Here is a 72,089-nt window from a genome sequence, read left to right as displayed (position 1 = left end):
CGAACGCGAAGGATGTCCCGTGTTCTCAAAGAGGAATTTGAGGCAGCTGGGTTTTGGCCTTCTCGAACGCAAGGCGGAGGTCGCGAACGTGGAGGGTTTTCTAAGGAAGCTTACGCGAACACGACACAGGGGTCGCGAATGCGAAGAAGAAAAGCTGAGTGGGGGCCTGGAGTAGTTTGGCGTTCTTGAACACGGAGCTCCAGCCGCGAATGCGAAGCAGTGGTGTTTGCAGCCTTTGCGAATGCGAAGCTTTGACCACGAACATGAAGTAGGGCCTGGCATGGGAAGATTGTTTTAAAGACGGGATTTGGCCATTTTCCCTCCATTTTTCATTTTGTTGTGTGATTTTTGGAGCTCTTGGGAGGGAGATTTTCGGCATCTATGTCAAGGTAAGTAATTCCCACCTATTGCAAGTTAAATACTTGGATTATATATGGATTTAGACATGCAAATTTATAGAAATTTGGGATTTTGAAGAAAAACCTAGAAATTGGTATTCTTGGATTTCGATCACGAATTTGGGCATGAAATTGAGAATAAATTATATATTTGAGTTCGTGAGGCTATGGGTAATGGTTATCTTTGAAAAGTTTTGGTATCCGGGCACGTGGGCTCAAGGGTGCTTTTATTGACTTTTCGAGCGGAGTTGGAAATTGTTGTAAATTGATTAATTATGAGTATTAGAGCATATTTGATTGGATTGCATCTTATTTGATTAGTTTTGGAGCGACGAGCATAAGTTTGAGTTGTTGGAGCGGCTTTGGAGCCGGTTATAAAATTGCGGAGCGAGGTAAGTCTCCTTTCTAACCTTGTAAGAGGGAATAAACCCCATAGGTGAATTGATTAAATATGTGCTTCTACTTGCGGGGCTACGTACGCATGAAGTGACGAGAGTCCGTACGTAGCTACTAGCTATGCCTATATCCGGGTAGTTTTAGGTTTACATCCTGCCTTGTTGATATTGTTATTTGATTTGTGGTTACTGTTTTGCTTGAAAAGAAGCAAGATTGAGGTTTGCGTATTAATTGTCTTGAGAAGAATTTAAATTGAGAAAATTAAGTTTTCAAAAAGTTTTCATTTGGACTTCGTATTTTAGAAAAGAAATTTAGGAATATTATAATAACTTAATAAATTTATATTTGATCGCGTCGCATGTATGATCCGCGAGCGGAGTAAAAGCTTCAAGTCGAATTGTCTTTATTTTGAAAAGAATCAAGAAAAAGATTTTGATTTACTGTTAATTTATATTTGACCAAGTCGCATGTATGATCCGCGAGCGGGGTAATAGATGCATGATTTATTAATAAATTTATATTTGACCGCGTCGCATGTATGATCCGCGAGCAGGGTAATAGATGCATCTATGGTTCGTGCCGTTCGACCCTCGGCAATGCACAGTTTATATTTATATGTTGGATCGGGCCGTACGAGCTCGGCATGACTTGCGCATGACTGTATTAATTGCTTTGAAAATTATAATAATTGATACAACTTCATTGGCCTACGTGATCCATGCTTAATTATATCATTGGTATATTAATTATAGCCCATAGTAAGTGTCCGAGTCGATCTCTCGTCACTACTTCTTCGAGGTTAGGCGTGATACTTACTGGGTATGCGTTGATTTACGTACTCATGCTACACTTGCTGCATATTGTTTTTGTGTAGGTATATATATGTTTAGAGGCCTTGTCGGCGCAGAGGCGCAGTTATTGCAGTGACTTAGGTGAGCTGCACTCTCTACTACGATCCGCAGCCAGCAGAGTCTCCTTCAGAGTATTTATATTTTCCTGTCCAAATTTGTATTCCGGACAGATATTGTATTTCATTTTACTTCCTAATTGATGCTCATGCACTTGTGACACCGGGTTTTGGGATGATTATGGGTTGTCCAGTATTGAAATTTGTTGAAAACATTATTAGTTATCTTGTAAATTCCATCTCTTATTATTTAATTGAAGGAAAAATGTTATTTCAAAATATTAAAAACGAGAACCAAATTGAGTATTTATTGTTGGCTTGCCTGACAGCGGTGTTCGGTGCCATCACGACCTTTAATGAATTTTGGGTCGTGACAGGTTGATTGTAATATAGTAGTCTATGGGTTAAGTTGGTTACACGACTCCTTAAAATAAGGAGGTTGATTCTTGATCATAGGTCTACAATAGACGATGTGGGTGGTTGATTCTAAAATAGTAGTCTACGATAGGAGGTCACATGACTTGTTTTTAAAATAAGGGGCTTGCTTCTAGATCATAGGTCTACAATAGACAATGTGGATGGTTGATTTTAAAACAGTAGTATATGAGATAAGTTAGTCACATAACCCCTTCTTAAAATAAGGGGGTTGACTCTAGATCATAGGTCTACAATAGACAATGCTGGTGGTTGACTATAAAATAATAGTCTATGATGTACAATGTAGTAGTTGATAGTAAAAACAACAAGTGATTACAAACAACAAGTCTAGAATATTAAAAGAGTTAATTATCTTTATTACAACACTAGTAGCTAAAAGATCAAGAATACTGTAACAATACTTTACAAGTCATTTTCTTGTGGCCATGTTCTTTGCAAATGGAACATTAGTTTTTGCATTTTTTCCTGCTGCCAGAAGAACTAGGTTCTAAAATGCTTGGCCATCTCTTAGTCTTTCTTCTACCATTTATAGGCTCGATATCGGGCAGAACTATTTTTGTGGACTGAATCTCGTCAGACACCACCCATTTCTCTTCGGTAGAGATTGTGTGAATGATTCCTTCATATGCAGCCAAATATATTGAAACCTTATAGAACAGAGAGGAGTGCTTGTAAATAGAGGAACCATATCCATCCACAAAGCTCAATCTTATGGCATCTATTGCATGTGGGCAGAGTATTTTTCCAATCAAACTGTGAAGAAGAACATGTGTTCAAATCCAGATCAACTACTGCATCCCTGCCATGACCGATGACACTAAACTAGTTTTTCTCTAGTTGATGCACCCAGAGCGCGTCGCCGACCACCATATTATTCCTAATCTTCTTTTCAGCGGAATGAACAAAGAGGGTCAAAAGATTTTTCATTTCAGTATGCATCTCTTTGAATTTTTCTACAAACTTTCGAACAATATGATTGAATTGGCCAATGATCGGGAAGTCTCTTTGATCCTTAAGCATTGCGTTATGTGATTTTGTAATGTTTGTTGTCAACACGCTGTATTGGTATCCTGGAAAGAAGGCCCTGTTCCACTTTTGGAATCCAATTTCATTCGCGAGGCAGTAAGCTACTTCCCTACTTTTATCACACAATTTCTGAAAATGGTAAAAGAATTCCTCATTATTTTATGACTATGTGACAGAAAAGATATTCTTAATAAAATTTCCACAATAAAACCTCTTGTGCATATTTTCAGCAATGTGACACGTGCAAAACCCATGATGAGCAACAGCAAAAACTTTTCTAAAGCCATTCCCAATAGATAGATGGCGATCAAGGATAATGCATAATTCATCACCGTCGTCAAGAATATGCCGCAACTATTAAAAAAAGTAGGTTAAAGAATCATTGCACTCTTTATCGACTTCACAGAACGCAATTGAAAAAATGTGATTCTCTATATCTCGGCCATAGTATGCAATAAGCAACCTCCATATCTGCCACTCAGAAATGTCCCATCAACAATAATAACCTTTCTCATATGCGCGAATTCCTTAATGAAAGCTCCAACAAATAAGAAAAAAATATGTAAAATGCAATTTATCATCAACATTCAAATCAACAATACTTCATTCATTTTACGACAACATAGCATTGCGATACGCTTCCAATAAAGCATACCGCTCTTCCTGAGTATCCTTGATCATAGCTTTAGCTATTTCACCTTCCTTCCAGCTCCTCCAGTAAATAAGATTTTTGTTAAAATTTGCAAAAATAGCATCCTTTTGGTTAAAATCTGCAAAAATAGCATCCTTCAGATATGACAGGGATGGGCCTTTGCCATTAACATACTGTTCCTGGTAATATGCACCCAAAGTCTTCGACGACTCATGTAACAACCCGATTGGTTATTTTGTGTAATTGCACCCTGTTACCCCTTTTTATGCTTCACACACGTGCTCTTATGATTTTATGACTTACAGGGTTGGTTAGTTTCATTCCGAAAAGCCTTCAGGTTGATTTGGATCCTTAATTCTTGACTTAGAAGTCTAAATTAGAAAATATTGACCAAACTTTGATTTTTGTGAAAACAGCCCCGGAACTATGATTTTATGGCTTTGATAGCTTTGTATCATAATTTCAGACTTGGGCATATGCCCGGAATTGATTTCGAAAGTTCGTAGGTTGATTTGTGTTGATTTGCCGAAACTTGGAAATTTGAAGTTCAAACGATTGACCGTAGGTTGACCTTTAGCTATCGATCTCAGAATTTGATTTTGGGACTTGGAATAGGCCCGTTATAGTATTTAGAACTTGTCTAGAAACTTTGGTGTCGTTTTGAGTTGATTTGATAGGATTCGGACGTTACTTGTAACTTTAAAAATTCTTGAACTTTACTTTGAAATTCATGCATTTTAGTGTTTGATTCGTAGTTTTAGATGTTATTTTTGTATTTTAATCACGTGAGTGAGTTCGTATGATATTTTTAAACTTGTGTGGAGGTATGGCGTAACGACCCGACCAGTCATTTTGAGCATTTGCACTTAGTTCGGTGGTTTGAGGGTATAAATCCATATGCTGTATTGTGACCTGTATGTATCGTCGGTTTCGGTGTTCGGGTGATTTAGAATTAGTTTGGAAGAATGAATTTCATGTTTGAAGCTTTAAGTTGAAAGAGTTGACCACGTTTGAATTTTGAGTATTTGACCTCGGATCGGAGTTTTGATGGTTCCGTTAGGTCCAGATGGTGATTTTGGACTTGGGCATATGCCCGAATTTGTATTTGAATATTTCTAGAAGGTTTCAGCGCTAATTGGCGAAAGTTGAAAAATTTGAAGGTTTGAAATGTTTATGAGTTTGACTGAGAGTTTCCTTTGATGATATAGGGTTCGAATTGTTGTTCCTGAAGTTGGAATATGTTCGTTATATCATTTGGAACTTGTATGCAAAATTTAGGTTCATTCCAGATTGGTTAGGCTTGAATCAGATGCTTGGTTCGAAGCTTGAAGTTTATGAACTTAAGAGATTTATCTTGATCGATGATTCATGATTTTGATGTTGTTATTTGTGATTTGAGGCCTCGAATAGGTCCATGTTATGTTTTGGGACTTGTTAGTATGTTGAGACGGGGTCTCGAGGGGCTCGGGTGAGTTTCAGACCATTTTTAGTTATTGGTTTTTGGCCACAGGGGTGTGCATCGCGATCGCAGACTTTGGGTCGCGTTCACGAATAGCAAATTCTCTGTTTGGGCAATATGAATCGCGATCACTAAAGGCTTGTCGTGATTGCGTAGAGGAAATTCTGCTATCACTGACCCAAGTTTGGAAGCTTATATCTTGTAATCTATAATGAATTTGGAGATGATCCAAAAATAAAAGTTGTAGCTCTTTGTGTTTAGCTTTCAGAAAAGCAAACCATTTGTGATTTGGAGTTATGTATGAAACGTTATGGCTGCGATCGCATAGGGTAAAAATTGTCCTAAAAAATTTTGTGATCGCGATCGCGAGGTTTGTGATCGCGATCGTGAAAGGTACCTCTGGAACAATGTATAAAGTACTCTATTTCGAAGGTTTCAGACATTTTATGTAGGAAATTGAGTGTTGATAGCTATAATACACCCCGACCAATAAAACAAGCTTTAAAGTTTATATTCCATACGGCAAACACCTAGGTGAAGGTCATAGCCCTATGCTTTTTACAACATTTGAAAAACAACAAAAAACAATCTCCTAGTTTTATTTCTCAATTTGCAATCGTAGTTTAAATTAGACTTTAAAATAACCTAATTTTGTGGAAGTGCAAATTTATATATACAAACTCACACGCTACAATATATACTACTAACTCCCATCTATAGCTCCCTGCGGAATTCGACCCCGACTCTTGTTGGGTACTATTATTGCATCGACCATTTTTCTAACCTCGAATTGAGGTGTAAAATTAGACGAGATCATCAACCTTTGTTTATGCTTGAAGATCTTGCGGCATTATTTGTACGGTGTCCCTTGTGAGGTCTTTACTGACCACCGGAGTCTATAACATTTGTTCAAACAGAAAGATATTAACTTGCAGCAATGGAGGTGGTTAGAGTTGCATAAGGACTATGATATCACCATTCTATACCATCCCGGGAAGGCCATTGTGGTGGCTGATGCCTTGAGTATCGAAAGGTGGAGAGATTTGGTAGTTTAACCTATCTACCAGTAACAGAGAGGCCATTAGCGTTGGATGTTCAGGCCTTAGCCTACCAGTTTGTCAGATTGGATGTTTCGGAGCCCAGTCGAGTTCTTGCCTGTGTGGTTTCTATATGACCATATCAGAGAGCGTCCATATGACGACCCCTATTTGTTTGTCCTCAAGGACACATTTTAGCATGGCTACGCCAAGGAGGTTACTATTAGGGATAACGATGCGTTGCAGATGCAGAGCCAGTTATGTGTGCCCAATGTGGATGGTTTGCGTGAGTTGATTCTTCAGGAGGCCCATAATTCGTGGTACTCCGTTCATTCGGGTACCGCTAAAATGTATTAGGACTTGAGGCAGCACTATTAGTGGAGGAGGATAAAGAAAGACATAGTGAAGTATGTAGCTCGGTACCTAAATTGCGAGCAGGTGAAGTATTAGCATCATCCGCTGGGAGGTTTGCTTCAGCGACTTGACATTCTCGAGTGGAAATGAGAACGTGTCACCATGGACTTTTCTGTTGGGCTCCCACGGGCTCAGAAAAAAGTTGATGCGATATGGGTGATTGTGGACGGGTTGACCAAGTTGGCTCATTTCATTATGGTAATGGCTATCTATTCTACAGAGCAACTGGCTCAGATCTATATCCGCGAGATTGTCCGACTTCATGGCGTATTAATATCCATCATCTATGATCGAGGTACGCAATTCACATTGCATTTCTGGAGAGCTGTACAGCGTGAGCTAGGCACACGGGTCGAGCTGAGTACATTATTTCACTCTCAAAAGGATGGACAGTCCGAGCGCACTATTCAGTTATTCGAGAATATGCTTCGTGCATGCGTTATAGAATACGGGGGTGCTTGGGGTAAGTTCTTTCCACTTGCAGAGTTTTCCTACAACAACAACTACCAATCGAGCATTCAGAGGGCTCCTTATGAGGCCCTATATAGGAGATGGTGTCATTCTCTAATTAAGTGGTTTAGAGGCTAAGTTATTAGGCATAGATTTGGTGCGCGATGCCTTGGAGAAGGTCAAGGTGATCCAGGATCAGCTTCGTACAACCCAATCTAGATAGAAGAGTTATGTAGATCGAAAGGTTCGCGATGTTGCATTCACGGTTGGAGAGCGAGTCTTGCTCCAGGTTTCACCCATGAAGGGTGTGATGAGGTTAAAAAAGAAGTGCAAGTTGAGCCCTAGGTATATCGAACTTTTTGAGATCCTTGAGAGGATTAGAGAGGTGGCCTACCAGCTTGTTTTGCCACCTAGTTTATCTACGGTTCATCCTGTGTTCCATGTATGTATGCTCCAAAAGTATTATGGTGATCCGTCTCATGTTCTAGACTTCAGCACAATCCAATTGGATGAGGATTTGACTTATATTGAAGAGCCAATGGCTATTTTGGAATGACATATCCGAAAGTTGAGATCAAAGAATATTGCTTCAGTGAAAGTTCAGTGGAGGGGTCATCTAGTCAAGGAGGCAACTGGGAGACCGAGTATGACATGAAGAGTCATTATCCTCATCTATTCACCACTTCAGGTATGTCCTTATGCACGTTTGAGGATGAACGATTTTTTAAGAGGGGTAGAATGTAACGATCCGATTGGTCATTTTGTGTAATTGCGCCCCGTTACCCCTTTTTATGCTTCACACACGTGTGTTTATGATTTTATGACTTGCAGGGTTGGTTAGTTTCGTTCCGGGAAGCTTTCGGGTTGATTTGGACCCTTGATTCTTGACTTAGAAGTTTAAATTAGAAAATATTGACCAAACTTTGACTTTTGTAAAAATGACCCCGGAACTGTATTTTTATGGCTCCGATATCTTCGTATCATGATTTCAGACTTAGGTGTACGCCCAAAATTAATTTCAGAAGTCCGTAGATTGATTTGTGGTTATTTGCCGAAACTTGGCAATTTGAAGATGAAAGGTTTGACCGCAGGTTGACTTTTAGCTATCGAGCTCGGAATTTGATTTTGGGACTTGGAATAGGCCCGTTATGGTATTTAGAATTTGTCTGCAAAATTTGGTGTCATTTGGAGTTGATTTGATAGGATTCAGACGTTTAGTTGTAACTTTAGAAATTCTTGAACTTTACTTCGAAATTCATGCGTTTTAATGTTTGATTCGTAGTTTTAGATGTTATTTTTATGTTTTGATCGTGCGAATGAGTTCGTATGATGTTTTTAGACTTGTGTGAAGGTTTGGTTTGGAGCCCCAGGGTCACGACCCAATTTTTCCTCCGTATGACGTCGTGATGGCACCTAGTCTCTACGACTAGGTAAGCCTAACATTTGCGGAATAATGAAATGAAACCATAAATTTAACAACTAACTATTCAAAATACACAGTAATCCCAAAACCCAGAACATCGTAAGTCACAAGCTACAGAAGGAAACTAGCATCTCTATACACCAGAGTCTAATAACAGAAGTAAGGAAGGTAAATGACATAGGAGGGAATAGAGGGGGACTCCGAGGTCTGCAGAAGCGGCAGATATACCTTGAAGTCACCGTGCAGCAGCAAGCATTCTCAACTAGTAGCAGGGCTGATAAGAAGTACCTGGATCTGCACACAAAACATGTGCAGAAGAGTAGCATGAGTACACCACAATCGGTACCCAGTAAGTGCCAAGCCTAACCTCGGTAGAGTAGTGACAAGGTCAGGTCTAGGCCCTACTAGAATATGATAATAAAGCAAGGCAAAAATGAAATATCGTAGTAAAAAAAAGACTGAAATTTAACAGGAAAGAATTCATAGAAGGTAACAGCTCAATACACAGAAATACAACAGGGGATCTCCCGAGATACCGTCTCGTAGTCCCAAACGTAAATGTGCAGGGGGATCTCCCGAAATACCGTTTCGTATTCCCAAAGTAAATATGCAAGACATGGGGGATCTCCCGGAAATCCGTTCCGTAGTCCCAAAGTAAATATGCAGTACATAAGGATCTCCCGGAATACCGTTTCATAGTCCCAAAGTAAATATGCAATACAAGGGGATTTCCCATAATACCGTTCCATAGTTCCAAAGTAAATATGTAGCGCAAATAATAGAAATACAACTACATCACGAAGTCTTACGATTTAGACTAATTACCAGTCAAGGAAGAAGCAGGAAATTCACTAAGCATGCTGCACAGAGTTCACATAAGCAATTAAGACACATAGACATGTTGTATTAGACTAAACAAGATAGCTACACATATTGGAATAACTCAATTAAGAACGAAAAAAATAGATATACTCATTTAAATGGTATAACTCAAAATAAAAGGAAAACTCTGGATTTCCATAGCTGCGGACGATCTGGGCCAACTCTGCATTGCTTCAATCTTCTTCGGATCCACCTGGATCCCATCACTCGATACTATATGACACAAGAATGCCACTGAGTCTAGCCAAAACTTACAATTTGAAAATTTTGCATATAATTTCTTTTCTCTCAAAGTCTGGAGCACACTCCTCAGGTGCTGCTCATGTTCTTCTCGAGTCCGGGAGTACACTAGAATGTCGTCAATATACACAATGACGAATGATTCAAGATAAGACTGGAACAGACTGTGCATCAAGTGTATAAAAGCTGCTGGGGCATTGGTCAGCCCAAAAGACATAACAAGAAACTCATAGTGACCATATCTGGTCCTGAAAGCAGTCTTCGGGATATCTGGCTCCCGAATCTTCAACTGATGATATCCTAAACGTAAGTCAATCTTGGAAAATACTCTCGCACCCTATAACTGATCAAATAAGTCATCAATACGAGGCAAGGGATACCTGTTCTTCACTGTGACTTTGTTCAACTGGCAATAATCAATACCCATCCGCATAGAACCAACCTTCATTTTTACAAATAAGACAGGAGCACCCCAAGGGGACACTCTAGGCCGAATAAAGCCCTTATCAAGCAACTCCTGTAACTGCTCTTTCAACTCCTTCAACTTAGGAGGAGCCATACGATATGGAGGAATAAAGATGGGCTGAGTGCCCGGCAACAAATCAATGCTGAAATCAATATCTCTGTCTGGCGGCATGCCCGGAAGATTAGCTGGGAACACATCTGGAAAGTCCCTCACTACGGGAACTGACTCAACTGTAGGGGTATCAATACTGACATCTCTCACATAAGCTAAATACGCGTCACACCCCTTCTCAACCATTCGTTGAGCTTTAAGAAAAGAAATAACTCTGTTGGGGGTGTACTCTAAGGTACCTCTCCACTCTAATCGCAGTAAACCTTGCATAGCCAGCATCACAGTTTTAGCGTGACAATCAAGAATAACATAATGGGGCGACAACCAATCCATGTACAAAATAATATCAAAGTACACCATGCTTAGCAATAAAAAATGGGCTCTGGTCTCAAAACCACTAAGAGCAATCAAACACGATCGATACACGCGGTCCACAACAAGAGAATCTCCCATAGGAGTAGACACATAAATAGGGGAACTCAAAGAATCCCGAGATACGCCCAAATACGGGGCAAAATAACTGGACACATAAGAATATGTAGAGCCTGGGTCAAATAATACTGATACATTTCTATGACAGATCGGAACAATACCTGTAATGATAGAATCAGAAGCGACTGCCTCTATACGAGCAGGAAACGCATAATATTTGGCCTGGCCTCCCCCTCTAGGGCAACCTCTACCTCCTCGACCTCCACCTCGAGCTGGCTGAGTAGGTGGAGTGGCAGCTGGTGCTGTAATCATGGCCTGAGGACCTGGTGGGGCACGTTGTGGCTGAGAAGTCTGTGGAGGTACACCCCTCCTAAATCTGGGGCAATCCCTCACCATAGGCGAGTGTCTCCACAATCAAAACAAGATTTGGGAGGGCGTGGCTGTTGTGACTGGCTCCGGCCAGATCTGCTGGACTGGCCGCTAGGAACACCCCGTGCAGGAGGCACACTAGATACTGGCGGTGCATAATAAGGCTCTTGGGGCCTAGAAGGGATCGGAATACCACTGGCAGCTGGTAGAGCTGAATGGACGAGACGACTTACATAACCCCTACCATGGCAAGCTGCTGGGGGACGAGCACCAGAATAAGAACCAGTCTCTCGAGACCTCTTGGTCTCTCTCATCTTTATCCCAGGAAAGCATGCCCTACAATCTCTTGGCAATACTTACAACCTGCTGATAAGTAATATCCATCTCCAAATCCCTATCCATACTAATCCGGATACTGGGGTGGAGTCCCTCAATAAACCGTCGAACCCTCTTTCGAACTGTGGCAACCAAGGCCGGTGCATGTCGGGCTAAATCACTGAAACTGACTGCATACTTTGACACAGTCATCGATCCCTGGCGTAGCTACTCAAACTCCTTGCACCATGAGTCCCTGAGGCTTTGAGGGACATACTCTCTCAAAAACATATTCGAGAACTGAGTCCATGTAAATGAAGCTGCGTCAGCCGGACTACTCAACTCATAAGCACGCCACCACTGATAGGCTGCTCCTCTAAGCTGAAAGGTTGTAAAAGAAACCCCACTCGGCTCCGCTACGCCCATAGTATAGAGAATATGATGACACTCCTTCAGAAAACCCTGAACATCATCTGTAGCCAAATCGCTGAAGGTAGGTGGGTGGTACTTCTTGTGCCTCTCAAGTTTGAGCTGCTCCGCCTCAGAAGCTGCTGCCCTAACCTCGGGCTGAGCTGGAGCTACCGGTTGCATTGGTCCCATCTCTAGAACCTGGTCGACCTAAACCCGCTGCTCTGGATTACCGGCGATGGGAGTATGTGCTCCTTCCCCGGCCTGAGATGTGAAAGGAGCAAGTGGAATCAATCCAGCCTGAGCTAAGGTGCTGAACATATTCAAAAACTGGGCTAGAGTCTCGTAGAAGGCTGATGCAGAAATAGGTACCTCAGGTGTCTGTCCTTCAGCTGGAGCTACTGGCGGCTCCTCTGTAGTAGCTTGTATGGGTGCTCTGGCTGCACCACGTGGATGTCCTCGGCTTTTACCTCGGCCCCGGCCTCTCGCGGCTCTAGCAGAGGGTGCGGGTGCCTGGTCATACATCTGCTTGTACGTGTCCTCACCATCTGCGAGAGAATATAATACAGAAGTTTAGAATTTTTGAAGTCAACAATTTTCGCACGACAAGGAATCAAAGTAGTGAAGTTTTCCTAACAGTTCCATAGCCTCCCGAAGATAAGTACAGACATTTCCGTACTGATCCACGAGACTCTAATAAACCGGCTTGTGACTCACGACACCTATGAACCTAGAGCTCTAATACCAACTTGTCACAACCCAATTTTCCCTTCGTATGACGTCGTGATGGCACCTAGTCTCTACGAATAGGTAAGCCTAACATTTGCGGAATAATGAAATAAAAACACAAATTTAACAACTAACTATTCAAAATACATAGTAATCTTAAAACCCGTAATATCGTAAGTCACAAGCTATAGAAGGAAACTAGTATCTCTATACACCAGAGTCCAATAACAGAAGTAAGGAAGGTAAATGACATAGGAGGAATTAGAGGTGGACTCCGAGGTCTGCAGACGCGGCAGATATACCTTGAAGTCTCCGTACAACAGCAAGCACTCTCATCTAGTAGCGGGGCTGATAAGAAGTACCTGGATCTGCACACAAAATATATGCAGAAAAGTAGTATAAGTACACTACAATCGGTACCCAGTAAGTGCCAAGCCTAACCTCGGTAGAGTAGTGACGAGGTCAGGTCCGGTCCCTACTGGAATATGATAATAAAGCAAGGCAAAAATGAAATATCACAGTAAAATAAAGACTGAAATTTAACAAGAAAGAATTCATAGAAGGTAACAGCTCAATACACAGAAATACAACATGGGATCTCCCGAGATACCGTATCGTAGTCCCAAATGTAAATGTGTAGGGGGATCTCCCAAATGTAAATATGCAAGACATGGGGGATCTCCCGGAATACCGTTCCGTAGTCCCAAAGTAAATATGTAGTACAAGGGGATCTCCCGGAATACCGTTCCGTAGTCCCAAAGTAAATATGCAGTACAGGGGGATCTCTCGGAATATAGTTCCATAGTCCCAAAGTAAATATGCAGCGCAAACAATAGAAATACAACTAAATCACGAAGTCTTACAATTTAGACTAATTACTAGTCAAGGAAGAAGAAGGAAATTCACTAAGCATGTGCACAGAGGTCACATAAGCAATTAAGACACATAGACATGCTGTATTAGACTAAACAGGATAGCTACACATATTGGAATAACTCAATTAAGAATGAAAAAAATAGATATACTCATTTAAGTGGTATAACTAAAAATAAAAGGAAAACAGGTTGCTGCTTAGCAAGAAAAATCAGGGTTTTCCACAACAAGCCCTTGTACGTACTCGTCACCTCACGTACACGATGCTCACATATCACAATATCCAAATCTTAAGGAGATTTCCCCCACACAAAGTTAGGCAAGCCACTTACCTCGAACCAAGCTGAATCAATCGGTCACAATGCCTTTCCCACGAATATCCAGCTCTGAATGGCCCAAATCTAGCCAAAAGCAATTACATATCATAAATACAACCATAATAGACTCATCTAATTAATGAAATCAACACTTTAACAAAAATTCCGAAATTAACTCAAAAATTGCCCGTGGGGCCCACATCTCGGAATCAGGTAAAAGTCACAAAATACGAACACCCATTCACTCACGAGTCTAACCATATAAAAATTACTCAAATCCAACAACAAATCCCCTTTAAATACTCGAAATATTTGTTGAAGAAGTTCTTCCATTTTTCTCCCAATTTCAACCCCTAAATATGAAATTAAAAAGGAAATTAATGATAGATTTTTGGAATATAACCAAAATGGAGTGTAGAATCATTACCCAATCGATGTCTCTTAAACTCCCTCAAAATCTCGTCCAAATCCGAGCTCCCAATTCAAGTTTTTGATAAAATGGCAAAACTCCTATTTTTGGAATGTTTAAGCATTGCCCAGTGATTCCTTCATCGCGATCGTAGAAAAAGCCTCGCGATCGCGAAGAACAACTTTGCTCCCTCAGAAATTTAATCCACACGAACGCGTAACATCTCACGCGAACGCAATGCACTAGCTGCTCAGACCTACGCGATCGCAATTGTCCTCACGCGACCGCGAAGAGTAGCACTCAAACTCCACTGCTGCCTCACTTCTTCTTCGCGAACGCGGCCTAGCCCACGCGTTCGCGGTGCACTGCCTAATAACCTTATGCGATCACGTCTTAATCTTTGCGAGCGCGAAGAGCAATTTTAGCTGACCTCTCAGATGACCTACGCGATCGTGAGAACACACTCGCGAACGCGATGAAGAAAAATGTCTGCAATAACACCAGAAAATCTGCCAACTCCCTAAGTCCAAAAATGACTCGTTGAGCATCCGAAACATGCCTGAGGCCCCCCGGGACCTTAACCAAACATACCAACCAATCCTAAAATACCATACAAACTTAGTCAAGCCTTCAAATCACGTCGAATAACATCAAAAACATGGATTATACATGGATTCAAGCCTAATGAACTTTGAAAATTTTAAATTCTACAAACGACGTCGAAACATATCAAATCTCATGCGAATGACCTCAAATTTTGCACACAAGACATATTCAATACTACGGACCTACTACAACTTTCGGAATTGGATTCTGACCCTGATATCAAAAATTCCACTACTGGTCCATAACTCCAAAAATTCGACTTTCGCTATTTCAAGCCTAAATGAGCTACGGACCCTAAAACACAATTCGGACAACCCCTAAGCCCAAAATCACCCAACAGAGCTAACGGAATCGACGAATTCCATTCCAAAACCGTGTTCACACAGTTCCGACTACGGTCCAAATTCTAATACTTAAGCTCTCATTTAGGGACTAAGTATCCCAAAACACTCCGAAACTCAAAACGAATCTTCCCGGCAAGTCACAATAGCAGAAATAGATATGGGGAAAGCAGTTAATAGGGGATCAGGGCTCTAACTCTCAAACGACCGGCCGGGTCATTAGATCCTCCCCCTCTTAAAACAATTGTTCATCCTTGAACGAGTATAAAGACATACCTGAAGCTGAGTAAAGATGAGGATAACAGCTACGCATATCCTGCTCGGTCTCCCAAGTCACCTCCTCGACCGGCTGGCCCCTCCACTGAACCTTTACTGAAGCAATGTTCTTTGACCTTAGCTTTCTGACCTGCCTGTCCAAGATAGCCACTAGCTCCTCAACATAAGATAGATCCTTGTCCAACTGGACTGAACTAAAATCCAGTACATGAGTCAGATCACCGTTATACTTTTGGAGCATAGAAACGTGGAATACCGAATGTACTCCTCCTAGGTTAGGATGTAGAGCAATCTCAAAAGCAACCTCCCCAACATGCCGCAATATCTCAAAAGGACTGATGTACCTGGGGCTCAGCTTGCCCTTCTTCCCGAACATCATGACGCCCTTCATAGGTGATACCCGAAGCAAGACCCGCTCTCTAACCATGAATGCCAAATCGCGAACCTTCCGGTCCTCATAACTCTTCTGTCTGGACTGGGCTGTGCGAAGTCTATCCTGAATCACCTTCACCTTATCCAAGGCATCCTGGACCAAGTCTGTACCCAAAAATCGAGCCTTGCCTGACTCAAACCAACCCACTAGGGACCGACACTGCCTAACATAAAGAGCCTCATACGGTGCCATCTGAATGCTGGACTGATAACTGTTGTTGTAGGCAAACTCCGCAAGTGGCAAGAACTGGTCCCAATCACCCCCAAAATTTATCACACAAGCACGAAGCATATCCTCCAGTATCTGAATAGTGCGCTCGGACTGTCCGTCCGTCTGAGGGTGAAATGCTATGCTCAACTCAACTCGAGTACCCAAATCTTGCTGTACAGCTCTCCAGAACCGTGATGTAAACTGCGTACCCCAGTCAGAGAGGATAGATACCGGTACGCCATGAAGCCTGCCGATCTCGCGGATATAGATTCGAGCCAACTGCTCGGAAGAATAGGTAGTCATAATAGGAATAAAATGAGTTGACTTGGTCAGCCGATCCACAATCACCGAAATAGCATCGAACGTTTTCGAAGTCCGTGGGAGTCCAACTACAAAGTTCATGGTGATCTGCTCCTATTTCCACTCTGGGATCTCTATCCTCTGAAGCAAGCCACCCGGTATCTGATGCTCATACTTGACATGCTGACAGTTGAGACACCTGGCCACAAACCCAACTATATCCTTCTTCATCCTCCTCCACTAATAGTACTGTCTCAAATCCTGGTACATCTTCGCGGCACCCGAATGAATGGAATACCGCGAGTTGTGGCCTCCTCAAGAATCAACTCCCGAAGTACATCCACATTGGGCACACATATACGCCCCTACATCCTCATCATGCCATCATCACCAATAGTGACCTCTCTACATTGGGAGACCAACAACGAAGTCCGTAGTGATCCGCTCCCATTTCAACTCCGGAATCTCTATCTTTTGAAGCAACCCACCCGGTTGCTGATGCTCATAATTCACTTGCTGGTAATTTAGACATCTAGCCACATACTCTACTATGTCTTTCTTCATCCTCCTCCACCAATAATGCTGCCTCAGGTCCTAGTACATCTTCGCAGCACCCGGATGAATGGAGTACCACGAGCTGTGAGCCTCCTAAAGAATCAACTCACACAAACCATCTACATTGGGCACACATAGCTTGCCCTGCATCCCCAATGCACCATCATCTCCAATAGTAACCTCCTTAGCATCACCGTGCTGGATGGTGTCCTTAAGGACAAGCAGATGGGGGTCATCATACTGACGCTCCTTGATATGATCATAGAGTGAAGACCGAGATACGACACAAGTCAATACTCGACTCGGCTCAGAAATATCCAATCTCACAAACTGGCTGACCAAGTCCTGAACATCCAATGCCAATGGCCTCTCTACTGCTAGTAGATATGCTAAACTCCCCAAACTCTCTGCCCGGTGACTCAAAGCATCGACCACCACATTGGCCTTCCCTGGATGGTACAAATTAGTGATATCATAGTCCTTAAGTAGCTCCAACCACCTCCGCTGATGCAAGTTAATATCTTTTTGCTTGCAAAGATGCTGCAAACTCTGATGATCGGTGTAAATCTCACAAGGAACACCGTACAAATAATGCCGCCAAATCATCAAGACATGAACAATAGCTGCTAATTCAATGTCGTGGACAGGATAACTTTTTTCTTCCACCTTCAGCTATCTGGATGCATAAGCAATCGCCCTACCATGCTGCATCAACACCGCGCCGAGACCAATTCGTGATGCATCACAATATACAGTATAAGACCCCGAACCTGTAGGCAATACCAATACTGGGGATGTAGTCAAAGCTGTCTTGAGCTTCTGAAAGCTCTCCTCACATTCCTCTGTTTACTTGAATGGAGCACCCTTTTGGGTCAGCCTTGTCATAGGTGCTGCAATAGATGAGAATCCCTCAATGAACTAACGGTAATACCCCGCCAAACCAAGAATACTCTGGATCTCCGTAGCTGAGGACGGTCTGGGCCAACTCTGCACTGCTTCAATCTTCTTCGGATCCACCTGGATCCCATCAATCGATATTATATAACCCAAGAATTCCACTAAGTCTAACCAAAACTCACATTTTGGAAATTTTGCATATAATTTCTTTTCTCTCAAAGTCTGGAGCACAGTCCTTAGGTGCTGCTCATGATTTTCCTGAGTCCGGGAGTACACCAGAATGTCGTCAATAAATAAAATGATGCATAAGTCTAGATAAGGTCGGAACACACTGTGCATCAAGTGCATAAAAGCTGCTGGGGCATTGGTCAGCCCAAAAGACATAACAAGAGACTCATAGTAACCATATCTGGTCCTCAAAATAGTCTTCGGGATATCTGGCTCCCGAATCTTCAACTGATGACATCTTGAACATAAGTCAATCTTACAAAACACTCTGGCACCCTGTAACTGATCAAATAAGTCATCAATACGAGGCAATTGATACATGTTCTTCACTGTGACTTTTTTCAACTGCGGTAATCAATACATATCCGCATAGAACCAGCCTTCTTCTTTAAAAATAAGACAGGAGCACCCCAAGGTGACACACTAGGCCGAATGAAGCCCTTATCTATCAACTCATGTAATTGCTCCTTCAACTCTTTCATCTCAGGAGGAGCCATACGATATGGAGGAATAGAGATGGGCTGAGTGACCGCCAATAAATCAATGCTGAAATCAATATCTCTGTCGGGCAGCATGCCCGGAAGATCAGCTGGGAATACATCTAGAAAGTTCCTCACTACGGGAACTGACTCAACTGTAGGGGTATCAATACTGACATCTCTCACATTAGCTAAATATGCGCCACACCCCTTCTCAACCATTCGTTGAGCTTTAAGAAAAGAAATAACTCTGCTAGGAGTGTACTCTAAGGTACCTCTCCACTATAATCGCGGTAAACCTTGCATAGCCAGCGTCACAGTTTTAGCGTGACAATCTAGAATAGCATAATGGGGCGACAACCAGTCCATGTACAAAATAATATCAAAGTCCACCATGCTGAGCAATAATAAATTGGCTCTAGTCTCAAAACCACTAAGAGCAATCAAACACGACCGATACATGCGGTCCACAACAAGAGAATCTCCCATAGGAGTAGACACATAAACAGGGGAACTCAAAGAATCCCGAGATACGCCCAAATACGGGGCAAAATAACAGGACACATAAGAATATGTAGAGCTTGGGTGAAATAATACCGACACATTTCTATGACAGATCGGAACAATACCTGTAATGATAGAATCAGAAACGACTGCCTTTGTACAAGCAGGAAAGGCATAATATCTGGCCTGGCCTCCCCCTCTAGGGCGACCTCTACCTCCCCGACTTCCACCTCGAGCTGGCTGAGTAGGTGGGGTGGTAGCTGGTGTTGTATTCATGGCCTGAGGATCCGGTGGGGCACGTTGTGGCTGAGAAGTCTGTGGAGGTACACCCCTCCTAAATCTGGGGCAATCCCTCACCATATGGAGAGTGTCGCCACACTCAAAACAAGCTCTGGGAGGGCGTGGCTGCTGTGACTGGTTCCGGCCAGATCTGCTGGACTGGCCGCTAGGAACACCCCATGCAGGAGGCACACTAGATACTGGCAGTGTATAATAAGGTTCCTGGGGCCTAAAAGGGACCAGAATACCACTGGCGGCTGGAAGAGCTGAATGGATTAGGGGATTCACAGAACCCCTACCATGGCGAGTTGCTGGGGCACGAGCTCCAGAATAAGAACCAGTCTCTCGAGACCGCTTGGTCTCTCTCTCATCTTTATCCTGGGCAAGCATACCCTCCAATCTCCTGGCAATACTCACAACCTGCTGATAAGCAATATCCATCTCCAACTCCCTAGACTTACTAACCCGGATACTGGGGTGGAGTCCCTCAATAAACTGCTGAACCCTCTCTCAAACTGTGGCAACCAAGGTCGGTGCATGTCTGGCCAAATCACTAAAATTGACTGCATATTCTGACACAGTCATCGATCCCTGGCACAGCTGCTCGAACTCCTTGCACCATGAGTCCTTGAGGCTTTGAGGGACATACTCTCTCAAAAACATATTCGAGAACTAAGTCCATGTAAGTGAAGCTGCCTCAGCCGGACTACTCAACTTATAAGCACACCACCACTGATAGGCTGCTCCTCTAAGCTGAAAGGTTGTAAAAGAAACCCCACTCATCTCCGCTACGCCCATAGTATAGAGAATACGATGACACTCCTCCAGAAAACCTTGAGCATCATCTGTAGCCAATCCGCTGAAGGTAGGTGGGTGGTACTTTTTGTACATCTCAAGTCTGAGCTGCTCCGCCTCAGAAGCTGCTGCCGTAACCTTGGGTTGAGCTGGAGCTACCGGTTGCATTGGTACAATCTCTGGAACCTTGTCGACCTGAACCCGCTGCTCTGGAGTACCGGCGATGGGAGTATGTGCTCCTCCCCCGGCCTGAGATGTGGCAGGAGCAAGTTGAATCAATCCAGCCTGAGCTAAGGTGTTGAACATGTTCAGAAACTGGGCTAGAGTCTCTTGGAGGGCTGGTGCAGAAACAGGTACCTCAGGTGTCTGCCCTTCAGCTGGAGCTACTAGGGGCTCCTCTGTAGTAGCTCGTGTGGGGTGCTCTGGCTGCACAACGTGGACATCCTCGGCCTCTACCTCGGCCCCTGCCTCTCGCAGCTTTAGCAGGGGGTGCGGGTTCCTGGTCATTAGATCCGATTGTACGTGTCCTCACCATCTGTGAGATAATATAATACAAAAGTTTAGAATTTTTGAAGTCAACAATTTTCGCACGACAAGGAATCAAAGTAGTGAAGTTTTCCTAACAGTTCTATAGCCTCCCGAAGATAAGTACAGACGTCTCCGTACCGATCCACGAGACTCTAATAAACCGGCTTGTGACTCACGACACCTATGAACCTAGAGCTCTGATACCAACTTGTCATGACCCAATTTTCCCTCTGTATGACGTCGTGACGCCACCTAGTCTCTACGACTAGGTAAGCCTAACATTTTGCGGAATAATGAAATGAAAACATAAATTTAACAACTAACTGTTCAAAATACACAATAATCCCAAAACCCAGAATATCGTAAGTCACAAGCTACAGAAGGAAACTAGTATCTCTATACACTAGAGTCTAATAACAGAAGTAAGGAAGGTAAATGACATAGGAGGGAACAGAGGGGGACTCTGAGGTCTGCGGACGCGGCATATATACCTTGAAGTCTCCGTACAACAACAAGCACTCTCAGCTAGTAGCGGGGCTGATAAGAAGTACCTGGATATGTACACAAAACATGTGCAGAAGAGTAGCATGAGTACACCGCAATCGGTACCTAGTAAGTGCCAAGCCTAACCTCGGTAGAGTAGTGACGAGGTCAGGTCCGGGTCCTACTGGAATATGATAATAAAGAAAGGAAAAAATGAAATATCGGAGTAAAATAAAGACTGAAATTTAACTTGAAAGAATTCATAGAAGGTAACAACTCAATACACAGAAATACAACAGGGGATCTCTCGAGATACCATCTCGTAGTCCCAAACGTAAATGTGCAGGGGGATCTCCCAGAATACCGTTCCGTAGTCCCAAAGTAAATATGCAGTACAGGAGGATCTCTCAAAATATCGTTTCGTAGTCCCAAAGTAAATATGAAGTACATGGGGATCTCCCAGAATACCGTTCCGTAGTCCCAAAGTAAATATGCAGTACAAGGGGATCTCCCGGAATACCGTTCCGTAGTCCCAAAGTAAATATGCATTGCAAACAATAGAAATACAACTACATCACGAAGTCTTACAATTTAGACTAATTACCAGTCAAGGAAGAAGCAGGAAATTCACTAAGCATGTTGTACAAAGTTCACATAAGCAATTAAGATACATAGACATGTTGTATTAGACTAAACAATATAGCTACACATATTGGAATAACTCAATTAAGAATGAAAAAAATAGATTAATACTCATTTAAATGGTATAACTCAAAATAAAAGGAAAATAGGTTGCTGCTCAGTAAGAAAAATCAGGGTTTCCCACAACTAGCCTGTGTACGTACTCGTCACCTCACGTACACGGTGCTCACATATCACAATAGTTAAAAATATTAAGGGAATTCCCCCCTTCCCCACACAAAGTTAGGCAAGCCACTTACCTCGAACCAAGCTCAATCAATCGGTCATAATGCCTTTCCCACGAATATCCGGCTCTGAATAGCCCAAATCTAGCCGAAAGCAATTACATATCATAAATACAACTATAATAGACTCATCTAATTAAAGAAATCAACACTTTAACAAAAATATGAACACCCATTCTCTCACGAATCTAACCATATAAATATTACTCAAATGCAACCACAAATCCGCTTTCAAAACTCGAAATCTTTGTTGAAGAAGTTGTTCCATTTTTCTCCCAATTTCTACCCCAAAATCCGATATTAAAAAGGAAATGAATGATAGATTAGTGGAACATAATCAAAATGGAGTTTAGAATCATTACGCAATCGATATCTCTTAAACTCCCTCAAAATATCGTCCAAATCAGAGCTCCCAACTCAAGTTTTCGATAAAATGGCGAAACCCCCATTTTTGGAATGTTTAAGCACTGCCCAGTGATTCCTTAATACCGATCGCGGAAAAAGCCTCGCGATCGCGAAGAACAACTTCACTCCCTCAGAAATTTACTCCACACGAACGCGTAACACCTCAGGCGAACGCGATGCACTAGCAACTCACACCTACGCGATCGCAATTGTCCTCACGCGACTGCGAAGAGTAACACTCAAACTCCACTACTGCCTCACTTCTTCTTCACGAATGCGGCCTAGCCCACGCGTTCACGGTGCACTGCTTGATAATCTTACGCGATCACGTCTTCATCTTCGCGAACGCAAAGAGCAATTTTAGCTGACCTCTCAGATGGCCTACGCGATCGCGAGATCACCCTCGCGAACGCGATGAAGAAAAATGTCTGCAATAACACTAGAAAATCTGCTAACTCCCTAAGTCCAAAAATGACCCATTGAATATTCAAAACACGCCAGTGGACCCTGGGACCTCAACCAAACATACCAACCAACAAAATCATACGAACTTAGTCGAGCCTTCAAATCACGTCGAACAACATCAAAAACACGGATTATGCACGGATTCAAGCCTAATGAACTTTGAAAATTTTAAATTCTACAAACGACGTCGAAACATATCAAATCTCATCTGAATGACCTCAAATTTTGCACACAAGTCATATTTAACACTACGGACCTACTCCAACTTGTGGAATTAGATTTCGACCCCTATATCAAAAATTTCACTACCGATTCAAAACTCCAAAAATTCAACTTTCACCATTTCAAGCCTAAATGAGCTACGGACCCCCCAAAACACAATCTGGACATGCCCCTAAGCCCAAAATCACCCAACAGAGCTAACAGAATTCCATTCCGGAACTGTCTTCACACAGTTCTGACTACGGTCCAAATTCTAAGACTAAGCTCTCATTTTAGGACTAAGTGTCCCAAAATACTCTGAAACTCAAAACGAATCTTCCCGGGAAGTCATAATAGTAGAAATAGATACGGGGAAAGAAGTGAATAGGGGATCGAGGCTCTAACTCTCAAAATGATCGGCCGGGTCGTTACACCCGAGGGCTCGAATTAGTTTTGAACATGTTCTAGAGTGGTTTGGACTGAAATTGCAAAAATCTGGTTTCTGGTGTCGCAATTGCGAACACTAGAGTTACATTTTCAAAGGTGTCAGAAGGGAGCAGTTATCACAAATATGATATCCCCTTCGCATTTGCGAATGCAACAAAATTTAGGCAGAGTTCGAATTGTGAACATTTATTCTCTTTTGCTATGTTTCCAGCTTCACAATTGCGAAGCCTTTCTCACAAATGCGATGATTCATAAGGCTATCAGGGTTCGCAAATACGAGCCCTAGTCCACAATTGTGATTATGTCACAAACGCAGCATCTGCAGCTGGTTAAAGGGAAGGAAAACATGATTTTTGAACTCATTCTCTCATTTTTGAACCCTAGACTCGGTAGGAGGCAATTTGGAGAGGGGATTTTTACCTACAAGCCTTGGGTAAGTGATTCTAATCTATTTCTAATCATATTCCATCAACATATCTTAGATTTTAACATCAAAATCAAGTGAATCAAAGTAAAAATTTGTGACACTTTGTTAAGTTTTTGAAAAATAAGAAATTGAGTTTTGATAGTCGATTTGGACTCAGATTTTGAAACTAATCACATATATGAACTCGTGGGGTCATGGGTAGAAGGAATTTACCATGGACCCGGGTTTTTGACCGGGTGAGCTCCAGGTTGAATTTTGCTGACTTTTTGGGAAAAGTGTAATGATCTTAGCTTTATCCATTGCAATATAATTCCCTAGCATTGTTTGATGATATTAAGTCGATTTTGGTTAGATTTGAGCCGTGTGGAGGCGAATTGTTAGGGAAAAGCTATTTCCAATAGTTGATTTGGCCTAGTTGAGATAAGTGCATTGCCTAACTTTGTATGAGAGAAACTACCCCTTAGGATTGGTATTGAGTGATTCAATTGTGCTAAATGAAATCCGGGTACGCAAGGTGACGAGTGGGTATGGGTGTCAATGGATATTTAAAAACGACTAAATCGACTGAACCATACCGAACCGAATTTTAGGTTTCTTTTAACAAAACCGTAGTTTTTATATAAATCTATAGTCATACCGATAATTAGGGTAGGTTTTTTATTTTATGAAAATAAACCGAAAAATACCAAACCGTACCGAATAAATTTACAATGTGAACAATATATTTATATATTAAGTTTAAAAATAATAAATCATTAAAAGTTTTCTTGGGCCTTGGAATTATGAAACAGTTACAAGCCTACAAGTAATTAAACTCAAAATCCTAATTCCCAAACCTATTATGCTACTTCTAATAAAACTAAATTATTTTCAGCATGTTCACTAGCAAGACACAAGGTATTGTAGCGATTATGAGTAGCAAACTACAATGTATTGAATATGTTTCCTTTCGTATGATTTTTTATTTACTTTTTTGAATATTTAATCTTCTATAGACTTTATTCTTGAATCCCATCTTAGTTATTATTTTTCCAATCGTGTGATTTATATTGTTTTTGTATTTGCTTAGTTTCTTTTACGCTAATGTAGAATAGTTGATGGATCTATACTCTAGCCATCTTTCATATTTTCTTAATTCATCACTTTTTAAACTATAAAAATATCTAGAGAGTTTTGCTAAGTCCTATAAAAGTACGTATGTTATTGCATTCTACTTCTACTAATGACTTTTACATGACATTAAAAACAATTACCGAAAATTTACAGAACCGTACCGATACTGAAGAGAAACCGACATGATTAGGACGATTTCGAAAAGTGTAATTTTTGTTATACATAATAGAATAACTGAAAAATTGGTATGGTATAAATTTTATAAAATAACTGGCCGAACCGAATCATTGATACCCTAGCGAGTGGGTACACGGGTTATATGTGGTACTTGACACTTACTGGGTACCGTGTGATGTACTCATACTACGTTTCTACACAATTGTTGTGCAGATCCAGGTACATTTACCTGTGCCAGATGCTAGAGTTGATTTGAGTTGTTGTTGTGGAGACTTCAAGGTATACATGCTCTATGCCCGCAGGCCTTGGAGTCACCTTCCCTATTTTACTTCTTGTTGTATTTCTTTTAGATGTATTAGATATCCTAGTTTTATTCTATAGAGCTTATGATTCCGTTCCACAATTCTTGGGGATTGTATGGTTGAGATTCTGTTTTTTGGAAGTTTACATTAGTTATTCCACTTTGTTTTAGTATTTTGGTAATTATTTCTGCCAAGTTATTATTATATGTCAGGCTAGTCGTAGAGATTAGGTGCTATCACGACATCCTACAGAGGAAAATTGAGGTCGTGACAAGTTGGTATCAGAGCTCTATGTTCATAGGTGTTACGAGTCATAAGCTGGTTTAGTTGAGTCTTGCGGACCGGTACAGAGACTTCTGTACTTATCTTTGTGAGGCTACAAAACTAATAGGAAAATTTCACTTCTTTGATTCCTTATCATGCAAATTGGTTGACTTTGAGAACTAAATCTTTTACTTTTTATTCTCTCACAGATGGTGAGGACATGCACTGCTAGATCCGACAATCAGACACCCGTGCCCCCTGCTAGAGTTGCGAGAGGCTAGGGCTAGGGCAAATGATGAGGTGGGGTACGTGGTGTAGCCATAACACCAGCCCGAGCTGCGACAGAAGAGCCACCAGTAGCTCCAGTTGGGGGACAGGCACCCGAGGCGCCAGTTACCACCATAACACTTTAGGAGACCCTCGCATAATTCTTGAGCATGTTCGGTAACTTAGCTCTGGCGGGGTTGATACCACTTGTACCAGCCACATCTCAAGCTGGGGGAGGAGCACAGAATCCCGTGGTCCGTACCCCAAAGCAGCGTGTCCAGGTCGATTAGGTCCCAGAGATTATACCGGTATAACCTGTTGCTTCAGTTCAGCCCGTGGTTAGGGAAGCAACATCTGAGGAGGAGGAGGAGCTTATGCTCGAGAGGTTCAAGAAGTATCACCCTCCTACTTTCAGTGGTTTGTATATAGAGTATGCACACGGTTTTCTTAAGTAGTGCCAATGTATTCCTCGCACTATGGGTATTGTGGAGATGAGCGGGGTTACTTTCACTACTTTCCAGCTGTCTGGAGCGGCATATCAGTGGTGGTGAGTGTACGAGGAGGGTAGCCCAGTCGAGGCGACTTCACTTATATGGACTCGATTTTTTAGAGTTATTCTTGAAAGAGTTTATTCCTCAGACCTTTCAGGAAGCATGGCGCGCATAGTTTGAGCAGTTCCACGAGGGTACTATGACAGTGTCAGAGTATGCTATCTGATTTAGTGATTTATCCAGACATGCACCTGCCTTGGTTTTTACGGTCAGAGAGCGAGTCTGTCGGTTTATCGAGGGGCTCAACTATGGTATTAGGTTCAACATGGCTCGAGAGTTGGAGACAGATACCCCATATCAGTAGGTGGTAGAGATTACACGGAGGTGAGAGGGTATGCAGGGCCGTGAGAGAGATAATAGGGAGGCCAATAGGCCTCGTGGTATGGGAGGATTTAATGGTGGTCATGCTGCAGCTACAGCATGTCATGGTAGAGGCTATGTGAGTTGTCAAGTTCACTCAGCACTTCCAGCTTCTAGTGGTGCTTCGGTTGTTCCGAGGTCTCAAGTTGTATACTTTGCCCAGCCACTTTCTAGTGCACCTCTTGCACGAGGAGCCTTCAACGGTCAGTCCAGCCGACCAGGCCCGAGCCAGTCCTTGCAGTCGAGCCCACCGAGAGCTTTCTTTGAGTGTGGTGATACCCGACATATGGTTAGATACTGCCCCAGACTCAGGAGGGGTCCACCTCCACAGACTACTCAGACTCCAAGGATTAAGTTAGGTCCACAGATTTCTTAGTCCATGATTGCTGCCCCAGTTACCACTCCACCCCGCACAGCCAGCTAGGGGTGGGGGATAGGTGGGTAGAGGCTGCCTTAAAGGGGGAGGCTAGGCTAGATTCTATGTTTTTTTGGGTAGGACGGAGGTAAATGCTTCAGACTCAGTCATTATAGGTATGGTTCCGGTTTGCCATAGAGATGCATCAGTCTTATTTGGTCTGAGATCCACTTATTCATATATGTCATCTTACTTTGCTATGTATTTTGATATATTATGTGATTATTTGAGTTCTCCTATTTATGTGTCCATACCGGTGGGAGATGCTATTGTCGTGGACCGTGTGTATCGGTAATGTTTAGTTGTTATAGGTGGTTTTGAGACCAAAGTTGATATATTATTACTTAGTATGGTAGACTTTGATGTTATCTTGGGCATGGGATGGTTGTCTCCCTATCATGTTATTATAGATTGTCACGCCAAGACGGTGACACTGGCTATGCTAGGTTTACCACGGTAAGAGTGGAGGGGTGCATTAGATTATGTTCCTGGCAGGGTTATATCATTTCTAAAGGCTCAATGGATGGTTGAGAAGGGATGTGATGCTTATCTAGCCTTCGTGAGGGATATCGGTGTTGATACTTCTACCGTTGAGTTAGTTATGATAGTGAGAGACTTTCCAAATGTATTTCAAATGGATCTTATGGGCATGCCGCCCGTTAGGGATATCGATTTTGGTATTGACTTGTTGCCGGGAACTCAGCATATTTCAATTCCACCATATCATATATTCCTAGTGGAGCTAAAGGAGTTAAAGGAGCAGTTCTAAGAGTTGATTGATAAGGGTTTGATTCGGCCTAATATGTCACCTTGGGGGTGATCCAATCTTGTTTGTAAAGAATAAGGATGGTTTTATGCACATGTATATTGATTATCGACAGTTGAACAAGGTTACATTGAAGAACATGTATCCATTACCACACATTGATGACTTATTTGATCAGTTACATGGTGCCAGAGATGTCTCAAAGATTGATTTGCGGTCAATTTATTATCAGCTAAAGATTTGGGATCCAGATATTCTGAAGACTACATTTAGGACTCGGTATGGTCACTACGAGTTCCCCCGTGATGTCATTTGGGCTGACCAACGCCCATCATTATTTATGCACCCAATGAGCAGTGAATTCCAGGCTTATCTTGATTCATTAGTCATTGTATTTATTGATGAAATCTTGGTGTACTCCCGCAGTCGGGAAGATCATGAGCAGTACTTGAGGATCGTTCTTCAGACCTTGAGAGAAAAGAAGTTGTATGCAAAATTTTCAAAGTGTCAATTCTGGCTTGATTCAGTGGCATTTTTGGGTCATGTGGTGTCGAGTGAGGGGATCAAGGTAGATCCGAAGACGATTGAAGCAGTGCAGAGTTAGCCCACACCATCTTCAGCTACTGAGATCTGGAGTTTCCTTGGTTTGGATGGGTATTATTGTCATTTCGTAGAGGGCTTCTCATCTATTTCTGCACCTATGACCAGATTGACCCATAAGGGTGCCCCATTCATGTGGTCCGAGGAGTGTGAGGCAAGCTTTCAGAAGCTCAAGACTGCATTGACTACAACCCTAGTGTTAGTGTTGCCTACGGGCTCGGGGTCCTATACTGTGTATTGTGATGCATCATGTGTTGGACATGGTGCGGTGTTGATATAAAATGGTAGGGTGATTGCCTACGCATCTCGACAACTGAAGACCTATGAGAAGAATTATCCAGTCCACAACTTGGAGTTGGCAGCCATTGTTCATACATTGAAGATCTGGCAGCATTATTTGTACGATGTCCCTTGTGAGGTCTTTACCGACCAACGGAGTTTACAACATCTGTTCAAATAGAAAGATCTTAACTTGCGGTAGCAGAGGTGGTTAGAGTTGCTTAAGGGATATGATATCACATTCGATACTATCCCGGGAAGGCCAATGTGGTGGTCGATGCCTTGAGTCGAAAGGTAGAGAGTTTGGGTAGTTTGGCCTATCTACCGGCAGCAGAGAGGCCATTAGTTGGATGTTCAGGCCTTAGTCAACCAGTTTATCATATTGGATATTTCAGAGCCCATTCGAGTTCTTGCCTGCATGGTTTCTCGGTCTTATTTATATGATTGTATCAAAGAGTGTCAATATGACAACCCCCCATTTGCTTGTCCTCAAGGATATGGTTCAGCAGGGCGATGCCAAGGAGGTTACTATTGGGGATGACGGTATGTTGCGGATGCAAGACTGGCTATGTGTGCCCAATGTGGATGGTTTGCATGATTTGATTCTTCAGGAGGCCCATAGTTTGCGGTACTCCATTCATCCGGGTGCCGCTAAGATGTATCGGAACTTGAGGCAGCACTATTGGTGGAAGAGGATGAAGAAAGATACAATGGAGTATGTAGCTCGGTGCCTAAATTGCCAGCAGGTGAAATATGAGCATCAGCGTCCGGGATGTTTGCTTCAGCGACATGAGATTCCCAAGTGGAGATGGGAGAGTGTTACCATGGACTTTGTTATTGGGATCCCACAGACTCAGAAGAAATTTGACGCGGTATGGGTGATTATGGACAGGTTGACCAAGTCAGCTCATTTCATTCTGGTAGTGACTACCTATTCTTCAGAGGAGCTGGCTCAGATCTATATCTGTCAGATTGTTCGACTTCATGGCATACCGGTATCCATAATCTTTGACTAGGGTATACAATTCACATAACATTTATGGAGAGCTATACAGCGTGACCTAGGCACACGGGTTGAGCTAAGTACATCATTTCAACCTTATACGGACAGACAGTCCGAGCGCACTATTCAGATATTGGCAAATATGCTTCATGCCTATATTATGGATTATATGGGTTCTTGGATTTAGTTCTTGCCACTTGCAGAGTTTGTGTACAACAATAGCTACCAATCAAGAATTCCAACGACTCTTTATGTGTCCCTATATAGGAGACAGTGTCATTCTCCAGTTGGGTGGTTTGAGCTGGGAGAAGCTCAATTATTATACACAGATTTGGTGTGAGATGCCTTGGAGAAGGTCAAGATGATTCAGGATCGGCTTAGTACAGCTTAATCTAGACAGAAGAGTTATGCGGATCGGAAGGTTCGCGATGTTGCATTCACGGTTGGAGAGTGAGTCTTGCTCTGGGTTTCACCCTCAAATAGTATAATGACCTGGTAAATATCTAAAACAATGAGGGAACATAAATCTTTCAACCCAACACACTAAGGCAAACAATTCTAGTAAGATCAAGTCGGAACTTACACCAATCATTCGGACACCAGGAACTATTTAATAAATGAGGTTGTTTGTGCAATGTAATGAAAGATGGGAAAGAGATGTGAATTGAGTGAACAATTGGAAGAGGTTATGTCTCAAGTGAGATGGCGTAGCCGATCGGGCCTAGATCAGACGCCATGCCGTACACATGGTGGCATTTGTGTTGGAACTACTAATTTAAATTGTGGATATGGATATGTCTTACTTGGGATGGCTTAGCTGGTCGGGCCGAGACCGGACTCCGTGTAAAAACACGGTGGCATTATGAGTTGTGGCTTTGGCACTAAAGATTATTAACCTAAAAAGATGAAAAGATTGAATTGGGAATTATGTGATCCTTATTTGCTGTTTTCTTGTATTTTCATGAAGTACTTATTGATTATTGTGACTGCCTTCTCTTTGTTTCACTGTTCATTCAACTGAGATTGGTGTTTGCCTTACATACTAGTACTATTTGACAGTACTAACGTCCCTTTTGCCGGGGGCGCTACATCTTTTAATGGATGTAGGTGGTTCTATCATAGATAGCGCTGATTGCAGATAGTGGTGTTCTCCCTCACACTCATCACAACAGCCTTGGTGAGCCCCATTTCTTCCTGGGGTCATGTAGTCCTTCTTTGCATAAGTTTTCATATTTTGAGGTATAACCGGGCCTTATTGCTGGTATTATCATGTTGCTCTTTTGTACCCTTAGAAGCTCCGTAGACGTTTATGTGGGTCATGTACATATATTGGGGTGTCATTGGATCGAGTTGTATTTTGGGAACTTAACTACGACATAATGTATATAATGAAAAATGAACTAGAAACGTTTATATATTTATATAACTGATCTCTCCCCTGTTTTACAAATGGTGATGCATTCCCTTTTTGGATCATGAATGAGCCGGGTAGGAAAGGTTTACTAGGCTTGCTCGACCGGGTTTACTCGGTTGAGCGCCGGTCGCGCTCCCCGAGGTTGGGGCGTGACAAACTTGGTATCATAGCCTAAGGTTTTAAAGTGTCCTAGGATGTCTCGGAGCCGTGTCTAGTAGAACCCTTCTAATCGGTGTGTTGTCGACCACATCTATATTTAGGGGGCTACTTGGACATTTAAGAATGATACCCTTCATTGTTGTTCTATATCGTGCGATAGAGCGAAACCTGAGGTTGTTTTCCACTAACTCTTGCATTGTTCTAACTTTCAGTAAATGGCACCTAAGAAGAGAGCGAGAATTGGCCAAGAAGCCAATACCACCCCAGGAGTGGTTGTTGATCCCTTGCTTGATAATGCGGGTGAGGATAATCCCCCTACTATCACACTGCATGATTCGTCCACTCCAGAACAGACTACCTCAGTTCCTACACCCGCGGAGGATGATACAATCCCTCCAGCCGGTATACCTGTTCCGCCTCCAGCCCCAGCTCCTGGTCCCGGTATTTCTGATGGGGATCTTAGGGGAGCTATTCAGATGCTGACTCAGTTAGTAGCTTCCCAGGCTCAGAGGTCAAATGTTGTACCCACCTCATTTAGCTTGCAATGAGATTCTTCCGGTTCCAAGGTTAATAGGTTCCTTCAGTTAGACCCTCCAGTGTTCACTGGTACTGATCCCGCGGCAGACCCTAAGGATTTTATTGATGAGATGTATAAGACTCTCCGAGTTATGCATGCTACGGAGACAGAGGGAGTAGAGTTGGCCTCCTATCGTCTGAAAGGGGTGGCATATTCCTAGTTTGAGATGTGGGAGGATTCCCGTGAGGAGGGGAGCCCTCTGGCGGGATGGAGTGAGTTTGTGGATGCCTTCATAGACCATTTCTTGCCTACCGAGACTAAGGCAGCCCGTGCTGTTGAGTTTGAGACCCTAAAACAGGGTAGTAAGAGTGTGTGGGAATATCACATGGAGTTTGTGTGCCTGTCAAAGTATGCTGCTCATATGATGCCGACTATGGAGACTAAGGTATGTGTAGGGCCTTAGCCTTTTAGTTATTAATGAGGCTGCCACCGCTGCTCTAAATTCTGACATGAACTATGGAAAGATGGTGGCATTTGCCCAAGCTACGGAGGCTCGAAAGTTAAAGTTCAGGATGGAATGAGAAAGTAGTAGTAGGGCCCGATCAGCGGGCAACCTTGGGGATGCATTTGGAGGTGGGAGATCAGCCTTTCGGGGAGGATCATCAGGGCCATCCCAGTCTTATGCTCAGTCTTCAGCTAATGCCCCGCCATCAAGGCACGGTCAGCATCATGGGGGTCGCTTTAGGCCCGGTCAGGGAAGCATAGGGTCCCACCATCAGGGCCGATCAGGAGGGAGACTCCACCAGCAGCAGAGGGTCCCATGCCCTAAGTGTGAGAGGATTCATTCGGGAGTCTGCTACCGGGACATGCCAGTATGTTATGGATGCAGAATGAGAGGTCATATTCAGAGAGAGTGTCGTGCCTCCCGTCAGGGTGCAGGCAGGGGCACAGCTCAGTCATCCAGTCCTACAGCCGCTACATCTTCAGCACCCCCTCTAGCTCGAGGCTCTCCAGCAACCACAGGGCATGGTGTAACTAGCGGTGGTGCACAGAGTTCGGGAGGACCCAGCCGATTCTATGCTATGAGTGGTCGACAGAGTGCAGAGGCTTCACCAGATGTCGTCACAGGTATATTAACTGTTCAATCTCATGATGTGTATGCTCTTATTGATCCCGGATCTTCTTTGTCCTATGTTACTCCTTATGTTGCTACAAGCTTCGGAATAGAACCGAAACAGCTTCATGAGCCATTCTCTGTATCTACTCTAGTTGGCGAGTCTATTATGGCCGCACGAGTTTATAGGGATTGTGTTATCACGGTGCGTGGTCGGGATACCATGGCCGATCTTATTGAACTAGGGATGATTGATTTTGACATAATAATGGGAATGGATTGGCTTTATTCATGTTTTGCCAAACTCGATTGTCGAGCCAGAATCATGAGGCTTGAGTTTCCTAACGAGCCAGCTATTGAGTGGGAGGGGAATAATGTTATGCCAAAAGGTAGGTTTATTTCTCACCTTAAGGCTACGAAGATGATCAGGAAGGGGTGTATTTATCATTTGGTCCGCGTTACGGACACCACTACTGAGGTGCCTACCCTTGAATCTGTATCAATTGTGAATGAATTCCCCGATGTATTTCCGGATGAGCTCCCTGGAATTCCTCCAGACAGGGAGATTGATTTTGCGATTGATGTGATGCCGGGCACACAGCCTATATCCATTCCACCTTATAAAATGGTGCCGACGGAATTAAAAGAGCTAAAGGAACAACTAAGGGATTTTCTAGAGAAAGGTTTCATCCGACTGAGTGTGTTACTTTGGGGCGCACCGGTTCTCTTTGTCAGAAAGAAAGATGGATCGCTGCGGATGTGTATTGATTACCGGCAACTCAACAAAGTCACAATCAAAAACAAATACTCATTGCCTAGAATAGATGATTTGTTTGATCAATTACAAAGTGCTAAGTTCTTCTCCAAAATTGATTTGAGGTCCGGGTACCATCAATTGAAGGTAAGAGAGCAGGATATTCCGAAAATAGCTTTTAGAACCCGGTATGGGCACTTTGAATTTTTGGTAATGTCTTTCGGGCTAACAAATGCCCCGTCAGCCTTCATGGATATTATGAATCGAGTCTTTAAGCCGTTCCTCGACTCATTTGTGATAGTATTCATTGACGACATCCTTGTGTATTCACGAAGTCGAGAGGATCACGCCGTTCACCTCAAGGCAGTTCTGCAAACTCTTCATCAATACCAATTGTATGCAAAGTTCTCGAAATGTGAATTTTGGCTTGAATCTGTTACATTCCTGGGTCATGTCGTCTCCGGAGAAGGAATTAAGGTTGACCCTCAAAAGATTACAGCGGTTAAAGATTGGCCTAGACCTACTACTCCAACAGAGATTCGCAGTTTCTTGGGTTTGGCCGGGTATTATAGGAGGTTCATGGAGGGGTTCTCCACTCTTGCCTCCCCATTGACTAAATTGACGCAGAAGACGGTTAAGTTCCAGTGGTCCGATGCTTGTGAAAGGAGCTTCCAGGAATTGAAATCCAGATTGACTTCGGCGCCTGTATTGACCCTGCCAAAGGGTACCAAGGGGTTTGTTGTGTATTGCGATGCTTCAAGGATCGGTCTTGGGTGTGTATTAATGCAACATGGTAAGGTTATAGCATATGCTTCAAGGCAACTTAAGAATCATGAAAAGAATTATCCAACTCATGACTTAGAGCTTGCGGCGGTGGTTTTTGCATTAAAACTTTGGCGTCATTATTTGTATGGAGTCCATATAGATGTATTTACAAACCACAAGAGTCTTCAATACATCTTCAAATAGAAGGAATTGAATTTAAGGAAGAGAAGGTGGCTTGAATTGCTCAAAGATTATGACATCAACATTTTGTATCATCCGGGAAAAGCTAATGTGGTGGCAGATGCTCTTAGTCGGAAGTCTATGGGTAGTTTGGCTCACTTGGAGGCATGTCAAAGTACCTTGGCCCGGGAGGTTCACCAGTTGGCCAGTTTGGGAGTTCGTCTTGCGGACTCTAATGAAGGGGGAGTGATTGTACGGAATAGGGCGGAATCATTGCTTGTGACAGAGGTCAAGGAGAAGCAATACAATGATCCAGTTTTGGTGCAGCTGAAGGAGGGGATTCATAAACACATGACTACGGCTTTTTCTCTTGGCATGGATGACAGTACATTACGGTACCAAGGACGACTATGTGTTCCAAACGTAGATGGTCTTCGGGAAAGAATCATGGCAGAAGCTCATACTTCTAGATATTCCGTGCACCCAGGTTCTACAAAAATGTATCATAATCTCAAGAAAGTTTACTGGTGGAATGACATGAAGAGGGGTGTGGCGGACTTTGTGGCACAATGTTCAAACTGTCAACAAGTGAAGGCCGAGCATCAAAGGCCCGGTGGGTTAGCACAGAGTATGGAAATTCCAATATGGAAATAGGAAATGATCAATATGGATTTTGTGGTAGGGTTACCCCGCACTCCGCGTAAGTTTGACTCAATTTAGGTGATCGTGGATCGACTCAAGAAATCAGCACACTTCTTGCCAGTTAAATCCACCGACACTGTGGAATGATATGCTCAATTGTATATCAAAGAAATAGTCAGGCTTCATGGCACTCCAGTTTCCATCATTTCCGATCGAGGGGCCCAGTTCACAGCTAATTTCAGGAAGACATTTCAGTAAGGTTTGAGTACGCAGGTAAATCTTAGCACGACTTTCCATCCACAAACTGACGGGCAAGCAGAGCGGACTATTCAGACGCTTGAGGACATGTTGCGTGCGTGTGTGCTTAACTTTAAGGGTAGATGGGACGATCATTTGCCGCTCATAGAATTTGCTTATAACAACAGCTTCCATGCCAGTATTCAAATGGCGCTGTTTGAGGCCTTGTATGGTAGAAGATGTAGATCGCCGGTTGGGTGGTACGAGGTTGGAGAAGCTGAACTAATAGGACTAGACCTTGTGCATCAGGCTATGGAAAAGGTTAAGATCATAAAAGAGCGGTTGAAAACTGCTCAGAGTCGTCAAAAATCCTATCCGGATGTTCGTCGCAGAGACTTAGAATTCAAGGAAGATGATTGGGTGTTCTTGAAGGTATCTCCCATGAAGGGGATCATGCGGTTTGGAAAGAAAGGAAAATTAAGTCCGAGGTATGTCGGGCCGGATAGAATCATTCAAAGGATAGGTCAGGTGGCGTACAAGCTTGAGCTACCACCTGAGATGTCATTAGTGCACCTGGTATTCCATGTGTCCATGTTGAAGAAGGTAGTTGGAGATCCGTCTGCGATTGTGCCGGTTGAGACCATCGAGATCAGTGAAGAATTATCATATGAAGAGATTCTGGTTGCTATCCTTGATAGACAGGTCCAGAAGTTGAGGAATAAAGAAATTGCATTCGTAAATGTATTATGGCGAAACCAGCAAGTCGAAGAAGCTACTTGGGAAGCCGAGAATGAAATGAAAAAGAAGTACCCTCATTTATTTGAATAGCCATGTAATAGCTCTATAAATTTGTTCCCCTTAAGTTTTGTATCACTTGTTCAGCTAATATAAAGACACTCCTTTCTAGTTATATGTCCCCTATGAGGCTTCCGTTGAGGTTATTTTGCATTCTACTGTGTCATTTAATTCTATATATATTGCTAAGGTGTGTTTTGGGGACTCTCTGACAGGTTGATAGGCCTAAATACAAAGGAAACTCTGGCAAAATTTTCAAAAAGTTAGGAAGTTAGGCAAATCTGGGGCTGAAGTTATGTTGTGCAACTGAAACTGTGTTAAGCAAACCTTGATCCTCATTCGAGGACGAATTATCTCTTTCATTGTTGATTATCATTATTTTTAGTTATTGTTCATGTTATCTCTCTTATTGTTGATTATCATTATTTGGGGTGATTGTTCATATTATCCATTCCCTTGTTGATTTCCATTTTTTGAAGTCATTGTTACATGTTATCTATTCCATTGTGAGTTATTCTTATTTAACCTCGTGGTTATACATTATTTCTCATTGATGAGTTATTGGTGTTGAAGTTGTGTAGCCGTTATCACGTTAAGGCGAGATTGTGTAAGGATCCGTAAAAATTTAAACCAAAAACTTGGGGTTTTGTGGTGCCAAGTTAGATTCCTACGTTACTATAGTGGAAAATTCTTCACAGCTCGCAAGCTCGCCGCGGTTCGGACTTTTTGGATTGAACAGTACCCTATGGACTGAGAGGAAAAAATTTCGCAGAAGAACGCATTTCTACGGCCTATTATGCGGCCGCATAATCACTCTGCGGATCGCATAATGGCCGCAGAGTGCAGCAGTAAGTTTGGCCAACTTGAGGTCATTTTTGCGGTTGATTATGCGACCGCATAATTGATATGCGGACCGCATATCGATCGCATAATCCCTCTTGAGTTTTTGCGGAGGGAGTTCTGCGGTGCATTATGCTACCGAAGAACGAGTATGCGGACCGCATACTAGTCGCATACCTAGGCCGTAAGTTCAGGCCCCTGAGGACCACTTTGCGGACCGCATAACCATTATGTGGTCGCATACCTGTGTCGGGGCACCATTTTTCTTAATTTAAAACCCGACCCCCATTCCATTAAAACACCCCATTTAGTCTATTTTGAGCTCACTTATGATATTTCTAGTGTGAGGGAGAGAGGGTTCTAGAGGGAGGAACTAATTTTCATCAATCAATCTTCATCCATCACTCAAAGCTTGGAAATACTCAAGTAGAGCACTCAATTGCTTCATCCAAAAAGGTAAGACTTCATCACCCCAGCTCTTTATTTCAAACATAGCTATAATGGGGTATTAATAAGATGGTCCATAGGTGTGAGGGTTGTTTATCTTGCATGCATGTGATAAAGAGTGTGGGAAAAATAAGAAGTGAACTAGAACCATGAATGTTTTCCTAAATTTGGCTTAAATAGATTGAGGTTGCTAAGGGTTCCGGAAAATTGTAGAGTCTAAAAAAGTGCAATTGAGGTATGTATGGCTAACTCTTTTTTTCCTAGAATCGAACTCCTGGTGTCCGAATGATTGGTGTAAGTTCCAACTTGATCTTACTAGAATTGTTTGCCTTAGTGTGTTGGGTTGAAAGATTTATGTTCCCTCATTGTTTTAGATATTTACCATGTCATTATGCTATTTGAGGACGTATCTATGATTTTCCAAGTTCCTTCCCTTATGTGTGCAATGCTTTATATGATGGTACTTATCGACACGAATGATGACGTTATTTGATTGAATAAAAAGGGAAAGACTTGAATAGTAAAATGTGCCCAAGTGCCAAGAACTATTTAATAAATGAGGTTGTTTGTGCCATGTAATGAAAGATGGGAAAGAGATGTGAATTGAGTGAACAATTGGAAGAGGTTATGTCTCAAGTGAGATAGCTTAGCCGATCGGGCTGAGATCGGATGCCATGCCGTACACATGGTGGCATTTGTGTTGGAACTATTGATTTACATTGTGGATATGGATATGTCTCACTTGGGATGGCTTAGCCGGTCGGGCCGAGACTGGACTCCGTGTAACAACACAGTGGCATTATGAGTTGTGGCTTTGGCACTAAATATTATTAACCTAAAAAGATAAAAAGATTGAATTGGGAATTGTGTGATCCTTATTTGCTGTTTTCTTGTATTTTCATGAAGTACTTATTGATTATTGTGACTGCCTTCTCTTTTCTTCACTGTTCATTCTACTTAGATTGGTGTTTGCCTTACATACTAGTACTATTCGACAGTACTAACGTCCCTTTTTGCCGGGGGCGGTACATCTTTTAATGGATGTAGGTGGTTCTATAGCAGATAGCGCTTATCGCAGATAGTGGTGTTCTCCCTCACACTCATCACAGCAGCCTTGGTGAGCCCCATTTCTTACTGGGGTCATGTAGTCCTTCTTTGCATAAGTTTTCATATTTTGAGGTATAGCCGGGGCCTTGTTGCCGGTATTGTCATGTTGCTCTTTTGTACCCTTAGAGGCTCCGTAGACGTTTATGTGGGTCATGTACATATGTTGGGGTGTCGCTGGATCGAGTTGTATTTTGGGAACTTAACTACGACATAATGTATATAATGAAAAATGAACTAGCAACGTTTATATATTTATATAACTGATCTCTCCCCTGTTTTACAAATGGTGACGCGTTCCCTTTTTGGATCATGAATGAGCCGGGTAGGAAAGGTTTACTAGGCTTGCTCGACCGGGTTCACTCGGTTGAGCGCCGGTCGCGCTCCCCGAGGTTGGGGCGTGACAGATTGTTATTGTTGAAACATTTTCTTGTTGAACATTTTACATTCATTATTGTTGTTGATATTCTTGTACACGTTGTGGTGGAGCCATGGGCTATTGTTATGGAAACATTGATATTGTTGATTGTTTGCAAGTTGTGATATATGGGCACTTGTAGTTCGAGTTGTTATTGTGATATGATATTGATACACATGCGGCAGTATAAGGCTTGGGGTTAATGTGCATGCGGCGGTACAAGGTGGAACTTATGTGCGTGTTACTTGTAGGAGAACTACGTGAAGCCACGCAGCGTCATAAGGTGGGCTAAAAAGCGTGTAGCTATTTCGGGAAAACGGTTTCAAAACCTATTTCAAATGTAAGGCTCACGCGGCAGTATACAGAAAGATTGTGATTGAGATTGTGAAATATGTATACGAGGCGGTACCTCGGGTGTGATTACTGATTTATACGAGGTGATACCTCTGTGGTGATTCTCATTGTACACGAGGCGGCACCTCGTTGTGATTCTTGTTATTTATCTCTTTTGCAAGCAGTTTCGGTGGGAACGTTTCGGTTGTTTTGTTCTTCTTTGTTCTAGCAGTTGTTGTCTGTATATGATCATTTTGGTTATCTTCAGTATCTTTTTTTAATGTATTCCCATGTTTAATTTCCGGTATTAGTTCATGTTATTATCTTGTTTCGTATCAGTTATTGTCGCGCCCCATTTTCTCGCGAAAGCGGGTTTCAACATGTGACAACTCTTTTAAATGGGTATTAAAAGAGAAGAGTCTCCACCTAACGATTTTTAAGGTGTTTTAGGGCACCTATTTGCAAATAACTCTATTCGATTAGTCTACGTCACCAATGTTCAGGTAAGGGCTGAAATTACCTTAAAGAAAAGGTGTTATGTACTCTTCGAGGTCCACAACTATGGGTCACGGCCGAAGTTTATGCTATGTGGATTATTATGATTAAGCTAGGTGATCATATAAGTGAAGAAATACGCGGAATTTAATGGTTTTAAGCAAGTGTAGGGAAACAACATAATAATTAAACTATATAAATACAAGTCTCGGAGGTTACAAGGATACAATTACGTTGGTCTATATTTGATGACTAAGTGTGAACAACAAACATATAAAGGGGAGGGGCGGTCCTAAGTTCTTTAGCCTAAATGATCACCCTATGCAACAAAAATAATACTTTGCAACAACCTTCTCATATTATTCATCGAGCACATACTATGATCTCCTGCTACCTGATTACTATGTTAAAGTTGTTTACTTAAAGGCTCTCTAATTCAATTCTAGGTCGCGTCCTATGCGTTCACTACCCGTCCCATGCCTATGGTCCAGGAGGCTTTGTACCTAGTATTGGGAGGTTCTAGACTTTACTCAGGATGCTAAAAAATGATTAAACTAGCTCACATTCAAAACATATAGGACTCCACATAAATGCAAGAAAAGGCTCAAGTTAACCCCCACACATAAGCAACGAATGCACGTGACAGATTTAGGCAGTGGATAATTTCAGAGTTAAGAAACATTATAGCCGCTAAGTTCTGTAAACATAATTTCTAGGTGGTTCTGATTTCCAATAGTGTGCAGGCAGCGTTACGACTTTTAGTCTAATAGATTTGCATATTATAAACATTATAAACCCTATAGGTATGATAACTAGTTCTGCCGCAATGGGCGGTAAAACAACTTTGAGAGCCCAAAATTAGCAGTGTTGATTTCGTAAACGATTTCTTATGCGAGTGACAGTATCCTATAGGCAGGATTTCTAACAATTAGACTTGATCTTATAACACTTTATCCCTATAGGCATGTTATATAAGTGTGGAAGTATAAAAATAACAGAAAGCAGTTGATTAATTATTTACAAACCCTATAGTCATGGTATCTAGATAAGTATTATCAAAAGCGTGTGTTATTGTATCATATAGGCATGTTGTCTAAGTATGCATAATAGTAAACCTAAAAACAAGTACGACAAATACTTAAACATGCTTTAGGAAGGTTGAGTGAAGTGTGTGTGATTTCCTATACAAATGATTTCTATTAGTGTGTAGAATCAAAGCAAGTCAAAACAAATATCAAACAAGGCTCTTAAACCTTATAGGCATATTTTCTACTCGTTCATGCGAGCATTAGAATACCCCCAACCCAGTTTTTATTAATTTCCCCATCATTTAGTTATTATAGACCCATATAGCATAATTACAAGCTCAATAGAATGATCACAGGCCCAACTAGGGCCACTACAGGCCCAATATAAATACAGAATACCCAGGGGTGCTACTGGGCCTTCAACTAACCTTGGAACCTTGTGTGGATGAGCAGGCCCACACTCACATGGCGGTTGATGTGCTTCAACTCTCTTTACCAAACTAGCCCAGCAAACATGCCCAAACAACTGCCTTGCTTACCCATTTGAGTACTAAACCAACTGTAATAACAAGTGACAATCTATATGCTTGGCCAATTTAAAACCTTTGAAATCTAAGCACTTAACCCTTAAGGATGTAGCTGACAGAGAAACAGAAATATTCTAAAGGAAAGGCACATAGGCAGGCTTACACAAGGTCTCAGTAGACATAGCATATACATGATAGCTACAAGCTATATTTCCCAGGGAACAAGTTAAGAGATAGTAAGCTAAAGATGTAAGAATTTTCAAGTAAAGCATGGTTCAGAATTAACCTAAAGGGGATTCTTAGACATAAGAGACTTAACAAGGACATTTAGAGGAGTCCTAAATAGGAATACAAGTAAGGAGTAGTTATATAGAAAAGCCTTAAACATTTGAGCCTAAGGAAGGCATGATTACAACTAACTTGCAGTCAGGAAGAATAATAGACAAATTACTGACATGGATAAACACTCGCTTAGTTTGAACATGAGAAGCTTAACATATTGAGTATCAGTCAATACTAGAAGCACTTATGGAAAATAAGTAACGTGTCAATCAGGACAACATACATCAAACTTTGTACTAGTTGGCAACACATAGGAGAAAAGGCTAGGTATGTGATTTGCCCTAATGTCTCAAATAATATTGAAGAACACAGGATTGCACAAGTTAAAAACCATACACTAGAACTCAAATAACATGAAAACAGGCCCTAGCTAACAGTACAACCTCAGAAATGTAGCAGGTTGGGCATGTATGACTCAACAAGGTCTAGAACACACGAGTTGGTTATCATAATAATCCGTAATAAAGTAGAAAGATAAACTCAAGGCAATCATCAGGTATTAGCATAGACATAGCAGGCTAAATAGGTTTAAGAGAACCAGAAGTCATTTATGCTAAACACATACGATAAGCATACACCATAATTATAACCCAGGCAAGTTCATATGCCAAGAGTATAGAGTCACAAGAATACTTAAGAGCAAACAAAGCTACAACAATATGGAATAGTAGGACATTGATTCAAAGAATTTTTAGTGTCATAAAGCATAAATATGGACGAAAGAGAATGAACTTTCCAAGGCAAAAAGACTAACTAGTTGCAAATTAATCAATCAAGCAAAATAAGAAGAACAATTTCAGTAGTACTCCAATCGTCAATAGCAAAAAGAGCAGCAGAATACCAAAATCCCAGTGCGTCAGAGTTCCCAAGGGTTTCAAGTGAACCCCGGGCAGTGCTCACACTGAGAAAAGAGTAACACTCAAATTCTGGTGGCCTTGGCTTTCAACCGACCAAGGTCTCAAAATTTAGAATAGTATAACAAGTGAGAGTGAGAGAGTAATAACAGTAGTTAAGGTCTATCTAGGGGAATAATGGGAAGGGATTTATATATTGTTAATAACAGGTAAATAAAAATGGATATAAGACCAATTATGTAGAATAAGGAAAGAAAATCAGTCAAAAAGAATAAGGAAAAAAGACCACATGCAAACTTATTTCAAATCGGATTAGGGCAACGAATAAGGCAAATCCTAATCACGCCGAAATCAATGGAGATGTGCCCAATCGGATAGATACTCCATGTCCTTGGAAGCACCTAGCCGAAATCCTATAAGATCTTCATGATCGAGCCCCTTTGGACCGAATTTATACGAAATACACCTTCCATAGATGGAACAATACTTAGTATTACCATATCGAAGTGGTAAGCATTCAGAAAAGGTAAGAAGATCTCTGGTTCGAGGGGAAAATGCATAGAAAAGGGCGAGAAAATTTTGGTCGCTAGGGTTTAGGTTTGAGAGACGAAAAGGGAGTGTTTGAGGGTGGCTGCGAAGTTGAGAATGGGCTAGGGTTTAGGTTGATGAGATATAAGGAGAAATGGGGAAGTGTTGTAACGGGTCGTGGACTGGGGCAAACCTATTGGGTCGTTTGGTTTTGGGCTTCTGGGGGTCGATCATGAATAGGGGCTCATTTGTTTGGATCTTAATTGATCCGAAAATTAGGCATCACTTGGGCCAGATTTTAAAATTATGAAATTAAGAGAAAATAAATTAATAAAATAACTATTATTACGAATAATAGTTGAAGGTTGTAAACATATAAAAGTTATTTCAACCCTAAATAAAATAATAAAACGCAATTAGTTATAAAATATAGGCTATTATTGTAAAAATATAAATAGCTCAAAAATACAAATATAATTATATGAAATGAAGTAAAAATGTTATAAAACATATACGTGGATGTAAATAATAAATTTGGATGACAAAGTAATTTGAAAAGGGTAACTAATACACATTTGAACAATTTAAATTCAAGAGAATCAATTTTAAAATCTTAAAGATTATGAAATAATTACAGAAAATACTTATTGTAACGACCCAGCTGTTTGCTTTGAGAGTATTAGCCCTGATCCCCTATTTATTGCTCCCTATATTTCATTTTATTGTTATGTTACTTGCCGGGGCGCTTGGTGTCGGGTTCGTGATAGTTTCGGAGTGAAACGTGACATATCGTCCCTAAATTGGAAGTTTAAGTCGTAGGAGTTGACCGTAGTTTGACTTGTGTGAAAATGACTCCGAAATGGAGTTTGACGGTTCCAATAGCTCTGTATGGTGATTTGAATTTTAGGATCGTGTTCGGATGTTGATTGGGAGGTTCGTAGGTCATTTAGGCGTTAATTGGCGAAAGTTGGAAGAATTTTGGAAAGTTTAACTGGGAGTGAACTTTTTGATATCGGGGTCGAACTTCGATTCCGGAAGTTAGAATAGGTCCATAATATCATTTAGGACTTGTGTGGAAAATTTGAGGTCAATCGGATGTGATTTGATATGTTTCGGCATCGGATGTGGAAGCTAGAAGTTCAAAAGTTTATTAGTCTTGAATCGATGCGCAATTCATGATTTTAGCATTGTTTGATGTGATTTGAAGGCTCGACTAAGTTCGTATCATATTTTAGGACTTGTTGGTATAATTGTTTGAGGTTTCGGGGGCCTCGGGGTGGTTTCAGATGGTTAACGGATCGAATTTGGAGTTTGGTTGATTGTTGAAGCACCAGGTCTGGTGTAATCGCACCTGCAAAGGTTTTGATCGCAGGTGCGAAGCCGCATGTGCGCACCAACCATCACAGAAGCGGCAAGGAGTGGAACTTGGCAGTGCTTGTAGGTGCGAAGAGCTTGCCCGCATCTGCGACCTCGTAGGTGCGAAGTGATGAACACATAAGTGGAAATGGGAAAAGGAGCTGGCTCCGTAGAAGCAGCAGTGTGCTCGCAGATGCGAGTCCGCATGCGCGAAGCCAATCGCAGGAGCAGATGTCTTGGTCGCACCCGCGAAGCCGCAGGTGCGGGTAAGTTGTCGCAGGTGCGGAAAGCCTGGACAGTGTATTAAAATTGAGGGTTCTATGATTTTTCATCATTTTGGACATTTCAAGCTCGGGATTAGGCAATTTGTGAGAGGGATTTCGAAGGGACTCTTGAGGTAAGTCACTTGTGGTTATTTTTATTCAATAATTATGTTTCCCCATTGATTTTCCCTCCTAGATTGTGTGGTTTTGAGGTGTAATTTTGGAGTTTGAGGCTAGGGATTTGGAGAGTTTATAATTGGGGATTTGAGTGACGATTTGGTGTTGGATTTTGGTAAATTTGGTATGGTTGGACTCGTGGTTGAATGGGATTCCGGATTTTGTGATTTTTGTTGGATTCTGAGACGTGGGCCCGGTGTGACCTTTTGGGGTGATTTTCCAATTCTTTGCTAAAATCATTATTTCAGTATTTAAACTAGTTTCCTATAGTTGTATTTATAGTATGAAATAATTTTGGCTAGATTCGAGCCATTCGCAATTGGAAAATTGAGGGAAAGGCCTTCTAATTTATTGATTGAGCGTGGTTTGAGGTAAGTGACTTGTCTAACCTTGTGTGGGGAAAATTCCCCTTAGGATTTGGTATTTTGGTGATAATTTGTGATATGTGAAGGACGTGTACGCAAGGTGACGAGTGCATACACTGGCCAAATGTTGAAATTCCATTTTTTGCTACGTAGTTTACTTTTCATGCCTTAATTGAGTTACTTTAGCACGTTATAGTCATCATGTTTAACCTAATTTCACATGTCTACTTGTCTTATCTCCTATTTGCAACTTGTAGCACATGTTTAATTGAATTACTTGGTTTTCTTGATTTCTATATTCATTACTTAACTGTGGAAATTCTTTACTTGAAATTGCTATCCTTGGAATATCATTTATTCAGTTGTTATGTTTTGACTTTCATGTTATTGTTGAGGAGATTGTTGGGTTGTTGCACGAGGTTTCTGCCGTGCGGTTTTTATTGTTTGCACGAGGTTTCTGTCGTGCGGTTGTTATTATTGCACGAGGTTTCTGTCGTGCGGTTGTTATTATTGCACGAGGTTTCTATTGTGCTGTTGTGATTATTGATACGCATGCGATGGTATAAGGTCTGGGTGTTGAAATGCATGCGGTGAGATAAGGTGGGCTTGATACGCGTGGCTAGTAGGAGAACTACTAGAAGTCATGCGCTGTAATAAGGTGGGCTAAAAGTCGGGATGCTATTTTGGGAAAATGATTTTGAAAAACGTGATATAATGAAGGACTTTGATTTGTTTTTTATGATTTGGGACTACGAGGGGGTAGCTCGGGAGTACCCCTGCTAATATTCTTTATTTGTTGTATTGTTTGGTTCTTGTTTTACTTAACATGTAAAATTTTTGTTCTCCTTTCATGTCGTAATAGCTTTCCTTTATTTCGTGTTGTTATTTCCCGTAAAATATTTAACTTTCACTTCCCTGTCATTTTCATTATATCATATTACCTCTATCTTGTTTCTTATTATCTCTAGTAGGGCCTTGACCCGACCTCTTCACTACTCTACCGAGGCTAGGCTTGGAACTTACTAGTACCATTGTAATGTACTCATACTACGCTTCTGCACAAATTTTGTGCAGATCCAGGTGCATCCTATCAGCCTCGATATAAGTGCACTGTGTTGCTACTTTGGAGACTTCAAGGTACACCTGCCCACGTCCACAGGCCTCAGAGTCCCCTTCTATCCCGTTCTTTTCTTATTTCTTTACATTTTGATAGACAGTGATGTATAGGATTGTTCGGTACTATATCTAGAGCTTGTGACTTATATCTCACCAGGTTTTGGGATTGTACGTATTGAGTTTTGGTAAATTCTATTTATTAAAATGTTCAAATGTTCAAGTTTTAATCTCTTATTTAATGTTTCCGCATATTGTTAGGCTTACCTAGTCTTAAAGACTAGGTTTCGTCAGGATATCCTACAAAGAGAATTTGCGGTCGTGACAAGTTGGTAGCAGAGCTCTAGGTTCATAGGTGTTATGAGTCATAAGCAGGTTTAGTAGAGTCTCGTGGATTGGTACAGAGACGTCTGTACTTATCTTTGGGAGGCTATGGAACTGTTAGGAAAAACTTCATTTCTTTGATTCCTTATCGTGTGAAATCTTTGACTTCAGGTTCTAAATTTTTGTCTTTCTATTCTCTCGCAGATGGTGAGGACACGTACAACTGGATCAGATGGCCAGACACCCGCACCCCCTTGCTGGAGTCGTGAGAGGCCGGGGCCAGAGTAGAGGTCGAGGACATCCACATGGTGTAGCCAGAGCACCCACACGAGCTGCTACAGAGGAGACACCGGTAGCTCCAGTTGGAGGGCAGGCACTTGAGACGCCTATTAGTGCACCAGCTCTCCAGGAGACTCTCGCCCAGTTTCTGAGCATGTTCGGCACTTTAGCTCAGGCAGGGTTGATCCCACTTGCTCCTGCTACATCTTAGGCCGGGGGAGGAGCACAGACTCTCGCTGCCCGTACCCCAGAGCAGTGGGTCCAGGTTGACCAGGTTCCAGAGGTCATACCAGTATAGCCGGTAGCCCCAGTTTTTCCCGAGGTTAGGGCAGCAGCTTCTGAGGAGGAGCATCTCAGGCTCGAGAGGTACAAGAAGTACCACCCTCCTACTTTCAGTGGCTTGGCGTCAGAGGATGCCTAGGGTTTTTTTGAGGAGTGCCACCGTATCCTCCGTACTATGGGTATTGCGTAGTCTAGTGGGGTTGCTTTCACTACGTTCCAACTTAGGGGAGCGACTATCAGTGGTGGTGAGCATATGAGTTGGGTAGTTCGGCCGTGGCAGCTTCGCTCACTTGGACTCATGTAACGACCCAGCCGGTCGTTTTGAGTGTATTAACCCCGATTCCCTATTTACTGCTTTCCCCGTATCTGTTTCTTCTTATGTAACTTGCCGGGAGGTCTTGTTTTTGGTTTTGAAGTGTTTTGGGATACTTAGTCCCTAAAACGGAAGCTTAAGTCTTTGGATTTTGATTGTAGTCGGAACCGTGTGAAGATGACTACGGAATGGAATTTCATCGATTCCGTTAGCTCCGTTAGGTGATTTTGGGTTTAGAGGCATGTACGGAGTGTGTTTTGGAGGTATGTAGCTCATTTAGGCTTGAAATGGCGAAAGTCGAATTTTTAGAGTTTTGGGCCGGTAGTGGAATTTTCGATATCGGGGTCGGATTCCGATTTCGGAAGTTGGAGTAGGTCCGTAATGTTGATTATGACTTGTGCGCAAAATTTGAGGTTAATCGGACGTCATTTGAAAGGTTTCGGCATCGGTTGTAGAATTTTGAAGTTTTAAGTTCTTTAAGTTTGAATTGGAGGGTGATTCGTGATTTTAGCATTGTTTGATGTGATTTGAGAGATCGACTAAGTTCGTATGGTGTTTTAGGATTGGTTGGTATGTTTGGTCGAGGTCCCGGGGGCCTCGGGTGAGTTTCGGGTGCTTAACGGACTAGTTTTTGGACATGAAAGATAGCAGATTTCTGGTATTTTTGTTGCAAACAGTCCTTCATCGCGTTCGTGAGAGAACTCTCGTGTTCGCGTAGAGAATCTGGGAAAGGTAGCTGAGTTGTTCTTCGCGTTCGCAACTTCGTTCCCACGTTCGCGAAGATATATAACACTAAGGCTATGCGTTCGCGTAGAGTCAACAGTCAGATGGGTTCCAGGCATGATAGCCTATACGTTCGGGATGGATGTCCCATGTTCGCGTAGGGTCAGACTAGTTGAGCTTCACGTTCACGACCAGTGCATCGCGTTCGCGATGAGTATATTTTGATCTGAAGCAGCTTGTGCTTCGCGAACGCGAGGCTTTGACCGCGTTCGCAAAGAAGGGCATACCTGGACAGTGCTTAAACATTCCAAAAACGGGGGTTTTGCCTTTTTATCAAAAACTTGAGTTGGGAGCTCGGATTTGGACGAGCATTTGAGGGAGTTTCAGAGATATCGATTGGGTAATGATTCTACACTCCATTTTGGTTATATTCCACTAATCTATCACTAATTTCCTTTTTAATATTGGATTTTGGGGTTGCAATTGGGAGAAAAATGGAAGAACTTCTTCAACAAAGATTTCGAGTTTTGAAAGGGGATTTGTGGTCAGATTTAAGTAATTTTTATACGGTTAGAATCGTGGGTAAATGGGAGTTCGTATTTTGTAACTTTTACCTGATTCCGAGATGTGGGTCCCATGGGCGATTTTTGAGTTAATTTTGGAATTTTCGTTAGAGTATTGATTTCATTAATTAGATGAGTCTATTATGGTTGTATTTATGATATGTAATTGCTTTTGGCTAGATTCGAGCCACTCGGAGTCGGATATTCGTGAAAAAGGCATTATTACCGATTGATTGAGCTTGGTTCGAGGTAAGTGGCTTTCCTAACTTTGTGTATGGGAAATCCGCTTAAGATTTGGAACTATTGTGATATGTGAGTGCCGTGTACATAAGGTGATGAGTACGTACACATGCTAGTTGTGGAAAAACCCAATTTTTCTTACTGAGCAGCAACCTGTTTTCCTTTTATTTTGAGTTTTACCATTCTAATGACTATTAATATATTTTCATTCTTCATTGAGTTATTCCAACATGTGTAGCTATCCTGTTTAGTCTAATACAACATGTCTACGTGTCTTAATTGCGTATGTGAACTCTGTGCAACATGCTTAGTCAATTTCCTGCTTCTTCCTTGACTGGTACTTAGTCTAAATCGTAAGAGCTCGTGATGTAGTTGTATTTCTATTATTTGCGCTGCATATTTACTTTGGGACTATGGAACGGTATTCCGGTAGATCCCCCCCACCGAGATCCCCCTGTACTGCATATTTACGTTTGGGACTACGAGACGGTATCTTGGGAGATCCCTTGTTGTATTTTCTGTGTACTAAGCTGTTACCTTTTATGAATTCTTTCTTGTTAAACTTTAGTCTTTACTTAACTGCGATACTTTATTCTTACCTTGCTTTATTATTATATATATACTAGTAGGACCCTGACCTGATCTCGTCACTACTCGACCGAGGTTAGGCTTGGCACTTACTGGGTACCGATTGGGGTGTACTCATTCTACTCTTCTTCACATGTTTTTCGTGTGCATATCCTGGTGCTCCTTATCAGTCGCACTATCAGTGAGCTGGGACAGGTTTGGAGACTTCAAGATATATCTGTCGTGTCCACAGACCTTGGAATCCCCTTCTACTCTTCCCCGTGTCCATTATCTTCTGTATTTTTCTTTTGTTAGACTCGAATGTATAGAGACACTAGATTTCCTTTTGTAGTTTGTGATTCACGATGTTCCGGGTTTTGGGGTTGTTGTGTATTTTTGAATAGTTGGTTAAATTTATGTTTTTATATCATTATTCTGCAAATGTTAGGATTACCTAGTTGTAGAGACTAGGTGCCGTCACGACGTCACACGGAGAGGAAATTGGGTCGTGACAAGTTGGTATCAGAGCTCTAGGTTCATAGGTGTCGCGAGTCACAAACCGGTTTATTAGAGTCTCGTGGATCAGTACAGAGACGTCTGTACTTATCTTCGGGAGGCTATGGAACTGTTAGGGAAATTTCACTACTTCGATTCTTTGTCGTACAAAAATTGTTGACTTCAAAAAAATTCTAAACTTCTGTATTATATTCTCTCACAAATGGTGAGGACACGTACAAGCGTATCTGATGACCAGGCACCCGCGCCCCCTGCTAGAGCCGCGAGAGGTCTGGACCGGGGTAGAGGTCGAGGATGTCCACTTGGTACAGCTAGAGCACCTGCACGAGCTGTTATAGAGGAGCCCCCAGTAGCTTCAGCTGGAGGGAAGACACCTGAGGCACATGTTTCTGCACCAGCCCTCCAGGAGACTTTAGCACAGTTTGTGAGCATGTTTGGTACATTTATTCAGGCGGGGTTGATTTCGGTTGTACCAGCTACTTCACAAACTAGGGAAGGGACCTAGACTCCCACCGTCCATACTTGAGAGCAGCGAGTTCACGTTGGTCAGGTTCCAGGTGTCATGGCGACACAGCCTGTGGTCCCATTTCAGCAGGTGGTAGGGATCGTTCGCCGATGAGAGGACATGAGAGGTCAGGAGAGAGAGTACAGGGAGGCGAGGATACCTCGTAGTCCGAGGAGATCCACTGGTCCTCATTTTGGAGGCAGGGTACGGCGTGGTAGAGGTTTTATGGGTCAGCCAGCTCAGTTTGCGTTTCAGGCTTCGCACAGTATTTTAGATGTTCAAGGGTCTCAGGGTACCCATACCGCATAGTTCCCATAGCCACGTCAGCAGCGAGGTTGTTTTAATATGGCGACACTGGCCTTGTGGTAAGAATTTGCTCCAGACTTAGGAGGAGTGCACCTCTACGGACTTCTTAGCCACAGCGTGCCCCACCGGGTCCTCAGGCTATGATTATAGCACCAGCTACCACCCCACATGCTCAGCCAGCCCGAGGTGGAGTTCGGGGAGGTAGAGGTCGCACTAGAGGGGGAGGGCAGGCCAGATATTATGCCCTTCCTACTCGTACAGAGGCAGTCACTTCTGATTTTGTTATTACAGGTATTGTCCTGGTCTGTCATAGAGATGCGTTGGTATTATTTGACCCAGGCTCTACATATTCTTATGTGTCCTCTTACTTTGCCCCGTATTTGGGCGTATCTAGGTATTCTTTGAGTTCCCCTGTTTATGTGTCTACTCCTGTAGGAGATTCTTTTGTTATAGACCATGTGTATCAGTCGTGTTTGATTGCTCTTGGTGGTTTTGAGACTAGAACCTATTTATTTTTGCTCAGCATGGTGGACTTGGATATTATTTTGGGCATGGACTGGTTGTCGCCCTATTATGCTATTCTTGATTGTCACGCTAAAATCGTGACGCTGGCTATGCCAAGTTTTCCGCGATTAGAGTGGAGAGGTACCTTAGAGTATACTCCCAGTAGAGTTATTTCATTTCTTAAAGCTCAATGAATGGTTGAGAAGGGGTGTGACGCTCATCTAGATTATGTGAGAGATGTCAGTATTGATACCCCAATAGTTGAGTCAGTCCCAGTAGTGAGGGATTTTCCAGATATATTTCCAGCTGATCTTCCGGGCATGCCGTCCGTTAGAGATATTGATTTTGGCATTGATTTGTTGTCGGGCACTCAGCCCATCTCTATTCCTCTATATCGTATGGCTCCTCCTGAGTTAAAGGAGTTGAAGGAGCTGTTACAGGAATTGCTTGAGAAGGGTTTCATTCGGCCCAGTGTGTCACCTTGGGGTGCTCCTGTCTTATTTTTGAAGGAGAAGGATGGTTCTATGCGGATGTGTATTGATTACCGCTAGTTGAATAAAGTCACATTGAAGAACGGGTATCCATTGCCTCGTATTGATGACTTATTTGATCAGTTACAGGGTTCCAGAGTGTTTTCCAAGATTGACTTACGTTCAAGATATCATCAGTTGAAGATTCAGGAGCCAGATATCCCGAAGACTGCTTTCAGGACCAGATATGGTCGCTATGAGTTTCTTGTTATGTCTTTTGGGCTGACCAATACCCCAACAACTTTTATACACTTGATGTACAGTGTGTTCCGGCCTTATCTTGACTCATTCATCATTGTGTTTATTGACGACATTCTAGTGTTCTCCCGGACTCGGGAAGATCATGAGCAACACTTGAGGATTGCACTCCAGACCTTGAGAAAAGAAGTTATATGCAAAATTCTAAAAGTATGAGTTTTGGCTAGACTCAGTGGCATTCTTGGGTCATATAGTATCGATTGATGGGATCCAGGTGGATACGAAGAAGATTGAAGTAGTGTATAGTTGGCCCAGACCGTCCTCAGCTACAGAGATCCGGAGTTTCTTAGTTTGGCGGGGTATTATCGTAGCTTTGTAGAGGGATTCTCATCTATTGCAGCACCTATGACCAGGCTGACCTAGAAGGGTGCTCCATTAAGGTGGACAGAGGAATGTGAGGAGAGCTTTCAGAATCTCAAGATAGCTTTGACTACAGCCCTAGTATTGGTATTGCCTACAGGTTCGGGGTCTTATATTGTATATTGTGATGCATCACGGACGGTAGGGTGATTGCCTACGCGTCCAGACAGATGAAGGTATATGAAAAGAACTATCTTGTCCACTACCTTGAGTTAGAAAGTATTGTTCATGCCTTGAAGATTTGGCGGCATCGTTTGTACGGTTTTCTTTGTGAGATTTACACCAATCATCGGAGTTTGCAATATCTATTTAAGCAAAAAGATTTTAACTTGCGTCAGCGGAGATGGTTGAAGCTACTTCAGGATTTGATATCACCATTTTGTACCACCCTGGGAAGGCCAATGTGGTGGCCGATGCTTTGAGTCGCCGGGCAGAGAGTTTAGGGAGCTTAGTATATCTATCAGCAGCAGAGAGGCCTGTGGTATTGGATGTTCATGCCTTGGCCAACCAGTTTGTGAGATTGGATATTTCTGAGCCTAGTCGAGTATTGGCTTGTGTAGTCTCTCGGTCTTCTCTTTATGATTGTATCAGGGAGCGTCAGTACAATGACCCCCATCTGCTTGTCCTCAAGGACATGGTCCACCATGGTGATGCTAATGAGGTCACTATTGGGGATGATGGCACATTGAGGATGAAAGGCAGGCTATGTGTGCCCAATGTTAATGGGTTGCGTGAGTTGATTCTTCAGGAGGCTCACAGCTCGCGGTACTATATTCATCCGGGTGCCGCGAAGATGTATCAGGACTTGAGGCAGCATTTCTGGTGGAGGAGGATGAAGAAGTACATAGTGGAGTATGTTGCTCGGTGTCTAAATTGCCAGCAGGTGAAGTATGAGCATCAGCGGCCAGGTGGGTTGCTTCAGAAGTTGGAGATTTTCGGAGTGGAAATGGGAGTAGATCACTATGGATTTCGTTGTTTGGACTCCCACAGACTCAGTGGAGGTTTGATGTAGTTTGGGTGATTATTGATAGGCTAACCAAGTTGGCTCATTTCATTCCCGTGATGACTACCTATTCTTCCGAGCAGTTGGCTCGAATTTATATCCACGAGATCGTCAGGCTTCATGGCGTACCTGTATCTATTATCTCTGACCGGGGTACGCAGTTTACATCACGGTTCTAGAGAGTTGTACAACATGAGTTGGGTACTCGGGTTGAGTTGAGCACAACATTTCACCCTCAGACGGACGGACAGTCCGAGCGCACTATTCAGATATAGGAGGATATGCTCCGCGCTTGTGTGATAGATTTTGGGGGTGCTTGGGACCAGTTTTTGCCACTCGCGGAGTTTGCTTACAACAACAGCTATCAGTCCAGCATTCAGATGGCACCATATGAGGCTTTGTATGGTAGTGGTGTCGGTCCCCAATAGGATGGTTTGAGCCGGGCGAAGCTAGATTATTGGGTACGGACTTGGTTCAGGATGCCTTGGAGAAAGTTAAGGTGATTCAGGATATACTTCGCACAGCCCAGTCTAGAGAGAAGAGTTATGCAGACCGAAAAGTTTGTGATGTTGCATTCATGGTTGGTGAGCGGGTCTTGCTCGGGGTTTCGCCCATGAAGGGTATTATGAGGTTCGAAAAGAAGGGCAAGCTGAGCCCAAGGTTCATTGGTCATTTTTAGGTATTGCGGCGTGTTGGGAAGGTTTCTTATGAATCGGTATTTCATGTTTCGATGCTCCGGAGGTATCACGACGATTAGTCTCATGTGTTGGATTTCAGCTCAATCTAGTTGGACAATGATCTATCCTATGTTGAGGAGCCAGTGGATATTTTGGACATGCAGGTTCGGAAGCTGAGGTCAAAGAATATTGCATCAGTAAAGGCTCAGTGGCATGGTCAGCCAGTCGAGGAGGCGACTTGGGAGACCGAGCATATTATGCGCAACCGTTATCCTCATCTTTTCACCACTTTAGGTATGTCTTTATGCTCGTTCGAGGACGAATGATTGTTTTAAGAGGGGGGATATAATGACCCGGCCGGTCGTTTTAAGTATATTAGCCCCGACCCCCTATTTACTGTTTCTCCCATATCTTTTTCTGCCTATGTGACTTATCGGGAGGTTTTGTTTTTGGTTTCGGAGTGTTTTGGGACACTTAGTCACTAAAATGGAAGCTTAAGTCTTAGGATTTTGACCGTAGTCAGAACTGTATAAAGACGAATCCGGAATGGAATTTCGTCAATTCTGTTAGCTTCGTTAGGTGATTTTGGGTTTGGAGGCTTGTACGGAGTGTGTTTTAGAGGTTTGTAGCTGATTTAGGCTTGAAATGGCAAAAGACAAATTTTTGGAGTTTTGGGCCGGTAGTGGAATTTTTGATATCGGGGTCGGATTCTGATTCCGAAAGTTGGAATAGGTACATAATGTTGATTATGACTTGTGCGCAAAATTTGAGGTCAATCGGACGTGATTTGATAGGTTTCGGCATCGGCTGTAGAATTTTAAAGTTTTAAGTTCTTTAAGTTTGAATTGGAGGGTGATTCGTGATTTTAGCATTGTTTAATGTGATTTGAGAGCTCGACTAAGTTTGTATGGTGTTTTAGGATTGGTTGGTATGTTTGGTCGAGGTCCCGGGGGCCTCGGGTGAGTTTCGGGTGCTTAACGGACTAGTTTTTGGACTTGAAAGATAGCAAATTTCTGGTATTTTTGTTGCAGACAATCCTTCATCGCGTTCGCGAGAGAGGTCTCGCGTTCGCGTAGAGCATCTGGGAAAGGCAGCTGAGTTGTTATTCGCGTTCGCGAAGATATGTAACACTAAGGCTACGTGTTCACGATAAGGACCTCACGTTCACGTTGAGTCAACGGTCAGATGGGTGAATGGGTTTTCGTATTTTGTGACTTTTACCCGATTCCGAGACGTGGGCCCCACGGGCGATTTTTGAGTTAATTTCGAAATTTTCGTTAAACTATTGATTTCATTAATTGGACGAGTCTATTATGGTTGTATTTATGATATGTAATTGCTTTTGGCTAGATTCGAGCCATTCGGAGTCAGATATTCGTGGAAAAGGCATTCTTACCGATTGATTGAGCTTGGTTCGAGGTAAGTTACTTGCCTAACTTTGTGTGGGGGAAATCCCCTTAAGATTTTGAACTATTGTGATATGTGAGTGTCATGTACGTGAGGTGACACGTACGTACACGGGCTAGTTATGGAAAAACCCGATTTTTCTTACTGAGCAGCAACCTGTTTTCCTTTTATTTTGAGTTATACCATTCTAATAAGTATTAATCTATTTTCATTCTTAATTGAGTTATTCCAACATGTATAGCTATTCTGTTTAGTCTAATACAACATGTCTACGTGTCTTAATTGCTTATGTGAACTCTGTGCAACATACTTAGTGATTTTCCTGCTTCTTCCTTGACTGGTACTTAGTCTAAATCGTAAGGGCTCGTGATGTAGTTGTATTTCTATTATTTGCGCTGCATATTTACTTTGGGACTACAGAATGGTATTCTGGTAGATTCCCCTGTACTGCATATTTACTTTGGGACTACGGAACGGTATTTCGGTAGATTCCTCATGTACTGCATATTTACTTTGGGATTACGGAACGGTAATCCGGTAGATCCCCTATATACTGCATATTTACTTTGGTACTACAGAACGATATTCCAGTAGATCCCCCCTGTACTGCATATTTACTTTGGGACTACAGAACGGTATACCGGTAGATCCCCCATGTACTGCATATTTACTTTGGGACTATGGAATGGTATTCTGGTAGATTCCCCATGTACTGCACATTTACTTTGAGACTACAGAACGGTATTCCGGTAGATCCCCTCTCCCCCTTGTACTGCATATTTACATTTGGGACTACGAGACGGTATCTCAGGAGATCCCCTGTTGTATTTTTCTGTGTACTGAGTTGTTACCTTCTATGAATTCTTTCTTGTTAAACTTTAGTCTTTACTTTACTGCAATACTTTATTCTTGCCTTGCTTTATTATTATATATATACCAGTAGGGCCTTGACCTGACCTCGTCACTCCTCGGCCGAGGTTAGGCTTGGCACTTATTGGGTACCGATTGTGGTATACCCGTGCTACTCTTCTGTACATATTTTTTGTGTGCAGATCCAGGTGCTCCTTATCAGCCGCACTATCAGTGAGCCGGGACAACTTTGGAGACTTTAAGGTATATCTTCCGCGTCCGCAGACCTCGGAGTTCCCTTCTATTCTTCCCCATGTCCATTATCTTCTGTATGTTTCTTTTGTTAGACTCGGATGTATAGAGATACTAGATTTCCTTCTGTAGTTTGTGATTCACGATGTTCCGGGTTTTGGGGTTGTTGTGTATTTTTGAATAGTTGGTTAAATTTATATTTTCATATCATTATTCCACAAATGTTAGGCTTACCTAGTTGTAGAGACTAGGTGTCGTCACGACATCACACAGAGGAGAAATTGGGTCGTGACAACGCAGTTCTCAGATATGTTCTTGAGGGAGTTTGTCCCCCAGAGTCGTAGAGATGCATGGTGCACAGAGTTTGAGTAGTTGTGCCATGGTTCTATAACTGTGTTGGAGTATGCGGTCTGGTTCAGTGATTTGGCTGGGCATGCACCAGCCTTGGTTGCTACAGCGGGTCCGTCGATTTATTATGGGGCTCAACCCCAGTATCAGATATAGCATGGCCCGAGAGTTGGAGATGGACATCGCATACCAACATGTAGTGGGGATTTATAGGATATTGGAGGGTATGCTGACTTTGGAGAGAGAGGAGAGGGAGGCCAAGAGGTCTCGAGATTGAGACACATACAGTGGTACCCGTGCCCCAGCTGCAGCTCGTCATGGTAGGGGCTTTGTGAGTCGCCATGTTCATTCTGCACTTCCAGCTTCCAGCGTTATTTCGGCCATTCCTAGGCCTCATGCTCCCTATTATGCACCGCCAGTATCTATTGAACAACCTGCATGGGGTGGTTTCAGTGGTCAGTCCAACCGATCAGGCCCGAGCCAGCTACAACAGCCACGTCCTCCGAGAGCTTATTTTGAGTGTGGTGACATTCATCATATGCTGAGGGATTTCCCCAGATTTAGGAGGGGTGCACCTCCACAGACTACTCAGACTCTGCTTATTCCACCGGGTCCTCAGGCTTCTCAGTCCATGGTCGCCGCACCAGGTGCCACCCCACCTGCATAGCCAGCTAGAGGTGGAGGTCGAGCAGGCAAAGGTCGCCCTAGAAGGGGAGGCCAGGCCAGATACTATGCTCTTCTTGCTAGGACGGAGGTAGTTGCATCCGACTTTGTCATCAAAGGTATTGTTCCGGTATGTCATCGAGATGAATCGATTTTATTTGATCCACTGAATAGTCAAGATATCCACTGGACTAAATAATCTAAATAGGTATACATGTAGAACTAGGAGGGAACAATATCAATATAAGGCTAGGTATGATGACAATAATAATACAACATTTATAAAAGGGACTAAAAGCAACAGATACCCACGAGACACAACTTGTAATAACCCTATAGAGTAAGTTGAGCATAGTCCAAATCCAGTGAAACCAAAGAAAAGAAGACAAGTGACAACTAGTAGGAACAATCGCTTTCTTACCAGTTTTACCCAAGGATTTCCACGAGGTGCCAAACCTCAAACCACAAATCACGGGTCCCAATTTGTGAACCCTAATCACTTGGCATCTTGTGCCTACATTACAACTCATAACCGCCCGGACGACTCACGTACCAATAGAACATCCCTCACATAGAAGGCAAGTAGACAAGAGTACGTATAATGGTCAATGACGTCAGGATTGATCTTTTACAACCGATATGGGTAATTTAACTGCGTGTATGCTTGTACAAGTGTTCTATCATAATTCAAGTCAACAAATAAGAGTAGAGACAATGAATGCCACATAAGAAACGATCACCATAAAATGTACAATATAATAAATGCAGCAATGCAATTTGGAGTAGCGACTAGAATAACAAGATTAGCTACATAGAACTGGGCAAATAGTGCAACATAGAGGGAAACAATTAATAATATGCCAAGGAAATCAACAATCAAAGACAAGTGCACAGAAAAGGGAAATGACAACAAGAGTCCTACCGAGGTACCGTCTCGTAGTCTCAAATCATAAAATAAATCACAACTTTTCCTATATCACCGTGGGAGCTTTTATATTTAGTTTTGAAAATTATTTTTTTTGAAATAGCATCCCGCGTTTTAGCCCACCTTATCACACCGCATGACTTCTAGTAGTTCTCCTACTAGCCACGTATTTCAAGCCCACCTTATCTCACCGCATGCGTTTTAACACCCAGACCTTATACCACCGCATGCGTATCAATAATAATAATATCATGACAGAAACCTCATGCAACATAATAACAACTGCACGGCATAAACCTCGTGCAAACACAGTAACAACCGTATGGCAGAAACCTTGTGCAAACATAGTAACAACAGCACGACAGAAACCTCGTGCAACAACATAACAATTCTCTCAACAACAACACATGTGCCAAAACATAACAACTCAAATAAATGACTTTCACAATATGTGCCAACATGCCACAACATTTCCTCAAAACAGTTTCAATATCATAACCACACATAGCCCTCGGCTCAACAACACTGAATACAACAACAACAACGACAATAACACGAGAATACGATAAGTAAATCAACTCAAGAATTTCAGAACATAAAGAGACGGAAGAACGAGCTCACAAAGAAGGATACAATAGGGAATAATAGTCTCAACAAGACTAGATCAACAAGAAAGAGATAAGATGTAGCATTGATTTCGCAAAAGTACAATTCGACTATAAGAGAGATAACACGAATCAATAATTCTAAATAAGGATAAGTCAACAATGATAAGGGATAACAAAATTTCATTTTAGGTTGAGCAATTACGGAAGAGATACAACAAATTCAATTAAGGATAAGTAATTATGAAAAAGATAATAATAACTTTAATTAATGATAAGCAATTAGGGGAAGATAGAATGGCAATAGAAGAGGCAACAACTTCAATTAAGGCACATAAGAGTTTAATCGGAAATAAGGGTGGAACATGAAATAATTAATTCCAAATAAGACACATAAAGGTGAAACTAGTAAATGTGAATTTAACATGACAAAACAACTTCATATCTAATGAACATAAGAACCTAAGAAGTCCAAAAACTGTAAAATTTCCATAAATAAGCCGGAGCACGTACTCGTCACCTCGCGTACACATCCTTCACATGACCTTCTCGAGTGAAACAACTCCCGAACGGCTCAAATCTAGCCAAAATAACTTCAAATCATAAATAAATTCATAGGAAACTATTCCGGATAATAAAGCTTTGATTATTAATTAAAACTAAAAAGCCAAGACAAAAGTCAAACCTCGGGCCCGCACCTCGAAACCCAATAAAATTCACAAAACTCGAACACCCATTCTGATACACGCCCGAGGTCCTCGGGACCCCGGCGAAACATCCCAACAAGATCCATAATATATCACGGACCCGCTCAAGGTCTCAAATCACATTAAACAACGTCGAAACTACGAATCACACCCCGAATCGAACTTATGAACTTTCAAATCTTCCAACTTCTAAAACTCGTGCTGAAACATATCAAATCAACCCGGAACGACGTCAAATTTTGCATGCAAGTCCCAAATGACATAACAGAGCTAATCCAACTCTCGAAATCGAAATCCTGCCCTGATATCACTAAAATCAACTCTCGGTCAACCCTCTTGACCTTTCAAAACTTCAATTTTCTCATTTTCGTCGAAATGCTTCAAATTACCCTACAAACCTCCAAATCCAAATCCGGACGCATGCCTAAATTCAAAATCACCATACGAAACTATTGGAATCATTAAAATGCCATTTCGGAGTTGTATATACAAAAGTCAAAATTCTGATCAATTCTTACCGCTTAAGCTTCTAAAACAAGAATCTTCTTCCAAATTGACCCCGAATCATCCAAAACCTGAACGCGATCACACACGCAAGTCATAACACATAATACGAAGTTGCTAGAGACCTTATGCCGCCGAGCGAGATGCTAATTCTAAAAACGACATGTAGGTTAGTTACACACCCTCCTCTTTACCCACTATTTCTCCCTCATCTCACACTTAAGGCGCCGAAATCATGGCCCATCACCGGAATGTAGACTCTAACGGTCATTAGTTCTTGTCTTTACCTATTTTACATTTTAGTTACCAGATCTTCGAAAAAAAAATGATTAAGTTTGAAAGTTTTCGCCGGAATTTGGTTCAGATCCATTCGGAAAAACTCCATTACCGGCGACTTCTTTTATCATATTCTCTGTAACGTCCTTGCCTTTGTATTTTACAGGCTAAAACCGGATCTGAGGTTGTTTATTTTGCCAGATTTTAATCGGAATCTGGCCGGTTTTATAATTTCCGGCAACCCTACTGCCGTGGTACTGTGGACTGTTGCTCCGGTGCACGTCACCGTTGAGTAGCATCCTGATTTTTCTTGTTTCTTCGTGTGCGGATGAATATTATTTGCATTGCTCTGTTTTGTTGATTTTCCTAATCGTCTGCTATTGAATTTCTGTCTGTTTCGCGTTGGGTTCGAACTTGGCCGGAAGTAGTTCCCCGTTCGCTGCCATTTGACGGTTGTCTCTATTTGAGCTAATATGAATAATAATCTTCCGCTCCTATGTTCTTGCTGTGTATACATTGGTTCTTTGAGGTTTATCACCTCTTTGAATTTGAAATCCCCATTTTGGCCTATATGGAATATAGTTCCATTTTTGGAAGCGATTAACTTTGGTTTAATAACATATACTAACCATTTCAAATATTTAAGTTATTTGGATTATATGTAAATAATCGTAAAATTTAAACTTTCTTAGTAAATATAAATAATCATTGGATATTAATAATAAACACTACATGAAAAAAATTAACCATTTCTTCTATTTTTCTTTTTTGATACCATTTTCGGCGGTGTCATTGGATCTTAAAAATAGTCAGCAAGCAAAATAATAACTCATATTTATGACAAAATAATCAAATGTTGAGACTATAAATGACTCTTTTACTACTACTTGAACTTTTATTTTGTGTGCTGATATCTCTTAAATTTTCTTCTTTTTTTTTAAATTTTGATTTTTAAAACTTTATTTTTCAATAATAATTATTTTTATAATAAGATAAGTGAAAATATTATCCTTAATTTAAAACTCATTTTGGTTGGCTATCTAAAAATTTTAAAAATGTTTTAGCCAGTGAATTATTTTTTTTAGTGTGACTCCATTTTGATATTTGACATTAACCATGTTAAATATCTGAGTTATTTGAATTATATGTAAATAACCTTAAAATTTAAGCCTTCTTTATAATTATTGATAATCGTTAGATATTAATTAAGAAACACTACATGAAAAAAGACTAATATTTTCTCAAACCTCGTAGTGATAATTTTATTTTTGCACTATTTTCATTGGTGTCATTGGAACCTAAAAATAGCCACAAAGAGAAATAATAACTCATATTTATGGCAAAGCACAAAGGTTGATACAATATAAACTATTCTTTGGTTACGACGTAACTCTTTTACTACGACTTGAACTCTTATTTGGTATGATATTATCTTTCAAAAAATATTTTTATTTTGAAATTCCAATTTCTAAAACTATATATATATATATATATTTCTATTTTGAAATTCCAAATTCTAAAACTTTATATATATTTCAATAATTATTATCTTTATAATGATGCAAGTGAAGATATTATCCTTAATTTAAAATTTACTTTAATCGGCTATCTAAAAATTTAAATGATTCTTTAGCCGGAAAATTTTTATTTCAGTATGACTCCATTTTAAGTTTATCGATATCTCTAGGCACATATTTTAAATTTTTAATACCCTATATATACAAAATATTTGTTCTTTGAATCATTAAATGTTAAATTGGTTGATTGTTATTATATAACATTGCATATATTGTCTTAAAAGTGTCAATTAGTTTATTTTTTGACACCAAACTTGGCTTAACCTCAATGTAAACTACTCAAATTTTATATTAAAATTTGAATATCATATCAGTTTATTAGTAATAGTGATTTTTTTAAAAACGACACACAATGTAAATAAAAAATAATTCTAACATATCCTTATCTTATAATCTATGTATTTAAGTTGAAAAAAATATTTGAAATCGATGAGATTAGCTTCCAAATTTTTTATATTCAACAAAGATGAAACATAAGAAGAAATTCGTTGTCATCTCTTATTTTTTTTTTTAAGACCTTTCATACATTTTTTTCAATATTTATTTTCTTTTATCTTATTTTTTTATGTCATTCTTTCTTTTGTTACAAAAAATTAATTTATTTCACTATACAAGGATGAGTTTTAATAGAAATTGTCTACATAAGAACTTTATTTATATTTTTAGTCTTTGGTTGAAATTCTTTCATATTTTTTTTTTGGCTTTATGTAATCAGCCTAAATAGGTGCTCACCCGAACACTTAAATTAAAAAATTGAAGGATGTGTAATTTATATATAATCCATATATAATATGTGTATAATCATGTGTTGTCGGTATATCATCTATTTATATTAGCTATAAAAAGTAAACAATAAATCTGGTCGGATATTTATGTAAATATTCCATAAGATTTCGATTTTTTGAGTTTATCCATAATATAACTTCTATTATAATAATTTTAAAAACTCTCTACTAATGTTCAAAAACATCTTATCTTTTTATTATCTTTGAAGTAGAAAAAAGTAAAGAGCTTTTTCGAAATAATTTATTTACATTCTAAAAATAATCACGTCATACCATTTTTTTTTTTTTTAAATATACTCTTTGTTACACTTAAAAATTGCTATAGAAACTATCAATTAGAAACCAATATCTTTCTTGTTGAGTTCGAGAAACAAAAACCTTTCACATAATCTAATGATTCGCGTTGGGTTCGAACTTGGCCGGAAGTAGTTCCCCGTTCGCTGCCATTTGATGGTTGTCTCTATTTGAGCTAATATGAATAATAATTTTCCGCTCCTATGTTCTTGCTGGGTATACGTTGGTTCTGTGAGGTTTATCACCTCTTTGAATTTGAAATCCCCATTTTGGCCTATATGGAATATAGTTCCATTTTTGGAAGCGATTAACTTTGGTTTAATAACGTATATCACTGACTGGCCAAGTTTGGTATGATCTACTACTGTATCTTTGTTTTCCTATGAGTTGAGGGCCCTTGCCTCTTTACTGTTTTCTTTGTTTAGCAACCACTGTTGCGCCATCTTGTTCACAGTTGGAGCTCATTTGATTGTTTGAGAAAAAATGATATGTTGATGGACGTAATTAGTGTTGTACATGCTACAGGCCTCCTCGAATAATATTTTGAGGCCACGGCGCTCCGAATGACCCTCCGGACTGGGCCCTAAATAACGAGGTGATGACGATAAACATCGGAAAGGGAAAAGACGAGAAAATGACGAACGAATAGCCCTTCGGAAGGCTACACGATTAGCTACCGTAGTCGCAGCCAAGACGGTTCATGTTCTCATGTCTAGACGGAAATTGAAATCATAATCCTAGCATCCTATAATATTTTTAAATTATTTTCCAAAAATATTTTTCCAAATAATCTTTCAAAAACAAAAACATTTTCAAATCTTTTTCAAGAGAAATTTTCAAACATTTTAAAACAAAAATCATTTCAAAAACATGTCACTTTATTAGTTTATCTTTTATGTTATATTATTTTGCGAACAATTTCATTTCTCTTATCTTACGAGGTATTATATTCAAAACGCTTTGGAAAGATGACGCTCGGAGACGAAGATGAACACTGTCAATGTAACGACTCGACTAATCATTTTGAGCATTTGCACTTCGCTCGATGGTTTGAGGTCATGAGTGGCTTCGTATGATGTATTATTAATTGTGTGTATCGTCGGTTTCGGTGTTCGGGTGATTCAGAATTAGTTTGAAAGAATGAATTTCATGTTTGAAGCATTAAATTGAAAGAGTTGGCCATATTTGACTTTTGAGTATTTGACCTCGGATCAGAGTTTTGATGGTTCCCTTAGGTCCGGATGGTGATTTTGGACTTGGTCGTATGCACAGATTTGTACTTGAATATTTTTAGAAGGTTTCGACACTAGTTGGCGAAAGTTAGAAATTTGAAGGTTTGGAATGTTCGTAAATTTGACCGAGAGTTGACTTTGATGATATCGGGTTCGAATTATTGTTCCAGGAGTTGGAATAGGTTTGTTATGTCATTTGGAACTTGTATGAAAAATTTAGGTTCATTCCGGATTGGTTAGGCTTGAATCGGACGCTTGGTTCGAAGTTTGAAGTTTATGAACTTAAGAGAATGATCTTGATCAACGATTCTTGATTTTGATATTGTTATGTGTGATTTGATTCCTCGAATAGGTCCGTTTTATGTTTTAAGACTTGTTGGTATGTTCAGACGGGGGGTCCGAGGGGCTCGGGTGAGGTTCGAGGTGGTTTCTGACCATTTCTAGGCCATTTTTAGGTGTTGGTTTTTAGATACAGGGGTGTACATTGCGATCTCATAGAATTGGTTGTGATCTTGAAGAGTAAAATGGGAAAAATGGACCTGTGAATCACGATCGCGGAAGGCTTTAAGCGATCACGTAGAGGAAATTTTGTTGTCCCTAACCCAACTTTGGAAGCTTATATCTTGCAATCTATAAGGAATTTAGAGATGATTCAAAAATGAAAGTTGTATCCCTGTGTGTCTAGTTTTCAGAAAATTAAACCATTTATCATTTAGAGTTATGTACAAAAATTTAGAGGTAATACACTACATGCTATCTGGAAAGAGTCTGGGAAGAGTTAATTGAAGTTTGTTCATCGCGTTCGCGGGGAAATGGCCACGATCACATAGAGTAAAAACTATCCTAGAAAATTTTGTAGTTGCGATCACAAGGTTGGTGACCGTGATTGCGAAGGGCACCTTTGGAACAGTGTATAAAGTACTCTATTTTGAAGGTCTTGGTCATTTTAGCATATTTGAAGCTACGGAGCTCAGATTGAGGCGACTTTCACCATATGTATTGGGGTAAGTATTTTCTGCTCGATTTTGATTATATTTCATGAATCCATCTTTGATTTTGGCATTTGATTGATGATTTTGAAAGAGAAATTGGGGTTTTTTTCTAAAATTTCACAAAGTAATTTTTTGAGTTTTGAACATCGATTCGGAGTCGGATTTGAGTAAAACTAGTATGGTTGAACTCGTAATAAAATTTGCTGTAAGATTTTGTGAGTTTTGTTGGGTTCCGAGGTGCGAGCCCGGGTTTGACTTTTTGGTTGACTTTGGTCTTTTGATTAAAGATTCCACCTTTATCAATTGAGTTTGTTTCCTTTGACATTATTTGATGTTCTTGAGTTGCTTTTGGCTAGTTTCGAGTCGTTTTGGAGGTCGTTACATGTGTGATGGCATTTCTAGAGTATTGTTTGGATTACTCGATATTAGTTTTGGCTTGTTTGAGGTAAGTATCATAGCTAAACTTGGTTGAGGCACTAGTTGCCTGAATTATTTGTGATAGCTACGTGCTATGGGTGCGCGCATGCGTGGGGTTTGAACCTATGTGCTGACACCGGGGGTATTTATACATGCTCGGGTTGTTTTTAGGCTATGATAAGCCTAGAATTGACTGTTAAGCTTTAAGCTATGATGCTTTGCATATTTGTAACATTGTTGTTAACTATTTGAGCCATGTTTGAGACTATATAGAGGTTTAATCCCTGAATGAACTTGATAAATGCTATTTTATGATGAAATTGCCGATTTGAGCTATGATAGAACAATTTGCACATGCCTACACTTTAGCATGTCGTTTATACCAGTTCAGGAGCATAAGATATATTACTCATTCATCACATACATTTATTCGTGTTTATTTTCTCCTGTGTGATATGATTAGACTGGATGCCTGTGATCATGCCGGGCGGATTGTGTTATTATGCTTATGACCATGCCGAGTGAATTGTGTTGTTATGCATGTGACCATGCCGGGTGGATTATATTGTTATGCATGTGACCACATCGGGCGGATTGTGTTGTTATGCTTGAGACCACGCCGGGCGGATTGTGGGTATCGATATGTGAGTTGTACGTAAGGTTGATATTGAGCAGGTGACCACGCCGAGCGGTTTTTTATATTGAGCTTGTAACCACGTCGAGTTGGTATCATGTTTAATTGGCCATGCTTGCGTGTGGATACTGATCCATCCCCTGTAGGGTTACCCTCTCATATTTTTCTCTTGATGGTGTACACGCGGATTGTGAGGAACTGATGAGTTTCTGCTTGATGTGAGCTCTGGGGGAGCTGCTTACTGTTATTGAATCAGGTGGCACACCGTAATATTCCTTATTGTTTTATGGTTATTGAATTGGGTTACGTGCCGTAACAGACTATTATTTGGTTACTGTATTTCACCCTTATATGCAATATCCTTGACTGTTGCCTGTTGTACTTGCATATCTTCTTTATATGCTGAGTTTTTGACTGAGTAAAACACTTTAAAATGAAAGTTTTTTTAGCATCAAAGTAGTTATACTTGAGAATTTCCTGAATTGATCATATATCTGTTCTATACTTGTTGAAATTATGAACTGTACAGGTGTTGGTGAGTATCATTTTTAGTTCTTGCTTCTTGTACCTCGCCGAGGTTAGTTAGGATATTTATTGAGTACATATGGTCGGTTGTACTCATACTACACTTCTGCACCTTTCATGCAGATCTTGGTGTTGATGCTGCTGTGTATGGCGAGGGCTGACATTGAAGATATACCCACTTTCCGGTTATAGCTACCTCTTGTTCTTGGTAGCTTTATATTTATAAATCTGTTTATGAACGTTTTGAACAGATGATGTATTTATTTCATACCATCTTTGTAAACTCTAAGTTTAGAAGCTCATGATTTGTACTACAAGTCCTTAGGGAATTGTATAGAATTGAGTTACTTCATTTTTTATACTTATCATTATCATTATATTGTGGTTTATTGTTAATTGGCTTACCTAGTGGGTTAGGTTAGGTGCCATCACGACTAGTTGAATTTGGGTAGTGACAAGTTGGTATCAGAGCTCTAGGTTAAAAGGTACTACGAGTCATGAGCAAGTGTCTAGTAGAGTCTTGTTGATCGGTATGATGACGTCCATACCTATCTTTGAGAGGCTACAGGGAATTTAGGATAAACTTCCCATCTTTCTTTCCTTATCGTGCGACAGTGATTCAACTTGAAGTGTATCTCTTTTAATTCCTTCCACTCACTCATATGTGTATGTGAGCGTTCGGTATCAACTGTGCATCGATGACTCGTGGATTCTATGGATAAGGTGCGAGCTGTGTTTTCTTCTTTTTGGTGATGGGCTAGTTTGGAGGACTTGAGGCCCGATTTGGAACGCAGCTTTGGATCGATAGTTTCAGTTGTGTGAGCTTGTACTTTTGGACTTCTATTTCTAGTGGTATCCCTATGAGTGGTTGGATCATGGATGTCTATATGATGAGTAGGATGTGACTGCGAGATGTGTTCAGATGGTTTGAATGTGATGGAAAGAGTTTGCTTGAGATGTGAAAAGGACTATTGGATGCCTTATTTCTATGGATGTGTCATACAGTCTTAATTTATGAAGGTTTTGAGAGGTTCTTTCATGTTATTTCATTTGTGGAATGAAGTAGATTTTCATGTCTTGTTGATATGTTCAAACTCAGGAAGATTAAGTGAGTGCATAGTAGTTGTGGCTGTGAAAGGGTATAGAGAGATGTCAGTTTGAGGCTAAGCATGTGGGTTATCACATGCAGGGTAATCTATGGATATGTTATCCTTATGATGTTGTGTGGAGGGTTTCTTTTCTACCAGTGGGTATATGTGTTGCGATTTGAGTTTGGATTGGTTGAGAAAGTTGACATGACCGTTATGAGGATGAATGCAAGCTTAACAAATGATTTGAGGTATTATATGGTTTGTGTTACATGAGCTTATGAAGGATTTAGTTGAATCTCACTGAATTATTATGGCAGTAATAGAGTATGGGTATTTTGAGTTATCAAATATTTTATTCTATGGCTTAGAGACAAGTGGGGGAGTCTACTATCGGCGATTTGATTGCATGGTTATGTGTTGTATAGATTTCAGCTTGAGGCATACTTGTGGATCGGTTATGACTTGCAAAGGTTGGTTTTGAGGATGAATTGAGTAAGGAATTTATGGATGCATGATGTATTACACCTTATGGATATATGGAAGTCTTGGAAATGGTCTAGGGTTGTTGTTCGTGATAGATGTAATGTACCAAGAAAAAGGATTCACTCAGTTGCTTAGAGGTGTGGACTACTTCTTTGGGTGTTATTGTGCTAGTGGGGCACATGTCGTTCGGCCCGTTTGGGCGGTGCAATTGAGATTTGAACAGAGTGGATGACTCTCGAGAAGGTTCTAATGGATTTAAGATTTATATATGGCATTTGGGGAAATTTTCCGGATTTGTATATGGCTAAGATATGAGATTTGCATTGGATGGTGCTGGGACTTATGGTATTTCTGTATTTTAGTATTAGAAAGGTAAAAGGAACAACTTTAAATTCACAAAAAGTCTCCTAAAAGTGGATGTCTCGGTTGAGGTGCTTTGTGGGGTTCTTAAGAGGAAATACAACGGCTTATGGGCCTAATTATGGCGGTGTGGTTTCTTGCTTGTGTCTCGTGTGGTGAGATTTAGGTCAGGATCGTGTTATTATGGCAAGGAGAAGTGTTAAATTAAAGGCAATTCGGAAGGAACTAGGAGAAATAGGACAACTTGGTAGTAGATCAGATCAGTATGGTAATGGATATAATCGGTTCTTTTGGTTCTTATGATGGGGTGAGTCTCTACATGTGTTTTGTGGCAATACTCTTGGGCTTGGCAACCTGCGTGACTTGGATGGGTTTGAGGAATTCAGTTCTGATGGCTTGGTTATGTGCAAATAGGTCTCGTAGAGTTCTCGATGATTCCTACCACGGCTTGGGGTGGATATTTTCTTCAAGCTTTGGAAATTTGTTGTGTGTTGTGATTTTACGCTGAATAGGATCTGGTGAAAGTTTTCTAGCTAATCGAGTATGTAATCCTCTTGTGACTCAGAGTTAATAATGAGATTCTCGTGCTTTTCATATAATGGCATGATAGATGTAGTGCGTCCTGTGGGATTAAGATTTGCATGTGTAAGGTCACGGTTTAGTTTTGAAGGGAAGGTCATGAATTCTTAGACAACATGGATGGTTCTAGATGTCTAGATGAATGCTAGTACTTCTTGGTATTATCGAGAGGGCACGCATTTCAGAAGGTGCATTGTGTTCTGACTTCGGATGCTTCATTGGTATTGCAGTACTCGCATGGTTGATTAACTGCTGACTTTCAGAATTTTGCTATGTGTCACGAAAGAATTATAGAAGTATTCCTCGTGGGATTATCGTGTATGAGAGATGTGTTAGACATTCGGGTGGTGGAGTTAGGATTCAACAATGGTGATTTATGTGTTCTATGGATTTGGAGACTGGGAATTCTCAAAAGCATATTATTTCGGGGTTGTGGACTGTGAAGATGTGTCCAAAGTTAACTAGATGGTGATACATGTTATGGTTAGATCATTAAGGACTTTTGGAGGCCTATTTATCCATTTGGGGATGACCAGAGTCAATTTGGGGGCCTATTGGTAGGCTCGAGAAGGATGTATATTCTACACCAGGTCGGATTTGTTGACTAAGAATTGTTAGTGCTGAGGGGTGTGGCATTCAATTAGAGTTGAGCTTGTTGTTCTATAATATGTTCTATATGTTACTCTTTTATGATATGAGGGGTTGTGAAATGTTGATTATATGCACACATGATGCGGTTCTATTTGGGCCTTGTAGCGAAATTCGAGCAAGATGGTTATTAGGGTATTGAATGGCTTATTGTGGCTTGGTTATGGTTTTTCCTGTTAGTGGTATATTGTGCTATCAATTTCTCCATGCTTATGATCATGCACTTTGTGTATTTGATGTCGAATTGCATGTGGTTATTAATTTAGAGCATTGTGGCTTGAGGTATTTCATATGGACTAGTGTTCTAATGGGTCACGCATTGCAGCATGGTTATGTTGGGATATGATCCTTTGTGATAGATTCATGTGTCTTGGTCCTACTATGTGTGATGGGTTCATAGCATTGCATTTGTGGTGGTAATTGTTGAGCTTGCAGGATAGTTCTTCCATTTGAGTCATTTTCTCATTTTTGGGTGAATTTTAATTATTGCTTATTGGTGCACCGATTTCACGATTTGCGGCGTGAGGTTGTATTGGTGTGGCATATCAGTAGAGTGGCTGTATTTGATGGGATGGGATCATTGGACTTATAATGGGTGCTACCGGATTTGATTGCAGTATATTTGGAAGGATAATGTCACTAAGCGGCTTAGAAATTGGCTATGGTTCTTCTCGAACAAGGGAGAGCTCCATGACTTGTTGAGTTGATGAGTGGTTATGAGTTTCTCCGTGTTTCTTTCATCATCGGCAGTTTACAAAGATTTGAACGGAGTTTTATTTGGTATGAGGTTTGTTGCAGGTGTCGGGCATATTTTTGGGAAGTTATTGTGGTCAGAAGTTATCGTTGTGGGTATGCGAGTTATGTGGTATATCATGTGATTACATCTTGGGTTATGGTTATGACTTGATACAGCTTGATCAAACTTATACAATGTGTAGATACGAGATTCAGGTCTTGTAAGGAATTTCATATGTTGTAAATTAGGTTTCAAGGTTTATGGGTTAAGGTTGAAGGAATAATTTTCGGTTATGTTGAGTTGACGAATTTATACGGGTTGGGGGGTGATGTGGGATCACCTCCGGGTACGTGCATGGTAAGATTACACGGCAATTTGATGGCATTGGAATGACTCTTGGCACGTTCGAGGACGAATGTATGTTTAAGTATGGGAGAATGTAACGACCTG

General features: G+C 41.3%; 2 protein-coding genes across 2 annotated transcripts; both read left to right on the top strand.

Moving 5' to 3' along the window:
* Window positions 1-32,508: 32,508 nt before the first annotated feature.
* On the top strand, window positions 32,509-36,643 carry LOC138905500 (uncharacterized). The gene is made up of 3 exons (XM_070194024.1): window positions 32,509-32,568; window positions 35,852-36,136; window positions 36,419-36,643. Exons 1-3 carry the CDS (start codon window positions 32,509-32,511, stop codon window positions 36,641-36,643), a joined length of 570 nt encoding a protein of 189 aa, XP_070050125.1.
* Window positions 36,644-53,413: 16,770 nt separating this feature from the next.
* Window positions 53,414-61,582, top strand: LOC138905499 (uncharacterized). The gene is made up of 3 exons (XM_070194023.1): window positions 53,414-53,580; window positions 53,662-53,835; window positions 61,453-61,582. The coding sequence occupies exons 1-3, from the start codon at window positions 53,414-53,416 to the stop codon at window positions 61,580-61,582; spliced, it is 471 nt and encodes a 156-aa protein (XP_070050124.1).
* The last annotated feature ends 10,507 nt before the right edge of the window (window positions 61,583-72,089 follow it).

Source organism: Nicotiana tomentosiformis, chromosome 2, assembly GCF_000390325.3.
Source record: "Nicotiana tomentosiformis chromosome 2, ASM39032v3, whole genome shotgun sequence".
In the NCBI taxonomy this organism is placed as follows: Eukaryota; Viridiplantae; Streptophyta; class Magnoliopsida; order Solanales; family Solanaceae; genus Nicotiana; species Nicotiana tomentosiformis.
The sequence above is the reverse complement of the archived record's forward strand: the minus strand, read 5'-3'. Positions and strand labels throughout refer to the sequence as shown.

What these genes read in the sequence shown, in the direction of transcription:
- LOC138905500 (XM_070194024.1), top strand. Translation starts at nt 32,509, where the DNA reads ATGGAGTTTGTGTGCCTGTCAAAGTATGCTGCTCATATGATGCCGACT. An exon ending in TGCCGACTATGGAGACTAAG is followed by an intron (nt 32,569 to 35,851) that starts GTATGTGTAGGG and finishes TTGAGTACGCAG; the next exon opens with GTAAATCTTAGCACGACTTT. An exon ending in TGCATCAGGCTATGGAAAAG is followed by an intron (nt 36,137 to 36,418) that starts GTTAAGATCATA and finishes ATGTTGAAGAAG; the next exon opens with GTAGTTGGAGATCCGTCTGC.
- LOC138905499 (XM_070194023.1), top strand. Translation starts at nt 53,414, where the DNA reads ATGGTTGAAGCTACTTCAGGATTTGATATCACCATTTTGTACCACCCT. An exon ending in GTTCATGCCTTGGCCAACCA is followed by an intron (nt 53,581 to 53,661) that starts GTTTGTGAGATT and finishes TGATTGTATCAG; the next exon opens with GGAGCGTCAGTACAATGACC. An exon ending in CAGGAGGCTCACAGCTCGCG is followed by an intron (nt 53,836 to 61,452) that starts GTACTATATTCA and finishes TGTATTTTACAG; the next exon opens with GCTAAAACCGGATCTGAGGT.